The 62333-nt window shown below is 39.8% G+C and overlaps 1 pseudogene; it reads left to right on the forward strand.

The window, feature by feature from the left end:
• The first annotated feature begins 31362 nt into the window (after positions 1-31362).
• On the forward strand, positions 31363-44797 carry LOC132613222 (putative late blight resistance protein homolog R1A-10; annotated as a pseudogene).
• The last annotated feature ends 17536 nt before the right edge of the window (positions 44798-62333 follow it).

Here is a 62333-nt window from a genome sequence, read left to right on the forward strand (position 1 = left end):
CCATAAGATGGGGGCAGTGGAGAAATATGGTGTTGAGTTTGTGACCTTCCAGCTCTTGGGTAATGCCAAGTTATAGTAAAGGGCTTTTTTGGAGCGCAGGCTAGCAGAATCATCTCCGTTGACTTGGACTCAGTTCTATCACGTTTTTCTAGACAAGTATGTTCCTCGTACTGTGAGGGATTGCAGGCATGATGAGTTAAGTAATATTGAGTAGGATAATTTGTCTGTGGCTGCTTATGAGACTCGGTTTCATTCATTCTCTCGCTATGCCCTCTAGCTTGTGCCTACTGAGGAGGAGAGGGTTAGGAGATTTGTGAAGAAGTTGAACACTGCCGTTCAGTTGTCAGCTCTTAAGCTTGTAGCGACAGGTGCTTCTTTTTAAGAAGTGGTGGATCATGTTAGGACTGTCGAGGAAGTTAGGTAGGAGGGTTACCATAAGCACGCAGAGAAGAAGGCCCAAAAGGGTGGTGGTTACAGTGGCTCTTTCGCTAGGGGACAGAGTTCCCAGTTTTATTCGAGATGCCCTATTCAGTCAGCTATGCAGGTTTCAGCTGACTGCCCATCAGAGGTCAGTCAGCGCTATTCCAGTCAGCTAAGGGGTTCGCAGACCAGAGCTCTAAATTATGGTGGTTACTCAGCTTCGTCCGTTTCTGTTTAGCATCCGACGCTAGATCGTGGATGGTTTAAGTGTGGTGATATGGGGCATTTCAAGAGGAATTGTCCAAGACTTAGGCAATGTGGTTAGGGTACTCAGTTTCAGGCTCCCCAAGCCCCAGCATCAGATAAAGGGGGAAGATATTATGGTGGGAACCGTGCTTAGTCTGGGCGTGGCGGTCAAACCACTAGTAGAGGTGGCCCCCAGCCTAATAGAGGCGGGTTTCAGTCTGGTAGCGGTGGTCGTCAACCCGGCAGGGGTGGAGCTCAGACAGGGCAGGTCGATCGCAATGGCTCGCAGTCTACTGGCTGATGGGTTCATTGTTATGCCTTTCCTAGTAGGACAGAGGCTGAGGGCTCAAATACAGTTATTACAGGTAACATCTCAGTCTGTCATCGGATGGCTTCTGTATTGTTTGACCCGGGTTCTACGTTTTCTTATGTGTCTACATATTTCTCTATGGATCTTGATATGGTCTGTGATTTACTTGATGCCCCTATACATGTATCTACTCCAGTTGGAGATTCTGTGGTCGCAGATAGAGTTTTTCGATCTTATACTATCACATTTATGGGGTGTGGCACCTGGGTTGACTTAGTGATTTTAGACACGGTAGATTTTAATGTCATCCTAGGTATGCGTTGGCTAATTCCTTACCATGTAATTCTGGACTGTCATGCTACGACAGTCACCTTAGCTATGCCCGGGGTTCCTAGACTTAAGTAGAAGGGTAATCTTAGTCCTTCCCCGAAGAAAAGAATTTCCTTTATTCGTGCAAAGAAGCTAGTGGACTGGGGGTGTTTGGCTTTTTTGACTTATATTCATGATACTAGTGTTGACGGTCCATCTCTTCAGTCAGTACCTGTGGTACGGGAGTTTGCGGAGGTGTTTCCCGTAGACTTGCCAAGCATGCCACCGGATCGTGACATTGACTTTTGCATTGGCTTAGTAAGGGTTTCATCCGTTCGAGTGTCTCTCCGTGGGGCGCTCCCGTTCTATTTGTGAAAAAGAAAGATGGGACTATGCGGATGTGCATTAATTACTGCCAGTTGAATAAAGTCACCATCCGAAATAAATACCCCATCCCTCGTATTGATGATTTGTTTGACCAGCCACAGGGGGCTTTTGTGTTTTAGAAAATTGACTTGAGGTCGGGGTATCATCGGTTGAAAATTCGGGCAAAGGTTATTCCTAAGACTTCTTTCCGGACCAGGTGTGGGCATTATGAGTTTCTGGCTATGTCTTTCGGGCATACTATGTTTCTGGTTATTTCTTTCGGGCTTACTAATGCCCCAGCCTCTTTTATGGATTTGATGAACTGTATTTTTAAGCCATACTTAGATTCCTTCGTGATTGTGTTCATCGATGATATTTTGATTTATTTGAGGAGTAAGGAAGATCATGAAAAACATTTGAGGGTTGTTCTTGGGTTGCTGAGAGATAGGGAGTTATATGCCAAGTTCCCTAAGTGTGAGTTTTGGCTCACGTCTGTGTCCTTCTTGGGACATGTGGTTTCGAAGGAAGGAATTGTGGTGGATCCGAAAAAAATTGAGGCAGTGGGTTCGTGAATGGGTTTGCTTCCATTGCTTCGCATTTGACGCGGTTGACTCAGAAAGAGGTACCTTTTCAGTGGTCCGACGAGTGTGAGGAGAACTTCCAAAAGCTCAAGACTTTATTGATTGCAACACTTATTCTATCTTTGCCCACGCAGGGCAAGGACTTTGTATTTTATTATGATTCTTCTTATTCTGGTTTGGGTGTTGTTTTGATGCAGGAAAAGAAGGTGATTGCCTATGCTTCCAGGCAGCTGAAGGGTCATGAGAAGAACTATTCTACTCATGATTTGGCGTTGGCAGCGTTGTGTTCGCGTTGAAGATTTGGAGGCACTACCTCTATGGTGCCCATTGTGAGATATTTACTGATCATCACAGTTTTTAACATGTTTTTACTCAGAAGGATCAAAATTCTAGGAAGCGGAGATGTATAGAGTATCTTAAGGATTACGACATTACTATATTGTATTATCCTGACAAGGCAAATATGGTGGCAGATGCCTTGAGCTGGAAATCAGCTAGTATGGGGAGTTTGACTCATTTGGTTACATCAGAGCGTCCGTTAGCCAGGGAGGTTCAGACTCTGCTAAATGTTTCATGGGGCTTGAGGTGTCTAATTCAGGCAGGGTGTTGGCTTGTGTTAAGGTGAGATCCTCATTTCTGGAGCAGATTAAGGCCAGACAGTTCGAGGATGCGAGTTTGAGTAAGATTTGCAATAAAGTCTTGCGTGGTGAGGCCAAGGAAGACGTGATTGATGATGAGGGTGTCTTGAGAATCAAGGGGCGTGTTTGTGTTCCCTGTGTTGATGATTTGATTAAGACAATTTTAGCAGAGGCTCACAGTTCTAGATATTCTATTCATCCTGGTGCTACCAGGATGTACCTTGACTTGAGGCAGCACTACTGGTGGGGTAGGATGAAGCGTGAACTTGTTGAGTTCGTTGCACAGTGTTTGAATTACCATCAGGTGAAGTACGAGCACCAGAGACCCGGGGTACACTTTAGAGGATGTCCATTCCAGAGTGGAAGTGGGAAAGGATAGCGATGGACTCTGTGGTTGGTCTTCCGAAAACGTTGGGTAAGTTTGATTCGATCTGGGTCATTGTTGATAGATTGACCAAGTCTGCCCATTTCATACCGGTTCAGATTACCCATACCGCCCAGAAGTTGGCCCAAATTTATATCCGGGAGATTGTTCGCCGGCAAGGGGTTCTATTTCCATCATATTCGATAGAGGCACGACGTTTACATCTCGATTTTGAAAGAATTTGCACTTGGAATTGGTATTTGATTGGACCTTAGTACAACTTTCCACCCTCTAACTTATGGACAGTCTGAGCAAACTATTCAGGTCCCAGAGGATATGCTCTGTACTTGTGTGATTGACTTCAATGGCCATTAGGATCAGCTCTTGCAATTGGCTGAGTTTGCTTATAGTAATAGTTATTATTTGAGCATTGATATGGCCCCGTTTGAGGCTCTTTATGGGAGGAGATGTAGGTCTCCTATTGGATGGTTTAATGCTTTCGAGGTAAGGCCATGGGGTACAAATCTTTTGAGAGAATCATTAGATACAGTCAAGGTGATTCGAAAAAAGCTCTTGGCTACTCAGAGTAGGCAGAAGGAGTATGCGGATCGAAAGGTCCGAGATCTTGAGTTCATGGTTGGAGAACAGGTATTATTGAAGGTCTTACCCATGAAGGGTGCGATGAGATTTAGGAAGAAAGGTAAGCTTAGTCCCAGATTCATTGTTCTGTTTGAGATTATCAATCGTGTGGGGGATGTAGCCTATGAGTTGGCTTTTCCCCCAGGTTTGTTAGGTCTCCACCCAGTGTTCCATGTCTCTATGTTGAAAACGTATTATGGTGATAGTTCGTTTGTCATTCGTTGGGATTCTGTCTTGTTGGATGAAAATCTATCCTACGAAGAAGAGCCTGTTGCTATTTTAGATAGAAAGGTTCGTAAGTTGAGGTCGAAAGAAATAGCTTCAGTGAATGTTCAGTAGAAGAACCGTTCCATTGAAGAAGCTACTTGGGAGACAGAATCCGATATGTGAAAGAATTATCCCCAGCTTTTCACTGAGTCAAGTAACTTCCCCTTGTTCCTTCTTTTGTCCGTTCGGGGACGAACGCTATTTAATTAGTATCTAATATAACGAACCGCTAGGTTGTTATGGTGGGTGACTAAGAAAACTAGACTTCCATTTGGAATTCTGAGGCAGGTGAGTCTCTAGCGTGTTTTTATGTATCTGTACATGTTTTGTTTGCGTTTGTAGGGCCTTGGATTGGTGTTGGGATTTTTGGGTGAAAACTGGTGCAAAAACTTGAGCCACTGGTCAAAATGGACCGCTGCAGCCGGTGTGGAACCGCTGCAGTGGGTCCGTCGTAGTAAGTTTTCGGTCGCCGCCGCGTGAAGCGGGGCTTTAATGAGGTCTGCCATTGCGGGAGCTTTCTCGCTATAGCGAGACCGCCATAGCGAGACACTGACCATTGCAGCGGTCGACGGGAGGCAGAATCCGTGTTTTATATTCTTTATTCCGAACTCATTCCTCACATAACACGAAAACAGTTTCCAAGAACTTCTGTGGCAAAAATTTAAGGCTAAGCTAAAGTGCGCTTGAAAGGTAAGTCTCAACCCTTGACTTTGTTAATTCCATCATCATGATAGATTTCCATGAGTAGTTAAAGGTCCATTAGTGGTGAATGAAAGGGCTAAAACCCTAGAACTTAAGAAAACTCTTGATTAATAAATGAGTTATTGATTTTGTTGTTGTTTAATCATCTAGAAGTATATACAATCACTTTCTAGGATAAGAACTTGTCTATTAATAGTGGGACTTATTAATTGAGATGTAGGGTTTCATAAAGATGATAACTTTAGCATAAAAACTGCTAGAAAAAATGGTTGAATTGATTAGACATCCCATGAATGGGAATAGTATGATGGTTTGGGGTTGATGTTATGATGAATTCATGCATTGTGATAGTTCACCCACTAAAAAGGGTAGAATGTAATTGGGTTCTTTTCCCCAAGGTGTTGTATTGTTTGAGTAGATGACTTGAATACTCATATAGCTCTATATTTCTAGATTTTGAACGTTCGGAAGCTTTACGAAAGGGGAAAGCTATTGCAGAGTTATTACATTGTTCCATTTCTGCATTAAGGTAGGTTATGGTTTACTTGAGTTAGGCTTTGATTAGTTGATTGAATGTGATACGAAATTAATGGGAGAAGCATGATTAGGGCTTCAGACATAAAGTGTGGTTGATAATTCCTACAATTTGATATAGATTGATTAATTATGTGATGAATTGATATGAAATGATAAAGAAGGAGTTCATATATACTCTTCTTGTTGACTTGGAGTAATCCCTTATTCATGATTATTGATGAATTGATTTTGAGTCTTGATATGACTTGTGATATGGTGACTTGTGTTTCCTGATATTGATTCTTGATTGCTCACATTCCTTATTGATTGTCGAACGTAAATACATTTTGATGAGAAAGATATATAAATATGAAAAGGAACATTTAATAGGGGGTGCGGATGCGGCTTAAGTTAAAGGCTCGTGATCTGAGGTAAGTTTCCACAGTGAGGGTACTGGACACCATGGGTGTCACGACCTATTTTAGTGTCACGACCCATTTTGACATACGTCGTGCGGGCACTTACCTTTCTCACCTCGGTAAGCGAACCCTCAATTCAGCGATAACGAAAGACATGAATAATAAATCAAGCAAGCGGAAAAGAATAATTACGTAAGTGTCACAATAATATATAATAGAAATAATGCGGAAATAGGAAACACCCCCAGGGTCTGATCTAAGTCATACAAGAGCATCTAAAAGAAATAAATACATGTCTGGAATAATATAATGATACATTAATCTGCCTATGTCTCCGAGTACAAAAGTACGACATAATAACAAGAGGAGTCTTCAAGGCGGCGAACGACTCGTGCTCACCCTGAAAACTCGATGCTAATGCTGAAGGCGACTATTAGCCACGTGAGACGGAGGAAGACCCAAAAGAAGTTTAGGCATATTCGAAATCTAGATTAGAAATCATGAAGAACGATACTAATAGTACTATCATTCAATTTAGGTCAAATCCAACCCTAGAATTTGGGGAAAGGGGCCCACAAGGTCAAAACGGGAGTAAAATATCAAATTAAGTACTAGGTGATCATAACCCAATAACTAATTGCTATTTTAACTCATGGATTCACCTAATTTTGAATTTCAAGTAAAACCCCAATTTTGGGTATAAACCCTAACTCATTGATTCAAGAATTCAACTCTAATAATGGAAGATATATGATTAACAAGCTTAGATTCATCAAAATCTAGCATAAACTCCCTCAATTTCATCATTAATACGCCTAAATAGAACATTCATTAACTCCACTTTTATCTTCCATTACTAAGGATTTACTAAGGAAAGAGGAATCTATGATGATTAGGAACAACGAGTTAGTATAGATGATTAGGAGAAATTACCACCAAGAACCTTCACCAATAATCTCCAAGAACAGATCTCAAAAGCTCTATTTTCGTAATTGTATTAAATGAAAGACTAATGGCTTTTAACACTTCATTAAATGAACTCACTGCCTGTCATCCGCTTTGGCGAAGCTAAGGCCGCTCCAGTGGTGCCTTGACCTCTATAGCAGTCAAGCCCAAATGGCCAGGACCGCTCCAGCGGCAGGGTGACCGCTCCAGCGGTACTGCTGTCGCGGTGCAGGTGCCGCTAAAGCAGGCACCAGACACTAGAACCCCCCCTCACCCCTTCAAGTTTTCACACTTCAAACCGATTTCCGACTAATTCCCGAGGCCATCTGCTCACATTCCACATGCATAGACACATATAAAAACATGCTACGAACGTGCTCGTGGTCTCGAAATTTCCAACAGAGGTCTCGTTAACCGAGTGAACCCCCGATACCTTAATTCTAATTTCCCAACCCAAGTTGCAAAATGCATCCGAGTGCATTGGGCACTGAACCAGATATACATACAAGTTCTAAACGACCATCCGGACCTCTCAAAATCGACAGATTTTCAAAAAAGACCCGTTTACCCAAAAGTCAACCTTGGGTCAACTCTTTTTCACTTAAAGCTCATATTTCACAAAAAATTGCCCGAATCAAGTTTAGAAAGCTCGGAAAGCATGCCAACGGTCCCCTTGGATCAAAAGTGAGCTAATCAATGCTTAGAAAGGGGTAGAAATGCCGAAAAAACTATAACGACCAAACGGGTCGTTACATCAGATAACAATTGAACTATCGCTCGTCCTCGAGCGAATAAGAGAAAATAGCGAAAAATACCTGAATCAGTGAACAACTAGGGATATCGGCTAGGCATGTCGGACTCAGTCTCCCAAGTAGCCTCCTCAATAGGGCGATGCTTCCATTGCACCTTCACAGAAGCAATCTCTTTCGACCTCAACTTTTTTGAACCTGCCTATCCAAGATCGCAATAGGCTCCTCCTCATAAGTTAAATTCTCATCAAGTAATATCGAATCCCAACGAACAATGTAGGTACCGTCGGCATGGTGCTTCTTCAGCATCGAAACATGAAAAATCGGATGAAATCTTGCCACGCCTGGGGGAAATACCAACTCATAAGCTACATCACCACACGATCAACAATCTCAAATGGACCAATATACCTGGGGCTCAACTTGCCCCTCTTACCAAACCTAATAACACCCTTTATGGGTGAAACCTTAAATAGAACCTGGTCACTAACTGCAAACTCCAAATCTTGGACCTTCCGGTCCGCATACATCTTTTGCCGACTTTGAGCTGCTAAAAGTTTGGCCTGAATAACTCTCACTCTATCAAGGGACTCTCTCAACAGATATGTAGTCCAAGGTTGAGGAATCCATCAAACCAGCCAACCGGAGATCTACATCTCCTACCATACAAGGCCTCAAAAGGCTCCATGCTAATACTCGAATTATAACTGTTATTGTACGCAAACTCTACAAATGGTAAGTGCTGATCCCAATGACCACCAAAGTCAATAACACACGCTCTCAACATGTCCTCGAGCACCTGGATGGTCCTCTCGGACTGGCCATCGATCTGGGGATGAAAAGTTGTACTAAGATCCAATCGGGTATCTAACTCCCCATGAAATGCCCTTCATAATCGGGAAGTGAAGATAGTACCTGATCAGATACAACAGAAATAGGACCCCACACCATCTCATTATATCCCGAATGTAAAGCTTCGCTAACTTCTTCGCGGTATAGGAAACTTGAACTGGAACAAAGTGAGCGGACTTAGTCAACCCATCAACTATCACCCAAATAGAGTCAAACTTGCTCAGGGTCTTCGGAAGACCCATAAAAAAATCCATGGTAATCCTCTCCCACTTCCACTTGGGAATGGGCATCCTCTGAAGCACACCACTGGGTCGCTGGTGCTCATACTCTACCTGCTGATAATTTCCACACTTAGCCACGAAATCAACTATATCCCTCTTCATCCGATACCACCAATAGTGCTGTCTCAAATCACAATATATCTTAGTCACCCCTGGATGAATGGAATAGCGAGACCTATAAGCCTCAGATAAGATCAATTGAATCAAATCACTAACACGAGAAACGCACATGCATCCCTTAATCCTGAAAATGCTCTAATCACGGCCTTCTTGGCCTCAACCCTCAAAACTCTCTCTCGAATCTTGCTCAACTGAGCATCCTCAAACTGATCCGATCCAATAAAGACGACCTCACCTCTGCACAAGCCAAAAATCTGCCTGGGGTTGAAATATCAAGGCAAACGCAGCTGTTGGCCAGAGTCTGAACCTTCATGGCCAATGGTTGCTCAGAAACAATCAATTGATCTAAACTCCCCATACTCATTGCCTTGCGACTCAGGCTTCAGCCACCACATTGGCCTTTCCAGGGTAGTACATAATAGAGATGTGATAGTGCTTCAGGAGCTTGATGCATCGGTGCTGCCTAGAATTAAGATCTCTCTGGGTAAACACATGCTGAAGACTACGGTGATAGATGAAAATCTCACAATGGACACCGTACAAATAATGCCTCCAACTCTTCAAAGCGATGACCACGACCAACAACTCCAAATCATGGGTAGGGTAATTCTTCTCATGAATTTTCAACTGACGGGAAGCGTAAGCTATCACTCCACCCTCATGCATAAACATAGCACCCTAACCCACACGAGAGGTATCACAATAGATCTTAAAATCCTTGCCTTCCTCGGGCAATGCTAATACCGCGGCTGAAGTCGCCTAGCCCCTCACAACCTCAATCTTCTGTAGGTCAACCATGATCCGATCCTTGGACACAACAAGGCCCAAGAATGCCACAAACTCTAACCAAAACTCACACTTACAAAACTTTGCAAACAGGCTATGCTTCTTCAACAACCCAAGAACATAATGTAGATAGCTCCCATGCTGCTCTGTACTCTTGGAATATACCAAGATATCATCAATGAACACAATCGCGAAGGAACCAAGGAATGGCCTAAAGATACCATTCATCAAAGTCATAAAAGCAGCCGGGGCATTGGTAAGCCTAAAAGACATCACTGAAAACTCATAGTGTCCATATCTCGTCCGAAAGGCTGTCTTTGGAATATTCTCCACCCTGATCTTCAACTGGTGGTAGCCTGAACGCAAATCAATCTTCGAAAACACCGAAGCACCCTAAAGCTGGTCAAACAGATCATCAATACGAGGCATAGGGCACTTGTTCCAAATAGTAACCTTGTTCAGTTGGCGATAATCAATGCATATCCTCATGGTCCCATATTTTTTCTTCACAAATAACACAGGAGTACCCCAAGGGGAGACATTCGGTCTAATGAACTCCTTACTCAATAAATCTTGTAACTGCTCCTTAAACTCTGCAGGTGCCATCCAATATGGCAGAATAGAAATAGGGCGAGTGCCTGGATCCAAGTCAATACAGAAATCAATGTCACGATCGGGTGGCATACCCGACAGATTCGACGGGAATACCTCCGCGAACTCGCTCACACTAGAGATAGACTCAAGGGGTGGAGATGCAACAGTCGTATCACGAACATGAGCTAAATAGGATAAATACCCGTTATTAACTAACTTTTTTTCCTGATGGAAGGAAATGATCTTTTTCGGAGCGGGACTAGGAGTACCCCTCCACTCGAGCGTAGTAGTGCCCGGCATGGCTAAGGTGACTGTCTTGGCGTGACAGTCCAAAATCGTGTGATAAGGAGAAAACCAGGACATCCCCAATATAATATCAAAGTCCACCATATCGAGAATCATCAAATCTACCCAAGTGTCATACCTCATAAAAGTAACCAAACAAGACCGGTAAACCCGATCAGTAATCACAGAATCTCCAACCGGAGTAGACACATGAGCAGGTATATCTATGCTATCATAAGGCAAATCCTAACCAACAACATGATATGCAGATACATACGAATAGGTGGATCCAGGATCAAATAACACAGATGCTGCTCTATGACAGACAGAAATGGCACCTGCAATAATAGTATATGAGGCCTTTACCTTGGGCCTATCCGAAAATGAGTAACAACGGGCCCCACCACGTCCAATCTGAGATCCCCTTCTCGTACTTTGGGACCCTCCTCTAGCTGCTTGGGATCCACCTCTGGAACCTTCGAAACCACTGTGGCCTGACTGAACGTCGCCTCTCTGAGAAACACCACCTCGACCACCGGACGGTGTCGGGGTCCTCTGTGGATGATAATCCCTACTGGGTTGGAAGAAACTCCTAGCAATATGACCAACCTCTTCACAAGAAAAATAAATCAGAGGGGACGAAGGCTGATAAACTGAAGCTGAAGACCCGGAGGAAACAACCCTGTCTACTGGTTTGGAAAATGAACTCTCAGGACCTCAATGTCTGGGTGGCTCACTGGGGGAAGCCTATAGCGCTGAATGCACAGGTCGGTCGAAATATGGCTGATGCGGCCTAGAACACTGACCGGCGCCCCTCGAAGTAAAACCACCATAACTCTCAATCTGACGTGGTTTCTTGTTACCACCACCAAATGCGCGGGCCTTAGCGCCCTCAGCCATAGAAGCAGGCTCGATGATGGACTGAAAAGAAGCTCCCATAGACTCTATCTGAAGACAGGAAAATATAGAGAGCCTACTAGCCCAACAAGAAAATGCCTGATCCTGTCGGCCTTAGTAGGGATCAACGGAGTGGAATAACAGGCCAAATATAGGAAGCGGGTCACATAGGTCTCCAAAGATATACCTCTCTGCTCAAGATGTAGAAACTCCTCCATACGCGCCTCTCTCAAAGACAGGGGCACTTACTTTTCAAGAAAGGCCCGGTAGAACTGAGTCCAAGTCAGGGGAGGAGAACTCTCAGGTCTGCAAGCCACAAAATACCTCCACCAAGTCTTCGTGTCGCCACAAAATTGGTAGGACGCATAGTCAACCCCATGCGTCTCAAGGATCCCCGTCCGGTGTAGCAACTCATGCATATCTAGAATGAACTCATAAGCGTCCTCAGAAGAAGTACCCAAAAACCTCGGCGACTCTAACCTCCTGAATCTCAACAAGATCCTAGTCAGACACGGTTATAACAGCGCCCTCCATGGGCCAAAGATCATCACCAAGAGCGGGTATAGCATCAATACGGGGAGCCATAGCTGCAGCGGGGTATGCTACCCGAGTAGGTCCCTGCTCAGGATCTGCGCCCCAACTCTAGTCTGTGAACCTCTACCAGGGGTAGTAACACCAACGGCGGCTTGCTGGGCATCCAGATGAAGCAATACACTGGTCATTGTATTATGCATAACCTGATCAGAAGTAACCTCGGGCTGTGTCCCTGCTTGGGCCACATTATCTACGGTCGAGTCTCGATCCCGCTGATCCTCAAGCTGAGGAGACAGAGATCTCTCGCGCTGTTGTCCTACCGCAGGAGCCTTAACCCTGGATAGGGCAGCCCTGCGGCCTCTAGCTCTGCCGCGCCCTCTGGCCGTCGCTCGCCCTCTAGTTCTAGCCGTAGCTGCGGGCTCTGGCACCTGACCTATCGAGTCCTTACCATCTGTGAGAGTAGAGATAAGAGTCAGATACCAATTTGATTCTTCCAGATACCAATTAGAATAAGGTAGCACGAAAGAGTGAAAGAAAGTGAGATTTTCTTAATGTCCTACAGCCTCTCGCAGATAAGTACGGAGCTCATCGTACCGATCCATGAGACTCTACTAAACATGCTCTTATATTATGTATCGTTAACCTAGGGCTCTGATACCAACTTGTCACGACCCATTTTGACATAAGTCGTGTGAGCACTTACCTTTTTACCTAGGTAAGCAAACCCTCAACCCAGCGATAACGAAAGACATGAATAATAAATCAAGCAAGCGGAAAAGAATAATTACGTAAGTCTCACACTAATATATTATAGAAATAGTGCGAAAATAGGAAACACCCCCAGGGTCTGATCTAAGTCATACAAAAGCGTCTAAAAAAATAAATACAATTCTGGAATAATATAATAATATATCAATCTGTCTATGTCTCGGAGTAGAAAAGTAAGACATAATAATAAGACGAGTCTTCAAGGCAGCGAACGAATCGTGCTCACCCTAGAAACTCGATGCTAATGTTGAAGGCGACTATCAGCCACGTGAGATGGAGAAAGACCCAACCTGATACTCTGCAGATCAGTACAAAACCACAGTACTGGTAGATATCATAGGCCGACTAAGTATAGCTAACATAATTCAGACAATAAATCATGATAAGCAGATAAATCAACAAGTATAAGTCAAAATAATCAGCCAAGTATACGTCATATCCTAAATAGAGCACCTAATCCCAAATGTGCCAAGTCTCAATATGTCCAATCCGAAACCAACATCACAAGTAATAACACCAAATCATCTCAAGATAAGCTGTGAATGCAATGCAATGTCATGCAAATGTTGTGTACACATGTACTCCGGATGGAAATATCGACATCTCGGTAGCACAACCCCAGGTGACTCGCGAAGTCTAAGTGCCACTCGTCCTGGATCTTTGCCCAACAGACAGACGAGACCCGAATCTTTGCCCACGGGGGTTCTCACCGGCACCACCCTGGGGGACATGCGGAGTTCATGCACTCACTCAATCCATGATTCCGGGACTAACATCGAATATCGGACTCTCACGTCACTCTCATTTAAAAATCGAGCCTAGCTCATCACAATGTTTCATCAAGTACTAACAGTGTATCAATAGTATACTATGAGAGTGCGTGTAATGCGTGTATCAACATCAATAATCAGTTCAATATCACATGTACCAACAATGGGTATGCCAACAATATAACGCCAACAATATCATGAAAGACTACACAAGTCATATAGAACTCTATCCTCGTATCAATATCAACCCGTAAGGTACTACAATATCACAATCAAGATGGAAACACAGATTCTGATATCTACTAACAACACGTGGCATCAAGCCAACACAATAGAGCAATCAAGTCACCCCAAAAATAGGGTGGCTAGCCCCAATCACGCAACAGGGCCCAACCTAAGATAATATCCAACCCAAATTCATACCCGAAGGTTTACATACTTTCTCTGACAATATAATCTAAATATATGCGTTGTTACACTAAGTCTCACCAAGGGTAAGCCATAACCTACCTGGATGGCCGAACAACAGCACCAACAAATCACTCTTTTGCCTTGCCCTTCCGATGAGCCTCAAAACCAGAGAAATCTAGGCATATTCGAAATCTAGATTAGAAATCATGAAGGACGATACTAATATTGCTATCATTCAATTTAGGTCAAATCCAACCCTAGAATTTAGGGAAACGGGGCCCATAAGGTCAAAACAAAAAATTCGGGAGTAAAATATCAAATTAAGTACTAGGTAATCAAAACCCAACAACTAATTGCTAATTTAACTCGTGGATTCACCTAATTTTGAATTTCAAGTAAAACCCCCAATTTTGGGTATAAACCCTAACTCCTTGATTCAAGAATTCAACTCTAATAATGGAAGATATATGATTAACAACCTTAGATTCATTAAAATCTAGCATAAACTCCCTCAATTTCATCATTAATAAGCCTAAATACAACATTCATTAACTCCACTTTTATCTTCCATTTCTAAGGATTTACTAAGGAAAGAAGAATCTATGATGATTAGAAACAAGAAATTAGTAAAAAGGATTAGGAGAACTTACCACCAAGAACCTTCACCAATAATCTCCAAGAACAGATCCCAAAAACTTTATTTTCGTAATGGTATTAAATGAGCAACTAATGACTTTTAACACTTCATTAAATGAACTCACTGCCCGTAACCACTTTGGCAACGCTAAGGCCGCCCCAGAGGTGTCGCTCTAGCAGTGCCTTGACCGCTATAGTGGTCAAGCCCAAATGGCCAGGACCGCTCCAGCGGTATCGCTGCCGCGGTGCTGGTGTTGCCAAAGCGGGCACCAGACACCAGAATCCCTCCCAAGTTTTCACACTTCAAACCCATTTTCGACTAATTTTCGAGGCCATCTACTCACATGCCACATACATAGACACACATAAAAACACGATACAAACGCGCTCGTGGCCTCAAAATTTTCAATGGAGGTCTCGTTGACCGAGTCAATCCCCGACACCTTAATTCTAATTTCCCAACTCAAGTTCCAAAATGCATTCGAGTGCATTGGGAACCAGACCAGATATACACACAAGTTCTAAACAACCATCCGGACCTCTCGGAATCGACGGGTTTTTAAAAAATGTCCGTTTACCCAAAAGCCAACTTTGGGTCAACTCTTTTTCTCTTAATGCTCATATTCACAAAACGTCGCCCAAATCAAGTCTAGACACCTCGGGAAGCATGCCAACGGTCCCCTTGGGTCAAAAGTGAGCTAATCAATGCTAGGAAGGGAGCGAAAATGCTGAAAAGACTATAACGACCAAACGGATCGTTACATTTAGGATCGCCCGGGCACCTACCATTCCACCTTGGTAGGTGAACCCTCAACCAAAACAAAAACATTTGCAAGTAAGGAACAAGATTCGCTATCCTTTAAGATATGTTATAATCAACAGCGGAAGTCAACCAATATATTAGTCAAAATAGCAAAAGTAGATACAATAATTTAATAAATACATCGACTCAATTCCCCAAGACCTGGTCTAGACTAGTACAAGAGAGGCTAAGGTTGAACCAGAATACAACAATAAATTTAAGACTCAACCTCCATCTTGGAATGAACACGATGAAGGCCTTCAAGAGAGGCACTAGACATCTTCCGAAAACTCCAACATCAATAACAGGAAAACTCTACACCCCAAACGGGATATAACAAGAGTAATATCAGTACAACACTAGTACTGGTAAGCATCATAGGCCGACAATGGTTAGAAAAACATATCAGTAATAGAGTTCACAATAAGCATGGTAGGTAAAACTAGGTCAACTGTGCACATTACCTACTGCTTGTCGCAACAACAAAAATTCTTATTCTCATCAACTCTCCCCTAGTGATCCGTTTGCCTAGCTTACGTTATACTCTCTTCTATCTCATCTAACATACCATAGAAAATTTCACTCAAGTATCACAAATCAACTACCATTACACTATCCACTCTTAGTATCGGGAAGTCAACTCGTCATTCTAATATTCAGTATTCGCCTAAATTTAGGAAGCCAAAATGTACCACTGAGCCGATGTAAATAAACAAAAGTAATTTAACATAATGGCTTATGGTTATAGCAACTAAGCCTAACTGTGTCAAATCTCAATACATCAAATCCGAATTCGTATATCATGACTAGGTCACAAGAACATCACGAGAATACCACAAGAATATCCCAACAATATCACAACGAGCCAAGGGTACAATGCAATGCAATAATGTATTGAAAAGTATGCAATGCATATGCAGTGTACACATGTACTTCAATGACGGAACATCACATTTTGGTAGCACAACCCATGGGGGACCCGTGAAGTCCATGTACCTCAAGGTTCCGGCAACAACCTCGGTAACCGCTACCTCACAATTTCGGCAACAACCTCAGAAATCACTATGCACAACCTTGATATTGGGATAACTATCGGACATCGGTCCTCACGTCATTCTCATCCAACTGAGCCCGGCTCATAACAATGTTTCCTTGAGTGTCATCAATGTATCAACAATATATCATGTAGGATGAGAATACATGCAATGAATGAGTTCAATATCAATAATCAAATCAATATCAAAATACCACACATGGGCACACCAATAATATCATGAAAAGACTGCACAATAAGCCATTATCGAGTCTCTTTCCTCGTATCAAACGTTAACACGTAAGATACTACAAAATCATATCAGGATATATCAATAGTCTCTAATAACCAACAGGAACAAAGTCACAATAACAATATCACCTCTTTCCTTTACTGTCTAATGGCATCAATACATGATAAATCCGCTTTGTACTTATAAAGTCACCACTAGAATCATTTCACGTTCTTTGGCACATTTTGTCAATTTCCATACCAAATGTCATTCAATATTAAATAGCACATGACATATTATGCACATCATACGGAAACTCCTCATCAATGGGACATAGTAAGCTAAGTACCAAACAACTAATCTTTCAAGTCACATAAAGTCCACCAACACTCAAGAGAAAGCCAACGCATGAACCTAGGGAATCTACAGGCCACAAGCCCGAACACACCAATCGCATAACAGTACCATCCTAAGAATCCATCCCAATCTCCAAAAATCCTATACATGCATTCTCCGTTTCATCTAATACACGAATATGTAAGTCTAACCGGAGTCTACCAAAGAAAGGAAGTCGTAACCTACATCAAAGTTGAGCGGGTGCCACGAACACCGGTTGATCTTCATTTCATTCATCACGTGATAATCCGCACGAAGGAACTTGAGATAATTATGAGACCCAAGAATAGGAATCACCATTAGAACACTTATAAGAGATCTTAGATTGACAAAGAAAGTTTGGGAATTTAGACTACCTCTAGATTTTCTAGGCCTTCATTACTAAATGAACCCTTTTCCTAACCATAAAGAGTTATTGCTAGATCAAGTTACCATTTTTATCTCTTTCCTTTAGAAAACCCATTTTCAGTATCAATGGAAGAACCCACTTACTAGTTGGGGAGGGTAAGAGAAATCTAATTTAATAATCATTCTAGTCTTAATAGCAAGAGAGATTAGATCTACGTAATCCATATTAAAACATGCTAACCATTTTTCCCACCTATTTTCATGACTTTGGTGACATCCACTTTCTTGTTTTCGTAGTTTCGAGATGAGGGACTTTAAGAAGAGTCACTAATGTGAAGAAATGAATGGAGGAAGTTAAAAGGATTACCTTTCCCACGAAGATACCTTTTTAGGCTCCACAGAGACTCCAAGGGCGGCTGAACTTTTTAGAGTTGTCAGAAATTAGGTCAAATCCTGAAATGACACTTAAATAAGGGAATATCACTGCTCGTCACCGCTGCTATGGTCTGAAACACCTCTTCAGCGGTACCACTTCTACGCTCAAGGTACCGCTGGGGCGGTCCTTGAGGAAAGCAACTACACTATTCCTGCGGTGTACACACCGCTATTGCGGCATCGCTGGGGCGATATCATGGGATCTATAACAGTACCACTGGGTTCGGGTGGCCCAGATCCCATATTTATGCACAACTGGCACAACTGTCCGATCAAGTTTATGATTTTTCTAAAGTGTAAAAGGACCAAAGATGTTTTAAGGATTCAATGTCGCAAATTTTTTGAAAATCACGGTAACGACGAAACGAGTCGTTATGATGGGTCCCCTGCAGGTCCTGGCTAATGGGTCAAATACTGCCATTTAGCATGTGTGTATAGATTTGTGACAGAGTTGAGATAATTTGTGGTTTACGATTGTGTTTAGTGTTTATGTTGGTTGAGTTACTCTTATTGATTTCTATTTGTGTGGATTTATCTATCTATGTGTTGGCTGATATTTCGTTGATTAGATGATTCTTGTTGATGGTTTCATGTGGTTATGTGTTGTTGTGCCTATCTGTCTATTGTGTTAATTTTGTGATTGTGTGCATGATATTAATCTTAGTCGGCCTATAATATCTACCGGTACATAGTATTTTTACTGATACTACTTTGCTGCATTCTTCTGAGTGCAGATTGTGATCCAGAGACTTCTACGAGACCTCATATTTAGCTTGAGGCCAATTTTCGACAGATTCGAGGGTGAGCTATTATTCATGCCAGACCGCCTGAAGATCTTTCCTATTTTAGATGTCTGTTTCATTTCAGACATTTATGTTATTTTTAGACAGTGATTCTTTCTTAGAGAGTTATGTTAGAGTCTTTGTACGATGACCTTCAGATTTTGGGGTTGTAATAGTTTAGACTTCCACAAATTTTATTTATTTATGGCATGACTAGACTTTTGGAGATATTTATATTTGTTATACCCTTGAATGATTTAAAATTGGCTAAGTAATTTGACAATGGTTTGGATGGTTGGTTAAGTAGATGGTTTGCCTACTAGAGGATTTAGGGTGGGTGCCACTCACGGCTGTTTGGGTCGTGACATATTAATAGATAAATCCCCCGAATTAAAAAAAAATTCTAATGAAGTTTCAATAATGTGTGTCCAATGCATATTTTGTGCGTGCATTAGTTTTGAATTTATTCCCCAACACTTCTTAGGCCGCTATAGGCGTCTGCTATTTCCATGATTCCACATGCCTCAAGTCTTTCGTCTTTTATTTTGCTTAAACTCAAGTCTTTAGTCGCTAGTATAAAATAGAGCCACCAACTCTCTAGTATTTATATTATTGATAAAATGTAAACATGAAAGTGAGCTGGGGAGCTTGATCCAGTCGAGGTTTTTTTTTTCTTCTCTTGTGAATTTATATCACTAGACAAAATGTCTAGCGACCTAATAATAAAATAAAGAACGTCAACACAAATAAGTACAAGGAAGGGGGGCTAGACCTTATAACCTTACCAATCCTAATGAGGTATAACGAACCTCCACTACTTAACAATCCTGAAGAAATAAGAGCTAGAGAAAATTAGGTATTCTATGATCATCATAGAGTTTATAATGTACTCTATGATGATATTACAAAAGAGGATCCTTAAGCAACACAAAAATATAAAAGTCAAGGATAAAGTTGAGTTATCAACCTCAAACTTCATTTTATATATGTATGAACTAAATAAGATAGGTTGCCCGGTCTAAAGTTACCTGAAGTATTTTCCTCATCTTCTTTTTCAAATATGTCCAACAACACGTGATAATTCATCACTTATTCTTGGGTTTATTAGATCTCGTTGAAGTTATTGACACTGTCATATGATTCTACTTTGCCAGTTGCATCTGTAGGTGTTTCGGAACAAATACCTCAGTCACCTTACCATTCCAACTATGTTGCCTACCATGTGTCTTATTTTTGCTTTTGTTGCTTCTGCTTCTTTGTTACCTAGGTGAGAGATCCCCATCCTGGATATTCTTCCCAAAGCATATGTCCATTATATCATCCTCATCATTCTCATCGAAACATGTCATTGCCCAAATCAATATATATAATAAGTTTTAGTTGTACTAAGTCCTGAAACTACAGCTCCTGGCTCATGACTCTTTGCCATTACTCTCATATCCTTGGTGGTAGTTGATGTACAATTTATAATTGAGGAAAAAGGGATGTAACTTCACAAACTCCAATAGAGAATTTCTATATGTAGCCATTGAGTGTCCACACCTTTAGGGAATACTTGCGAGCTTTTTGTTGTCTTCTCCATAGCAATATTTTAGTCCAATATACATATTGATTCATTGGTAAACTAATACAACCAAACTGTTGAAGAATGTTGTAAATAACCTACAAGTGTAGATTAGTCATTTCAGCTTTATACTTAGTTAGTTAATTAATTTAGTTAATTAACTATAAATAGGAAATTACATTGTATTGGGAACACAACTTTTATTCAATACTCCTAATGGCTACTTCTTCTTCTCCCTTTTCTCTCTTCTTCTTCACTATGATCTTAACCTAATCTGATTGGATTCACACATAATTTCATGGTATCAGAGCGGGTCATTGTAATCAATCATGATTCCTAGTTAGAAATCAAAATCGATTGCTAAATCTCAATCGTAGTTGAATTCGCAAGATTTTTCAAGTTTTGTCAAAACTCAGTCAAATTAGGTTAAATTCAAGCTTTCATATCAATTTCAATGGTGATTACTGGAATTGAAACTACAAACAACAATTCATCAGGTTCGTCTAATTCTTAGATTCAAACATTGGATTATAATCATCCGCTATACCCGCAGTCCGCCAATCAAAGTAAGTGAAATAGCAATAATTTCGTTTCAATTGAAAGGTAATGAAAATTACACTGTGTGGAGTAAATCTATGAAACTTTCTCTACTAAGAAGAAACAAATTAGGTTTTGTGAATGGAAAATGTAGGAAAGAAAACTATCCTGAAAGTTCGTGGGATCAGTGGAATGTGTAAATGCAATACTGCTCTCTTGATTGATGAATGCTGTAGATATCAATCTAATAGGTGGAATTATATATGCTACTGACACACAAGCTTTGTGGGATGATTTGAAAGAAAGATTTGAGAAAATAGATGATTCAAGATCTTTCAATATACATCAAGAAATTGCAACTGCAGTTCATGGAATTCAGTTTGTGTCTGTTTATTACTCTCGTTTGAAAGAATAGTGGAATGAATTTGAATCTATGGTTCCTGTCTCTGGTTTTAACTGTGACAAATCAAAGGAATTTGTCCTGTATGTACAAAGGCAGAAACTCTACTAGTTTCTCATGGTATTTAATGAATCTTATTCTCAAGCCAGGAGTCATATATTGTTGCAGAATCCTTTACCTAGTGTTAATCAGGCTTATTCTATGATAATTAGTGATGAAAATCAAAGAGCTATGGTTAGTACAAGCAAGTCTACTGGTTTACTTGGGATAAGTTTAGGTAAAATTCTGGGAATGAGTGAAAGTGAAGTTATAGCAATGTATTATAGGATTGGAGGCCACATCTTGGTAATAGTGCATTACTAGTACTTAATGAACACAAAGGCGGAGTGACAACGAGAAAAAAAAGGATCAATTGATTTCTCTTCCTTAAAAAATATATTCCGTGAAGAAAATATTTTTTTTTGATCATATATAAGTAGTTAAATCCCCCGAATTAAAAGAAAATTCTAATGAAGTTTCAATCATGTGTGTCCAATGCATATTTTGTACGTACATATTTCAACATGAATATCTGATTTCCAAGCTAGGCTGCTTAACATTTTTATGGCACCTAGCTTGAGGAGGACTGTTGAAGATAGGGGTGGATTTATGTTGGTCCGAGGGGTGTCACGTGACACTGCTTCGTCAATTTGTTTACTATGTATACGTATATAAAAAAATTAATGGAATGAAATTAAAAGATTAACATAATAAAGTGACACTACTTCAACACAAAGATGTTCGCTGGTCTGTTGGTTAGGGGCTCTATTTCCTAGGCGAGGTCGCGAGTTCGAACCAACCTAGCCTCATTTTCTTGCTCACATAATAATTTAAATCCTAAATCAGTAGCATAAAATGGCATTGGGGTAAATATAGTGTTAAAACCAGTAAATATAGTCTTAAAACAACTGTAGCCGTTTCCTACTCTACTTCTACACCAAATTGGTCAACTTAAAAACTAAAACCCTAAAAAGAACTCATAACCTTAAAAGTTCTTTCATGGCTGTCCACTTTTCAAATTAGAATATAATTTCTTCTCCTTCCTTATGCCGATTACCACATCAGGTTAGCACTTTCTTCACTATAATATTTTTTTAACTGCTTGCAATTGTTTCATGATAGTAACTTATTTTCTTTCTGCTTTCTACAATATAATGAAATTATTTTGGGTTCATTATATTGATATTTAAATTTACTTATGTTTTATTGTTTCTTTACAATTTTAATCCTCGTAAGAACTATGGACATGGATCCTGATGATTTTGATAAACATTCTAAGATTGACCTCCATTTTCAGCTTGAGAATTATATTGTTGACGTCCGGGATTATGATAAAAGGTTTTCCGATCTTAAGGGACTTGGTGATTTTTCCAAGAAACTAGTAGAGACAAAGAAGCATGGAACTTATTCTCTTGTATTTCGACTAGTGAAATTTGCTTTACTTCTGCCAGTTGCTACTGCTACAGTTGAAAGATCTTTCTCTGTGATGAAATTAATTAAGACTGACTTACGAATGGATGACGAGCTTTTGAGTGGTTTTTTGGTGCCTTATATAGAAAAAGAAGTATTTAGTAAATTTCTAATGAGGCTATTATGGATACCTTTCAAAAGATGAAATCTCGTCAAGGAGAATTGTAATAATGTACTTGAAACGAGTTTTATTAATATGATTTGAGTTGTCTTTTTATAATATGTTGTCATTATAGTGATTTATTGACTTGTTCACTCTTTTACATGGTGACACTGCTTATGAAAAATCCTGCATACGCCACTGGTTGAAGAATGTTGTAAATAACCTACAAGGGTAGATTAGTCATTTTATCTTTATAGTTAGTTAGTTAATTAAGTTTGTTAATTAACTATAAATAGGACATTACATTGTATTGGGAACACAACTTTTATTCAATACAACTAACTGCTACTTCTTTTTCTCCCCTTTCAATCTTGTTCTTTATTATGATCTTAACCTAATTTGATTGGATTCAACCTAATTTCACAAACACTAGTCTACGAAGAAATATGGAAGTGCAAACAAAGCAAATATTAAAATTCTGAAATGCCATTGAAAAATGGTTATCCACTTGCCGATCCGATATCTTAATGAGTTGCCAGCAGTCATCCTAAGAGTTTCTAAAATGCCGTTAGTTTTCTTTTTGTTTGGATTTTGGTTGTTTGGTATTTTGTTTGAGCCATTGTGCCTACAAAGGAATTAGAAGTGTGTTAATTTTCATGTCTTATCAGCATCATAACATTCTTGCAAGAATCAACGTGAAAAACTCGGTATAAATATGTCCTAGCAAGAAAGTGCACAGCTGCAGAATCTGCAGGTATCGCTGTAGCGGTCTGCAGACCGCCATGGCGGTACCGTAATGACGGACAATAGACCGCCGCAGAGGTCTCATATAACTTCCTGATGACCGCCATAGCGGTCAACTGAGCGCCACAGCGGCAACACTACAGCAGTCAGTCAACCGCTGTAGCAGCAACACTACAGCGGTCAGTCAACCGCTGTAGCGGCATCATCTTCCCCGACAAAAAGTCCAATTTTCCAGATTTTAAACCCCACTCTTTGAGTCAAAAACTTGTTTTTAAGCACGGATCGGGTAGGAAATCAGTGTGCATGAAGTATAAACCCCATTGGGGTGCTATTCTAACAACAAACTAGCCCGAATTTCGAGGAACTCCAAAAAATATTTTTCCAAGAATTTCCTTTATTATGTTCAAGTTTTGCGGCTTAAATCTGTGCTATAACCACTCTACGTTTGAGGGGAAGGTTATCCTAACAATTAATTAGTTCAGATTACTCCTAAAATTCGTTCTGGTGGTGTGTTAGCCAAAAAGCCAAAAACCCCAACTTTGTGCTACAAAATCCCAACCTATTAGACTTGTTACTTCTAAATGTGGTGTATTGTTTAACTAAGGAGCAAGGGGGAAATGAATTTTGCCTTATTTTTTGAAGACTTGAAGGAGTGGATAGTGGTGAATTCTTCTTTCCTTGGCTTTCCTTCTTTTTCTTGTGAATGAGAGAAAAATGGGTGAATGGGGAGCCTTGCTTTGTGTTGGATAGGAAGAGTAAGGATATGGGAGAGTTTTAGTTGGAGTAGAATTAGAGTGGGGGTAGGAGTTTTGAGGAATATAGAGAGATTTTTCGGTTATGTGAGAAGTGGAAAGTAAAGGGATTGGGTTTGCTGCCCCTTAATATTCTGCCCAGGGATTGGCCGCTGTGGCAACACCGTTGCCGCTGTAGAGGCGGCGCCGTAGAGGTCAAGCTGGCCATTATGGCGTTTGCTTGGAATTCATTCTGTTCGCCGCGGCAGCCTATGTTGGCGTTGTGGCGGTACCGTCCTGGCAGTTATGTAGCCGCTGGAGCGGTTGACCAATCCTATCCATAAATCAGTGTGCATGAAGTATAAACCCCATTGGGCTGCTATTATAACAACAAACTAGCCTGAATTTCAAGAAACTCCAAAAAATATTTTTCCAAGAATTTCCTTTACTATGTTCAAGTTTTGTGGCTTAAATTTGTGCTATAACCACGCTACGTTTGAGGGGAAGGTTATCCTAACAATTAATTAGTTCAGATTACTCCTAAAATTCGTTCTGGTGGTGTGTTAGCCCAAAAGTGCTACAAAATCCCAACCTATTAGACTTGTTACTTCTAAATGTGGTGTATTGTTTAACTAAGGAGCAAGGGGGATACGTTTGAGGGGCGTTTGAGGGGAAGGTTATCTTAACCTATTAGCCTGAATTTTATTTTATTTTTTGAAGACTTGAAGGAGTGGATGGAGGTGAATTCTTCTTTCCTTGGCTTTCCTTTTTTTTTTCTTGTGAATGAGAGAAAAATGGGTGAATGGGGAGCCTTGCTTTGTGTTGGATTGGAAGAGTAAGGATATGGGAGAGTTTTAGTTGGAGTAGAATTGGAGTGGGGGTAGGAGTTTTGAGGAATATAGAGAGATTTTTTGGTTATGTGAGAAGTGGAAAGTAAATGGATTGGTGTTGCTGCCCCTTAAAATTCTGCCCAGCGATTGGCCGCTGTGGCGGCACCATTGCCGTTGTAGAGGCGGCGCTATAGAGGTCAAGCGGGCCGTTATGGCGGTTGCTTGGAATTCATTGTGACCGCCGCGGCAGCCTATGTTGGCGTTGTGGTGGTACTGTCCTGGCGGTTATGTAGCCGCTAGAGCGGTTGACCAATCCTGTCCATAAAATTCTTGATATGCTTTGGTATATTCGAGCCTTACACCATATGGTGGACCTCTAGCAAATCACCCTTTGCCCTTGAGTTCTTCTTGCCTTGATACCTTGTGAAGCTTATGTAATCCAACTGACTCCAATCTGCCCGGATTATAGTGAGAGTTATGGGAATAGGTGATGATCACCAGTATGATATGGGTACATGACCGAAAAGGTCGAGTATAATCAGGTGATTTTCTGTTGAGTTACGTCTGAGTGCACCAAGTCACTAAAGGTTCCTTGGCTATGTTATTCGTCCTATTTCCTTCTGTTAAATTCGAGATACGAGAGTAATAATGTACTATTAAGTCTTGGTTGCTAAATGTGTCACCCGTCAGCACCTATTCATTCCCTTACCATTTGAGGATGAACGGTTGTTCAATTGGTATCTGATGTAACAATCCATTTTGTCGTTACCGTGAATTTCGAGGAAACCCGCAACTCTGACTCCTTAAAAATGTCTTCGTTTAGCTATATTTCTAAAAATCGCTAATTCAATCAAAAATCATTGTGCGCATCGCGTAAGAACTTAAAATATGGGCCACCAGGCCTAGTTGGGCCGCCACAGTGTCAGTAAAGGTGCTACAGCTGCGGCGCAGTAGCGATGGAATCACCGCCATTGCGGTAAGTGTATCTAGCCAGTGGGCCGGCATGGCGGCCACTTAGCCGCCCTAGCGGCGGCGCTGAAGCGACGAACATACTGCTGTAGCAGTTACGTACAGTGGAATTACCTATTTAAGACTGCATTTCGGGATTTGTCCTCATTTTTCAAAACCCTAAAGAATCCAGCCGCCCTTGGAGCATTTATGGAGCCAAAAATGATATCTTCTTAGGAAAGGTAATCCTTCTAACTTCATCCATCTATTCTTCACATTAGTGATTCTTATTAAAGTCCCTCATCTAGAAACCACAAGAATGGGTATCACAATTTCCCAGACTTAAAAAGGTGATTGGTTAGTTGTTCTTAATATGGATTTCATTGAATTATCCCCTCTTGTTCATCTGTAACACCCCGTACCTTTAACGAAAGTTTTGACCACGATCCTAGACTTAGAACATCAGATAAAGAATGTGGAAATTGAAATTTTTCTGTTCAGTTGTGATATGGTGGTTTACGCCCATGAACAGTGACCGTATTTCAATTTACGACCATGAACAGTGCCCGTAAACTGAAACCAAGAATTTCTGAACATTCTGGAATTTGACATTTTGAGGTCATATGGTTAAATACGGACCGTATTTCACTTTACGGCCCGTATTTCAAAACGTATTTCGAATTTGGGAAAACTTCCTTGATGAAAGTTGTAGATCATTGAAATACCTTTCCAACGGTATCTTACGGGGGTCAAACGGACATCTGTGCAAGGAGTTATGACCATTTTACTGAAGCGCCACAGTGCAGTCCAAAGTGCAGAATACGGTCCGTAAATCAATTTACGGCCCCGTAAACTGACTTTACGACCAGCACTGTTCAGGTCGTAAATTTCACTTTCACAGAACAATATATATTCATCCATATCAGTTCAACTCATTATTTTTCATTCCTTCAAACCCTAGAACGACCTCCTACTCTCCTCCAACATCAAGAACACCAAGGTAAGTCCATTCTAATTATTCCAACTCAATTCTAATATCCTTGTAATCTAATCAGTAAATCATCATTCCTAATCTAGGGTTTTCAAGAAAACCCATCTCAAGATTCAAGAATCAAGATTTAGGAAATCTTCTCCAAAAATTCAAGTCTTTAATTCAAGTTTTGGAACAATTAAGGGTTTGCAACATATTTCCTTCCAAGTGATTCAAGCTAGGTTTTGGGTGTTCTTCAATAGAAAAGTGAATTGTTAAATCTTGTTTAACAAATTAAGGTATGTCTCCCTTTTTAAAATCACTTATGAAACTATTGTTGGAAGTATAAATTTTATTCAAGATTCCTTAATGAATGAAAGGAAAAACAATCTTTTTATGTTTCTTGAACTCTAATTCATGTCTAAATGGTGGTTAATGTGTGTGAGGGGACAAACCCACATTAAACCTAGATTGTAACAAACCCTATATATGTATAAGATATTATGAATGTTTTTCCCTATGAGAGATGCTTAATAATGATGGTTAAGAGTTGGTGATAACATTCTCATTGATGAATTGGGACATGGAAATCTTTTGTAAAGAAGTTATACGTTTCAAAACTTTGATTGGAATGACTTATTCTTTAGATATGGCATAATGAACTTTAATGTTATTGATGGTGTGACTACTTTGAGACAAATTGTGAATCGGCTTCTATGCCATGGACTTTGTTATTGTGTTTGCCTTGCTATTCGGGAGGAAGAGTAGCCACTATGGATCCTAGTGTATTAATTGCCTTGCCATTCGGGAGTAAGAGTGGCCACTTCCGGGTTCGCTACCTGGGGTGTATTAATGGCCTTGCTATTCGGGAGGAAGAGTAGCCACCGTGAATCTATAATTCGGTGTATTGCGCAGTGTTTAGGGAATCTCTACGGTTATCCCTTCGATGTGATTGGTTCTTGGGACTGTATTGGCATGTGAGATATTCTTATTCTCTCATGGAATTGGTGATGATTATCTTAATTGGTTAAAAAGACATATTTGAGATTGTATCTTGACAAGAGGCTTTATAAATTGGTTTTGATGTTATTATTGAGATACATAAACTGGATAACTGTTCTTATATCGTTCTAACCTGACTGGCAAGACTAATTTCTTTATGCGTTACGTATTCTATTTTCATAGTACTTGTTGTCCCCGAGGCACTCACTGAGTACGAAGTACTCAGGCATACCATTGTTGTTTTTGATGGTATGTTAGGTAACGGAGAAGAGCAGGCTCGTGATACTCTCGACACTTAGGAGGACTTGCTGCTGTTGTTGATTTGGTGAGCCCACATCCTTGTTGGTGGGACACTTCCTGTTTCACTTATTATTTTAGATTTCCGGGCTGCGTCCCGATGAGTCAAACTATTACCTCTTTATCCTAGAAGCTCCATAGTATGCATTCTTGTGGGTAGTTGTGGAGTTTTGTTAACTCTTGGGCGTTGTCACGTTTTGATTAACTTTTATGATATTAAAGACTTCCGCTAATTTAATTCATGATTCATGATATGTTATATTTAATTTATAAATTTTTCTGAGGCGAATGTTGAACCTGGCGGGTTCGAGTATTATTATGGTGTTATTAGGTTCTTCCGATATCGTTCATGACGTCGGATGCCGGTCACGTCTAGGGTGGGATTTGGGGCGTGACATCATCACCCTTGAATGGTTACTAACTTAGTTTCTCATTTCCTTACGAGATTACAAATGGGTCTCTTCCATGAATCTTAAAAATAGAAAACTCAAAGATAAGCTTAAAAATGGTAACTTTACCTAGCTAATGGCTTAAAGTAGTCGACCTTTTTCATGAAAGGAGGTTGATAAATCACCTAGTGTTGTTATGAATAAAAATCTAGAGGTGGGCTAAGTTCCAAAATTTACCTTACCAATTCGAAGTCTTTTATAAGAGTTCTAACGATGATTCCTATTTTGGGTCTCATGATGGTAACAAGTTACTTCGTGTGGATTACGACGTGGTCAACAAATTGAAGAATCAACGGATGATCGTGGCACCCGCTCGGCCTCAAGGTAGGTTATGGTTTCCTTTTTGGTAGACTTCAGTTGATTTCCCATATTCATGTATTAGAAGGAACGGAGAATACATGTGTAGGAGTTGGAGATTTGGGATAGATCCATATGATGGTATTGTCGTGTGATTTGTGTGTTCAGGCTTGTGGCTTGTAGATTCCTTAGGATGGTTAAATTGGTTTCCTTGAGTATCGGTGATTTCTATGTGACTTGGAAGGAGTGGTTGATTCATACTTTTCTATGGTTTAGGTGAGGAATTTCTGTAAGATGCGCCTAGATTGTGCTATGCTACTATAGTGGACTTAATCGATATTGGGCAGATAAAATGTACCAAATGATTGTGAATTAATTCTAGAATGTAGTAGTGATGTCATGTAAGTAGAAGGTGAAATAATCATATAGTAATGATTGATAGGCAGTAAAGCGGAAAGTGGTAATATTATGTTGTGATTGATTGTTCTATTGTGTTGGCTTGATGCCACGTGTTGTTAGTAGATATTGGAATCTGTCATTCCTTCTTGATTGTGATATTGTGGTGTCTTACATGTTGATGTCAATACAAGGACAGAGTTCTTTATGACCTGTGTAGTCTTTCATGATATTGTTGGCGTACCCATGTTGGTGCTTGTGACGCTGATATATTGTTGGCATACCCATTGTTGGTACTTGTGATATTGATCTGATTATTGATATTGATACATGCATTGCACGCACTCTCATGATGTACTGTTGATACATTATTGGTACTTGATAAAACACTGTGATCAGCTGGGCTCGATTTTTAAATGAGAGTGATGTGAGATTCTGATATCCGATGTTAGTCCCAGAATCGTGGATTGAGTGAGTGCATGGACTTCGCGGGTCCCCCAGGGTAGTGCCGGCGAGAACCCCCATGGGCAAAGATTCAGGTCTCGTCTATCTGTTGGGAAAAGATTCGGGACAAATGGCACTTAGACTTCGCGAGTCACCTTGGGTTGTGCTACCGAGACGTCGATATTTCTGTCCGGACTACATGTGTACACAACATTTGCATGGCATTGCATTGCATTACATCACAGCTTATATTGAGATGGTTCGGTGTTTTTACTTTTGACATTGGATCTGGATAAGACACATTTGAATTTGGTATATTTGGGTTTAGATGTTCTACTTAGGCGATGAGGTATACTTTTTTATGGTTATGTTTGCCTTATACTTGTTAATTTATCCCTTAGATCGTCGTAGGATCAGTTATGTGTGTGGCATACAAAATGATGTAGGATAAGAAGTACCTTAATAATGGGTGGACTCCTGTACTAAGAACGAATGGAATAATGGTATATGACTAGCATAAACTGTTGTGAAATTGATTGGTGGTCAGTAGAGGAGAGCTTCCATGATTTAAGAGCCTTCATGTTATAGCGTGTGGTAAATAGATGTATGGTATTGATCTAGTTGCTTATCCTGCTTATTTGTGAATTTTTTACTTATATGTGTTTCTAACCATTGTCGGCCTATGATACTTACACAGTACGCATTGATTGTACTGATACTATTCTTGCTACATCCCTTTTGGGGTGTAGAGTTTTTCAGGTGATTGATTCAACACGTTGGGAGATGCACGGTACCTATCTTGAAGATCTCCTCCCACTTCATTCCGGGAGGGAGGATTAACCTTATAGTTGTATTCCATTCTGAAATTTATATTAGTCACTCTTGTACTAGTCTACACCAGGTCATGGGAACTCAGAATGAGTCTGTAATTATTTAACTGTTGTAATCTTTTTCAATCTTGAGTTTATTAAATAAATTAATTTCCGCTGTCAATTATATATACTTACCAGATTAAATGAATTGTCTTTACTTAATTGTTGTGTTATTTAATTGAGGGTTCACCTACCGATGAGGGAAAGGTAGGTGCCCGCGCGATCCTAAGTTGGGTCGTGACAGTATTTACAAAGGAGAAGTATCCAGACAAGTTCATAGATAGGAAACTTATAAATGGGAATGTAGAAGATATGCAAATTCAAAAATGCTTTTGAAGCATTAGCTGTGGAAACTGATGCTGCTGAGAATCAAGGAGTTGAATCATTCAAGGAATCTTTTGAAGAAGGACGAGAAAGTCAACCACAAGCAACAAAACTTATAGAGAAACGATGTGTGGAGGAGGAGAATAAAGTTGTTGAGCCTAATGATCAGAAAATTGTAGAAATTCTATCTACAACTGAAGTAAAAGAGAATGAAGACAAGGTAGAAGAGATTGTTGCAGTGCAGAAGTTGATTACAAATTGTAATGTTCCTGATGAAATGGAAACTTTGGTTACATCTATTACAAAAGAAGGAATAAAAAATGTAGAGGGATTCAAATCAAACAAAGAAGAGGTTGTGAACAAAGATAATGCTCAAATTATTAGTAGTCAAGTGGATTAGAGGAAGTAGTTGATGATCATGCTGAGAAATCAAAAGTTAGTAGTCACTCACCTTCTAATAAATGGGGGGCTAGAGTAGAAGATAGGAGGATGTGGAAGAGGACAAGGTAAATATGAGTGTATCTGTTGCTAATGAAAGTCATGAATTAGAGGAAGAGGTAAGAGATTTGGTAATAAGTGAAGGGCACCACGTTGTTGAAGGGAATAGGGCTGCTACAGATGATCCAAGTGGAGGTGATCCTTGCTCTGATGGGGTTGGATATTCGTCTCAAGCAGCAGTTGGCAACGCTATTGTCATCAACAGTCCTATGGTTCAACTCCTACAACTATTAAAAAATGATTCACCAGTGAAGAGGCTTCATGATATTGTTTCTCATAATATAGAGGAGGTTGGCAGTCAATTGAAAGATATAGAGAATTTTCATAACAATATGGATGATCTGGAGGAATCTGTGGAGTAGAGCTTGAACAAGTATGTAAGCAGGCTGATGTTTCACAAAAATCAAAAGCCAAAGGTGGAAAGAAAGGGAAGAAACAGATTGAAGGAAAAAAACAAGTTGTCACAGTGACACAACAACCTACCAGGGTTGTGCCAAAGAGATCTGCAGCAAGTAAATCAAGTTTTGAATTGTGATTAAAACATTCATTTGGAACATCAGATCAGTCCAGACACAACAAGATTTTCATAGACTTCAAATGCTACATAGACATCACAGGTTTATGTTAATTGCATTGATGGAGCCTTTTCAATATGTCAGACATATTCAAAAGTTTAAGAGGAGATTAGGGATTCATCATACTGGTGCAAATTGCAATGGGAAGATATGGTTTTTTTGTGGAAGATAATGTGGATGTGGAAATCTTATCTGATACTGATCTGCAGATTACTTTGAAACTATTTATTCAGGAGGAAAACATATCTCTGATAGCCACTTTAGTTTATGCTTAATGTGATGAGATAGAAAGATTACATCTTTGGGATAGTATATATCATTTAGTTGGTAGTTTTGATTTGTCTTGGTTGGTAGGGGAAGACTTCAATGTGATTTTGAATGAAGATGAAAAAATAGGTGGAGTTCCTATAGTCCCTCAAGACTATGAGGATTTGCCTTCTGTATCAATTCATATGAGTTGTTTGAAACTGCTTTCAAGGGGAGTCCTTTTACCTGGTGGAATGGCAGGGCTGGTAATAATTGTATATTTGAAAGACGAGATAGAATCTTCATTAATTTGCAGTTTCAGCAATGGTTTGGTCATATGATGTGGAATATATGTCCAAGAGAGGTTCTAATCATGCTCCATTTCTTGTTTCTTTGGGTGAAGAGGCTCAAAATTTCATAAAACCATTCAGGTTCTTGAAATTTTTGACTGAACACAGATATTTTGGATACAGTTAAGTTGCACTGGCCTGAGGAAAGTGAAGGCAATCCTTTTATAGTTTTTAGATAGAAGATCAAGCAAGTAAAAAGGGCATTATCTTCAAGAAGTATACTAGATTTTGGGGATATTTTCAAACAACTTATCATAAGGGAGGATATAGTGAGAATTAAGGAGCAACTATTTGAAGAAGAACCATCTACTGAAAATATAACAGTATTATAACTTGCTCAAGCTGAGATGAAGAAGTATTTGCATTATGAGAAGGGGTTTTAGAGACAGAAATCAGGCTATACATGGTTTACTGAAGGTTATAGAAATACCAGATTCTTCCATAATTTAGTAAATGGCCAGAGGAAAAGATTGCAAGTGAATAGAATTCAAGATGCTGATGGTGATTGGATAGAAGAGCAGGATCAACTTGCAGCAGAAACAGTTAATTTCTAAACAAACATGATATAAACAAAAATTCTAAATGGAAATCCAAATCAAAACATGCATTTCAGCTTGAACTATATTCTAACCCCTACATAATCATATTAAATAAGCATAATATAGACAGAAATCTAAATAGAAGGCAATAAATAAAAAGGTTTTTACCTTTTGCGAGTGCAACTGGGGCCAAGCGATGGACTTGGATGCTTCTATGCTTCCAATGCCAAGCTCAAGCCACTCACACCACAAACAAGTAAAAGACAGAAACTTTAGAAATAAAAAAAGGCTGAAGCCTTTTAGCTAAGCTTAAACTTTGACTGATGGAAACTTTAAAACTTTGAGAAATTGTAAATTTTAAACCTTTCTAGGTTTCCAACTCCCTTTTCTTTGAAAAAATGGAATAGAACTCGCAGAATACATCTCAGAATCCAAACAACCGATGTGGGACTCGTAGATTTATACAAGTCCTCACTCAAAAATCCAACACACGGTCCAGAATCGAGATAAAAAACAAAATTGATGGCTCAAAATGCTTCATCACTAACATAACGATGGAAAATATAGAAAAATGGGGGGAGGAGGGTTGTAACTTTAAGGGGCTGTTTGGTCGAATTTTGTGGAGAGAAGGACGAAGCCATTAATGCTTCATCCTCTCCCACGCCACACACTCAACTACGCGATGGGACAAGACCAAAAACAGGCGGGGTGGTTGAAGGGGCAGTCAGGCGGTGCTAGGGTTTTACCCCTGGCCGCCTCCCCCTTTCCTCTTTTGCAAAACGACCCCTAGGGTCTTGAAATCAAATGGAGGGAAGGAGTATATTATCCCCCCCCCCCCCCCCCCCCCTTTAATTCGTTGTCTGGTCCATATTGAACTGGGCCTGGTCCTTTTTTTATTTTAAAATGGTTGGGCCATGGACATGTATATATGTATAGATACACATGGTGTGTATGTGTGTGTATATATATATATATATATATATATATATGCAGGGTCAAGGATAAATATCCCAAATAAAAAAAAAATTACTAGCCTATTAGGACTTAATTAATTTAAAACATGACTCATTAAAAATCATTTTGCAGCTACTTGTTCTAAATTAATTAACTAGATAATTTACAAATTAAGCAACAACGCAAACACACATAGAATCAAGGTTTAAGGGGTAAAATGGTCAATTTCTTAATTACTCAAAGTGCCTTGGACAATAAAATGGAATAAATTACTCATTAATCTAATTTTCCTTTATTTATTCAATTAAGTAAATAATTATTGAAAATGGTTTTGCCTTTGATTAATTTCAATCAAAATTATTCCATGAATGTCATAAAAATCCTAATTAATTACCACAAAATTTAAAATATCCTGGATATTTATTTATTAATTTAAAGGGGTGAAATATTATCCCAAATAATTTCATGAAAAATTACCTAGACTCTTTAGGTTGCGCAGGTGATTTTATTTACTGTCCAAGGACTCTGAGCACTTAAAATAAATCACGGGAGGTCAAAATTTAGGTGTCAACAACTTCCCCTTCGGTGTTAGGGGATGGTGGGACCATCTCTGAGCAATGAAATTTGACTAACCCTAATTTTTGACGGACCTGATTCATCTTGCCCTTTAATTTCAAGCAATTCACACATGTGTGGCAGGACCCTGGCTTCCGGGTTTCCTATATATCTCAGGATGTACGAGAATTCAGAACGCTTGTAGTTTAACTCGATTAAAGACTTTAAGTGATTTAGCAGGAAAGTCCAGAGACTCCCAATGTTGTGATCGAGGTTTCCCTGGCCGGTGGTTAAAGTGTGGCCCAATCTTGGGTTTTGAGTCTACTTGTATATCCCTGGTCTCCGGGAATCAGGACATATGTAGTTTGACTTGCTGGAGAGTAGCTTCCCCCTTTTTGCATGAATACCTTCAGATTTTACCGGTGTGTATTCGACCGGTTACGATTTTTTAAAATAGACAGATTGTGGCTGAGTCTGAGATTGAATGGCTTTAAGTCTTGGCCAAAGAGCTTGACTCTCATGGGCACCCTAGCTTGAGCGGTTGCGTAAGAAAAAGTTTCACGTTTGCTCCGTAATTTGTCTGGATCTGGTTGAGCCAGCTGAATCCATTTTGGGGCTTTGCACCTGCTTTCGAAATTTGATAATATTGCAGATATTTTCATGATATTTGTATGAATGGCCCTCTCGGCAGCAGAAAAGTAAACATGCAATGACCCTCTTGGCAGTTTGTATGAATGAATGGCCCTCCGGCAGTATGTATGAATGGCCCTCCGGCAGTATGTATGAATGGCCCTCTCGGCATTATGTATGAATATCCCTCTCGGCAGCAGGAATGTAAACATGCAATGGCCCTCTCGGCAGCAGAAAAGTAAGTGTGTAATGGCTCTCTCGGCAGCAGGAAAGTAAACGTACAATGGCCCTCTCGACAGTTTGTACGAATAATAGCCCTCTCGGTAGTAGTATGAATGAATGGCCCTCTCGGCAGTGTGTACGAATGGCCCTCTCGGCAGTATGTATGAATAGCCCTCTCGGCAGCAGGAAAGTAAACGTACAATAGCCCTCTTGGCAGTTTGTACGAATGGCTCACTCGGCAGCAAGAAAGTAAAAGTACAATGGCCCTCTTGGTAATTTGTATGAATGAATGGCCCTCTTGGCAGTGTGTATGAATGGCCCTCTCGACAACAGGAAAGTAAATGTGCAATGGCCCTCTTGGCAGTGGGAAAGTAAACGAGTTGAAAGGAATTTAAAGAATGGAAGAATCAGAAGGAATTAAAGATGACAAATATGGCCGTTATGGCTGAATGATCTTTCTTGCGTCCGTAGTATGTGTCGTGACCCTCGTGGTCGAACATGCCCCTTTGTATTTGTCATGACCCTTTTGGCTGGATATGTCTTTGTCACTTGTTTGTTATAGGACCCTCGTAGTCGGATATATATTTTTTACGCTCATCATCCTAACCCTTTTGGTCGGATGAGTCCTTTCTGCTCGTTTCTGCTGTGATCTTTTTGGTCTCTCCTTGCTGGGCTGAGCTGTGGGCAGACCGGTTAGTAGCGTGCTTGCTGTCCTGTTACAATCCTGTAGAAAAATTGTGAGTTTGCTAAAAAACCAATTAGTGTCATTGTCTTCTCGTCTGGCGGCTCCTCTTGACGTTTTTCCGGACCTTCTTGGGCTCGGCATTTCAAGAGATGATTTTAGAGCGTACATATGCTAATGGGCGCATATTTGAAAATCTAAAGTAAAAAATTTGTATAGCGCATTGTCCTATATATATTTTTGGAAAAATCTTTTGTCATGACACGTGACTTTGAGCGAGGTCTTCTGGAGCTTTAGGAGGTATGATTGCTGATTTTCGAACGGATGGAAGAATTTTAAGATCTTTCTCGAAAATTAGGTCTCAGTTTTGGGTTTGCCTTGAGCAGACCCTGCTACTTCTTATTGCGCGGGAATTTTTTAGGTTACCTTAAAAATTCTGCCCCAGTGTAGAGCTTTGTTTTTCTATCTCCCTGTTGATTATTCCCGATAGGAATTTCTGGGACCCTCTAAAAAAATTTTCCCCAGTGCAAGGTTGACACTGGCCGGTTCTTGTATCAGTCCTTGTAGCTTGGTCTCGTCAATTCCTCCTGCTTCATTGTCTCTCAGGTTCTTCTAATGGCTTCTGGATTTTTCTTTATAACGATCGAGCTCAAAAACTTCTACGTATCCTGTCGCAGTAGGAATTCAGGTCGAACGTAGTTCAGGATAAAGTAACTGAGCTTTCGCTTTTACTAATAATGTGACCAGGTCTGATATGGACTCACTACGTATCACACTGTGGGGAATTCAGGTCATTCCGTAGTTCATTTACAAAATAAGGATACACATTTCTTATTCTATTACGGAAGTACGATTACAATGAAATGATAAGGCAATTACAAGCAAATAGGATCCTAAATGTAGTTTCTCTTGAGCGAGTCTGCATTGATGGCTTTAGGCCACTCTTGTCCATCCATCTCGGCTAGGACTACGGCCCTCTTGAGAGTATTTTTCTGACCATCCGTGGCCCTTGCCAATTCGGCGTGAATTTTTCTTTATATTCTTTTTGGTAGGAAAAGACCCGCTTGAGCACGAGTTGTCCAATTTGGAAAAGTCGGGTCCTGACCTGTTTGTTGAAGGCTCAAGACATTCTTTGTTTGTACAACTGTCCGTGGCATACGACCACCATTCTTTTCTCATCTATCATAGCCAATTATTCGTAGCAGTTTCTTACCCATTTCGTGTCCTTTAGCTCTGCCTCTTGGATGATACGGAGTGAGGGAATTTCCACTTCTGCGGGTATGACCGCTTCTGTACTGTAGACAAGGAGATATGGAGTTGCCCCGGTGGAAGTGCGGGTCATTATCCGGAACTCGACAAGGCATAAGGAAGTTGTTTGTGCCAATTCCTGTAGTTGCCAATCATCTTCCTCAGGATCCTCTTGATGTTTTTGTTGGCAGCCTCTACAACTCCATTCATCTGTGACTTGTAGACGGTAGAGTTCCTGTGGGTTATCTTGAATTGTTCGCAAATGTTCTTCATCAAATGACTGTTCAAATTGGTACCATTGTCTGTGATGATGGATTCCGGTACACTGAAGCGACATATCAGATTGTTTTTTAAAAAGTCAGCCACGACCCTCTTGGTCACTGACTTGTGCGAAGTGGCTTCTAGCCATTTAGTAAAGTAGTCGATGGCGACCAAGATGAAATGATGTCCACTGGAGGCTAGAGGCTCGACAAGTCCTACGACGTCCATCCCCCATAGCGATCTCATGCATGTAACCCGGTGGGAGGAACCTTGATTAAATACCCGTGTATCTAGCAATGATGGCACTTTTGTACAAATTTGCATGAATCATGCTCTATGGTCATCCAGTAATATCCTGTCCTTAGGATTTTCTTTGCGAGGATGAATCCATTCATGTGGGGACCGCATGCCCCTGCGTGCACCTCTTTCAACAGTTTTGTAGCCTCTTCGGCGTCCACACACCTGAGTAACCCAAGGCTGGGTGTCCTTTTGTACAATACTTCTTTGTTCAGGAAGAAACCATTAGCCAGCCTCCTGATAGTCTTCTTCTGATTTGCTGAACTCTCTGAGGGGTATTTTCTCTTCTCTAAATATGTCTTGATATCGGCGTACCATGGTTAGCCATCCGGCTCGGCCTCGACGTGGGCGCAGTGAGCCTGTTTTTCTCTTAATGCGATCTCCAAAGGGTCGATATGAGCACTGTCGGGGTGCTGGATTATGGAGGCTATCGTAGCCGATGCGTCTGCGAACACATTTTGGGCTCTCGGGGTATGCCTGAAATCGATATTCTTGAATCTTCCGCACAGTCTCTGCAATTGATTTACATACGGGAGTATCTTATCAATTTTGGTTGCCCAACTTCCTTTCACTTGATTTATGAGTAAATCGGAGTCCCCGATTACCAACAACTCTAGTATGGTCATGTCTAGTGCCATCTTGAGTCCGAGTACACATGCTTCGTACTCTGCCATGTTGTTGGTACACCTAAAGTTGAGCTTTGAGGCCATCGGGTTGTGTTATCTTGTCTCTGATATCAACACCGCCCCCATGCCTGACCCTTTGTAATTTACTGCTCCATCAAAGAGTAGTTTATGGCGTGGTGTGCAGACTCGATAACACCTCACCGGCGGAGTAGATTCAGGGTCTTCCCAATAGCATGTTGTAATTGGCAGTGATTGCTATGACCTGGAACGCTGCTGTGAAAGAGACAGGTCCGACCTGGATTTGCAGGTCGACCTCTCCTAGGGAATCGCTTAGAGATTCGTCTAATCCCCTGATGTTCGTCCTGCTCTAGCGAATCTTGCCTATGTCATAGACAAGCTATGTTAATGTGGTTACGGGGCAAATGGTGAGGCCCGACCCATTATCCACAAGTACCCTTCCTACGGCCTTGTCACGACATTCTAGGGTGATATGAAGGGCTCTGTTGTGGGACGTCCCTTCAGGGGAAACTCTTCCTTGGAGAAGCAGATTTTATGTTCCCGAATGATATGGGCCACTAGCCCAGCTAAATCTTCACTACTCATTCCCGCTGGTACGTGTGTAGCGTCCAATACCTTCATGAGGGCATGCCTATGTGATGGTGAGCTAGCCAACAATGATAGCACCGAGATTTGCCCCGACGTCTTTTTTAAATGCTCAACAATAGAATAATCATTTGGCTGCATATGCCGCCAGAAATCTTTGGCGTCTCCTTTGGCTATCGCTCTTCTCTGAGTATTTTCCTTCATTGCGGCGTTGTGGGCCAATTCTTCAGGAGTATAGCATCTTCCCGAATGAGTCATGCCTTGGGTCATAGCCGTCTACACAGTGATTGGATTTTTAGAGTCAGGCACAATCTATTGTGATACTTGGGCTATTACAGGTGCTAGGACATAGGTATAGCCTTGGGAACTCTCGGACTAGGCATCCTCTCCAACTTTACAACTTCCAGTAGAGTTCTCCACTCTTACAACCTCTAAGTCTAACTCTTGCTCTTCTTTCTCTGGAAAATCTAATACATTTGCAAGCTCTTGCAGCGATATGTCTTTATCGCAAAATCTAAGTTCTAATATTCCTATATCATCAACTACTTCTCCATTATCTACCGAGTCTTCCTCTCCCCTGAATTCCCCCGTCTCTACATCTCAGTTCAATAATAGTCCCTCTGTTCCTTCACGTGCTCATGGCATGGTCACACGTTCCATGACGGGGTCTCTCAAGCCTAAAGTAATCCCGTCACTCATTGTCTCATTTTCAATGTTAACTGAACCTTCCTCTTTCACCTAAGCTATCAAAGATCCTCGCTGGCTCATTGCCATGAGTGAATAACTTGATGCACCTATTCAAAATAAAACTTTGACTCTTGTTCCTCCTCCTCTAAATGTTAACATTGTTAGGAATACATGGGTTTACCGCATCAAGTATTATGCTGATGGATTTGTTGAGAGGTTCAAAGCTCGCCTCGCTACTCAAGGCTATTCTCAACAACCAGGTTCGGACTATACCGATACTTTTTCCCCAGTTGTTATGTTAAGTACAGTCCATATGGTACTTTCCCTGGCCTTGCAACATAATTGGTTCATGCGCCAGTTTGATGGTGAATTAACTGAAGATGTTTTTATGCGGCAACCAAGAGGGTTTGAGGATCCAGATTATCCTACCTATGTCTGTAAACTGAATCGTGCTCTATATGGTTTGAAACAGTCACCGAGAGCTTGGTTTCATCGTCTGGTGACGTTTTTACTGGACCTCGAGTTTGTTAATTCTTCCTCTGATCATAGTATGTTTATTTATTAGTCTGGCTGCAATACTCTGGTTCTCCATATTTATGTTCGTGACATAGCTATATTTGGCACAGGTGTTAATTGACCATTTCATTGCCTCTATGAAATCTGAGTTTTCGATGAAAGATTTGGGACCTCTCCGTTATTTCTTAGGTGTTGAATTATTACCCAACTCAGATGGACTTCTCTTGCTTCAACGCAAGTACATTTCAGACCTTCTTATCCGATTTGATCTTTCACAGGTAAAACCTGCTTTTACGCCTATTCATAGTAAGTTTGATTGGCATTCGCTTACTTCGCCCTTGTTGGATAATCCTGCTATATATCAACAAATGGTTGGTTGCCTGTAATACTTGTCTTTTACTAGACCAAATATCCAGGTTGCGGTTAATATGTGTTCACAGTTTCTTCATCAGCCTCATCAGCATCATCTCCAAGCTGTAAAACGGATTTTTCGTTATCTCAAAGGTACCTCAGATTTCAGTTTACAACTTTTCAAGCAAACATCTTCTTCGACTTTGATTGGGCTGGGGGCGCTGCAACTAGGTGTTCAAATACTGGATTTTGCATATTTCTTGGTAAAAAATTGATCTCTTGGTCTACTAAGAAGCAACCAATAGTAGCTCGTTCTAGCAAATAAGCCGAGCACTCGCTGTTGCCGCTGCTGAAGCTACTTGGTTGCAATTTTTGTTATGTGATCTTGGTGTTGTTCTGTCCTCCTCGGTGGTAGCTAAACGTTATAACATTGGAGCAATTCACTTGGCTTATAATCCAGTATTTCATTTTAGATCAAAGCATGTTGCTTTGGATTATCATTTTGTCTGTGAGAAAGTTAGCCGTGGTGATCTTAATGTGTCTCATGTTCATACATCTCAATAGTTAGCTGACATTCTTACTAAAGCTCTCCCCACATCACGGTTCAAGCTTCTTCTCTCCAATCTTTATGTTCGACATTCCTATTCAGATTGAGGGAGGGTGTTAGGATAATATTGTATCTAGTTTGTATTTCTCTGTATTTAGTTTGTATTTATCTCTTAGTTAATATATGTACTATATAAGTGTATGTAATGTATGGAAATACAATTGGCTTGGAAACTTCAACTCGGGCCTTATTTTGAAAATGAGGTGGCAATAGTGGTGGAGGGTAAGAAAATTTTAATGGTGGAGGTAGAATGGGTTAAGGCGCTGAGGTGGCATGCCACATGGCATTCACCTCATTAAATGTTAGTGCCACGTAGGATTGGATGTCCACCTTGGACAACTTTAACGGATGAGAGGTATATTTGATCCCATAGTATAACGATAGGGGCATATTTGAACTCAAAGTATAACGAGGGATATATTTGACTCTTTTCTCATAATACAAGGCTATATTTGGTCCTTTGCCGAATTATAAATAAACTGAAATTTTAAGGGAACTTTTATTTTTAATTTGACTTTCCTTTTGATAATTTCACTTCAAGTTCTATTGTTTTTCTTATTAAGAATAACCTAAGTATAGGTACGTCAAGACTAAACACCTATTTCTTCAATACTATAGAAATATGATACAAATAAAATAGGTGTAATATTTCGTGTGTAGAAAAGGGCAATGTGTTTGATTTTGGAATACATTTGGTGTACCCAAATTGAGTCATATTATGCCGTTAATTATGTAATATACTATAATTGTATTACCTGTAGTAATACAATTTTTTTAAAATGCTATCTGCTTTAATCTGGAAAACAACTAAAAGGAAATTAAAGCTCAAGTAATAAATGTGTTGTTGCAACTAGGATGAAAGTTTAACAGACTGCAAACACACAAAGGAAGACAAAATGTTACTCAATTAAAATGCAGATTTTTTTATTCTTTTTTCAACGTTACTTTTGCAATCATTATACATAAAAGGGCGAGGAATCTGATTTTGAAGTACATGAAATCTTTTGCTGATTATCATGTTTGGAAAGTGTTATATCTAATTGTAGCGCATGAAGTTTTGAATGTTTAAAGTTATAATTGCAAAAATTAAAAGATACATTATCCACTCTCCCTACCTTCTAAGGTAGGGGTAAGGTCTGCGTACACTTTACCCTTCCCAGACCTCACATTGTGAGATTTTATTGGGTATGTTGTTGTTGTTGTTAACTTGTTATTGTTGTATACATCATCCACTCTGTTTTCTAATGTTATTCATTTGATTATTATCTTGAAAAGGGCCCTTCATTAGAGGATGCTGAAGTGGTCAGGTTAGATGAGGAAGCAAACAAGTGGTTAAGCGACTTGTTGAAGAACCTGCTGAATGTCTCGATATTATCCTAGTAGTAGGTATGCTCAGACTTGGAAAACTACTCTAGCAAGACAAATCTACAATGACCCTGATCTGTCATATCAATTTTTCAGCGTTATTTGGGTTTTCATTGGGCAAACTTACAATACAAAGGACATTTTTCTTAATATTCTCAAAGTCTTAACAAAATGCGTAGAAGAACATCAAGGTGAGGATGTGGACAAATTAGCTAAGGTGATAAGTGGTATTAAGAATAAAGGAGGTAGATGTCTCATTGTTTTGGATGATGTGTGGGTAGCAGAAGTCACTGATCATGTAAAGAAAGTTTTCCCAGAAAATCAAAAGGGGCATTGAATCATGATGACAACGCGTGACGGATATTTGGCTGCTTATGCTAATCCATAACCTCATAATCTGAATTTTTTGACTAAACCAGGGAGTTTTGAACTATTTGTAAAGAGATTATTTGGCAAGGGAATTTGTCCCGCTGAATTAGTAGGACTTGGAGCAAAAATTGTAGAAAGTTGTGATGGAGTACCACTTGCAGTAGTGGTAATTGCAGGAGCATTAAGAGGTCGTCTGAACAACAGTGACTGGGTAAGAGTTGAGAAAAATGTGGGGCAACATCTTCATAATAAGAATAACCAACAGAGCTGCTTGAAATTTGTAGAGATGTGTTACGATCGTTTGCCTCAAGAAGTCCAGACGTGCTTTTTGTATTGTGGTGTCTTTCCTCGAGGCTATGATATCCCTTCTTCGATTGATTCGTTAATAAAGCCCCAACAGACATACACTCTTGAGGAGATAGCAGAGCTTCACTTGAACGATTTGGTCAACAGAAATTTAGTAATGTTACTGTAAAAGAGATCTGATGGTCAAGTAAAAACATGTCGTCTTCACGACATGTTGCACGAGTTTTGTAGAAAGGAGGTTGCTAATAAATGGCTTTTTCAATAAATATTTACAACAGCTGATAATGTTATTCCTTATATACAAGACTCAGATACTTGTCATTGGTTGTGTATTCAACCCTCTATTCTCAATGACTTTATCTCCACAACTCCATCGGCCGACCATGTCAGATCTTTCTATTGTTTTTCTTCAAAACAAAAATAAATTGAGTTATCTCCCAATTCCATCAAACAGATCCATAAAGCATTTCCACTGATCAGGGTCTTGGATGTTGAATCTCTCAAATTTCTCTTCTCCGAGTATTTTAACTAGTTATTTCATTTGAGGTATATTGCTATCTCAGGTGACTTTAAGGCCATTCCTTCGACCTTAGGTAAATTTTGGAATTTACAAACTCTTATAATCAATACAAGTATCTCAGAGCCTACCCTTGATGTAAAAGCAGAAATATGGAACATGTTACAGTTGAGGCACCTGCACACCAACATACCTGCGAAATTGACGTCTCCTACTACCACGACAGGTCAAGTTTCTTGTCTACAAACTCTTTCTATGGTTGCACCAGAAAGTTGCAAGAAAGATGTGCCCGCCAAGGCATGTAATCTAAAAAAATTGGGCATTTGAGGGCAAATGGCGGCTTTCTTGAACCCAAGGTAGGAATCAACAACCTTGAAAAGATAAAGTGCCTCGAACATTTGAAGCTATTGAATGATTTTTATTACATGAATAAATCGCTTCACCTCCCTCCAGCATTCTTCAGACTTGTACGTACAGTGAAGAAGTTAATTTGGCAAACACAAGGTTTGCTTGGAGTGAGGCGGATAAATTAGGGCAATTGGAATCCCTTGAGGTTCTAAAGTTGAAAGAAAATGCATTCGTTGGTGAGTCTTGAACGCCGGAGGTAGGAGGTTTTAGCCAACTCTAAGTATTATGGATTGAGAGGGCGGAATTGGAATCTTGGGAGGCTTTGAATCTTCACTTCCCCATCCTTAGGCACCTTGCTCTTGTTTCCTGTGATAAGCTCAACGGTGTGCCACATGGTTTGGCTGATATACCTAACCTTCACAAGATGAAGCTGGAGAACATAAGCAAAGCGGTCAAATCGGCAAAAGATATACTGGAAAGCAAGACATCTAAGAACATGAAATTCAGGTTCAACGTATTCCCTCCTGAACCTGAATCCAAGGCCGAAACTCAATCCAAAGGCCATACAGTGAAGTTGAAAGGTCAGTCATATTAATTTGTTTTATAATCTTCGCTACAATTTTATTTTCACGAATATAATCTTTTTCAGCTGGCGTACATTTTTCGTGACTGCATCAATATATCTACATATCTCATTTGGTAAAAAATCCCATAAGACTGTATCTTTTGTAATTATTTTATTCTTCTAAAATAAAAATCTAAGATGCACTCTGCTCATACTTATGTGAATGGTTCGACAATGATTCAGAATAGAAGGTAGCATTCTATTTATTCCAATTTAAACTATTTTGTTATAGAACCGATGAATCCACTAGAACAGTTTAAGGGGCCTGGTCCCTGAAATTTTTTCACAGATAAATACACAAAGTAACTAAGGCAAAATATTTACGTGGAAAACTCCTTACTCAAAGGATTAAAAACCACAACCTACCTCAGTAGGATTTTCAACTTCACTAAAACGAGCAATGATTAAGATTACAAACTTTTGGAACCTAGGAATTAGACCACTAATCCCTCCACTTACAATAACTCTATTGCAAGTACATTTTTGACTAACTCTAGTCAAGCACCAAACTGATTCAACTAACTCTAGTTGAACCTTAACACCACTAAGACTAACGCTAGCCAAGTGTTTACAACAAAAGTTTGATAAAAACAGAATACCTAGAAAACACTTCTTGAAGAAGTGTAGGTTTACAATGTAGAGATCATAAGGATAAAACTAGACAACTCTAGGACTCAAAACATCTTCCGTTGCTGAGATTTGGTCCTTGAACTTGTCTTAGCTTTGTTCTTGAAAGCACAAAGAGAACAGTGGTGGCTGCACTTGTAAAGATCTGGATATTAAGATTTTCAAGTGGTAGGTTAAACAATGCCAACATGTTGTTTAAATAGGAACTCAACTGAGAGCATGTGCAGATCATGTGAGATGCATGTGACCTGAAAAGAGACGCTACATTGGTCTTTAGCATTTAGCATGCATACAACTGTGCTGCTGTGGTACTGTCTGACGGAACAGTGCACACAGCTTTACAGCTATCATGTGATGTACAGTCTTCAGGGGATCTGATCAAGAACCTGATCCTTGGCATGTTTGTCAAATCATCAAAACTATAAAAGGTCATAACTCATCAATTTTCCCCTTTTTGATGATGACAAACTAGTAAGTTAATGTTCCTCCTGAGAACCAGGTTTCGTTTTCATGATAAATTCCAGTAGCATAAGAGTATGCAATTTTCATTAGTACATTTGGGACCAGGTTCCCCCTGCGGATTAGACCCTCAACATCTTGTTGACATTTTCGCCTGCTATGTAATCAAAATGGCTATGCAACTTTACCAGGTTCATTTGGAACTTACTTCCCCCTAAGAACATGAACCATATCAATCTCATGTTGACATTTTCACCTGTTATGTAATCAAAATGGATATACAACTATACCAGATTCATTTGGAACTTACTTTCCCCTGAGAACATGAACCATATCATCCTGCGCTCTCTTTTTTTTTGCACAATATCACACTCCTCTAGGGTGCCCAAGGAAAAAAATTGTTTTTTAATTCGTTTAGTGACCTTTCTAGTGATTACCTTGAAGTGATCAAAGACTTTAGTCAGAAGGAAGCCATAGGGGAGACTATGCTTTCCATTCTTTGTGTCCATAACTTACGCCATGTGCTCAATCACGATAGAGGGTAGGCTAACCAAATGTTCTCCATCCAATATCTCCATTAGGAACAGGTCCTTCTTAGATTCTATACACCTCTTTTCAGTCCTAGGAAATACCACTTTGTTGACTAGCTTGAATAAAAGTTGATATTTTGGCTTTATCTATTTCTTGTATAGAGTTTCAGTGGTCACCCACTCTCCTATTTGGACTATGATACTCTTGAAGTCGTCTGACGCCTTGATGTCCTTGTCATTTCCCAAATTTTTAATTCCTTCAGTTGGGACATCCAGAATTTTGCCCAACTGAGCTTCATCCAATGTAAACTCAATTTTCCAACCTTGCAAACCAAGGTATGATCACTAGTATACTGCAGATTCACAAAGAATTCTGCTACTTCCTTCTCATAGGCTAATGCAGGCCCTTCAAGAAGATGTCCCAACTTTTGAGCTCTTAAGATCTTCATTAAATCATTGAATCCTTAGTGCCCAATCACCTCCGGATCAAACACTCTGCCAAGCAACACTTTTTGACCTCTTAGATTCCCTTGTCTCAAATTTTCTTTATCCCTTCTAGATTTTCCCATTTTTTTGGAATCGGGTCCCTCAGTCAAGGTTACTTTTCTTTTCTTATAGGAACCTGCTTCCCAACTGGCTGAGCTCTTTCTTTTCTTAGGAGAAGGGGTCACCTCCTTTACCTTTCTTAACTTTTCAGCTACTTTCTCAGCTTTTACCTCACCCACATTTTCTTTTCATCAATCATAGATTTCCTCTTTCCTTTTGATTTTCTTCTTTCTGGAGGAGATTTCTCCTCTTGTCACGCCCCGAACCTGGGCCTGGACGTAACACGGCACCCGGTGCCTGACTGCATGTGATCGAACGAGCCAACTGGCTGAATCAACATGTGATATTAAAACATAACTGAATGTGGAAACAACTAAACACATGTTGATATACTAAAGGTCTGACTGAAATCATAATGCGGAAATACTTAGACAATCTGAAATATCTGAAAGTAGCCAATATGACTAAACCAAAACAACTGAACGACTGAGTATAAGTCTACAAGGCTAACATAACAAATATCTGACTGGCTGGACTGTGTCTATGAAGCCTCTAAGAATACTAAATAATAGAGTTGTCTATAAACTGAAATAACTGGATAGCTGACAACGCCCCGAAGGAATTTGGGGCTCACCAGTAGCTGATACGTGCACTCTTAATTAGCTGAGTCGTCAACCTGTATATCGTTGCCTGCATCGCGAGATGCAGGCCCCCAAGCAATAAAAAGGGACATCAACACATTTGAATTGTACTGGTATGTAAAGCAACTGAAGCAATAAAATACTGAAATTGAAACTGAAACTGAACTAAACAAGAAAGCAAGAAGCTGAAGTACTCCCTGTTTAGGATGAAGAATCACCTGTAAAAATGTAAATATAACTGTGACCTAGGGCCCAAATAATGTGCACAAACACTGTGGCCTCAGGCCCAAGCAATACGTATGCATAAACTGTGGCCTAGGGCCCAAAAATACAGATACAGGTGTTCAACATTAACAATTTCAAGACTGAGACTGGCTATAGCAGATAGCATGATAACTATTTCTGATTATGGGACTTACGCAAATAACTGGTTATACACTGAATGAGACTCATGTGATAACAATGCATAAGTCTATAAAGATTACGTGTTGAGTTCATGATGTTCAAAGTGATAACCATGAACGAATTCGCTAACTGCAACCCTAGAAGATAACAGTTCTATATCATATCATGAAACTAGGACTAAACTATATTCTAAGTCAAATTACTGACAAGTATGAAGAATGAGGCGTAGGGAGAATTATGGACACAGTGTTCGGTAAAATGGAAATAACTTCTTGTACAGATCTCTGTTTGGACTGCACAATATACCTTTGGAAAGCTATTTCAAAGGTCTACAACTTTTATGTTTTAAGTTTCCTCAAATTCCTAACGAATTTTCACGAAATTTGACTGGAAAGAAGACGTATCGAAAACTTAGCCAATTCTATAGAATTTTAAGTGTCATACTATTAGCCATATTGAGACGATCATATCTCCTTGCTCCAATATCTGATTGGCCTGGTCCATATATTGTTAGAAAGATATTTCTATGTACTACAACTTTCATTAAGGGTACTTTCCCAAATACCCAACTAATCAAAGAGTTATGGCTGCCCGAAATAGGCCTATCAATCATTTTCGCAAAACGTTCAAACCTTCAGTTTTTCGACTAAAACTCTAATGACATGAGTCTGACCTTAGTTATAAGATACAGGGTGTAACATTATCTCCCCCTTAGGATCATTCGTCCTCTAATGATGGTCTTGGTATAATCGCGGCTAATGCTGAGACTCTCTGGAAGTTTGGCAGTGTTTATTCTATAACTAAGATACCTAAAACTAACTGACTGAGCCACGTGATCACTGAACTGACTGAATGAATACATGATTACTGAACTGAACGTCTACTGAACTGTCTGAATACTGAAAACATGGAGATTATACTATAAGGATCTAAATGAAAAGTTTAGTTACCTTCAACATTTTCTGCTTACTCTTCAAAGAAATGGTGATATCTGGAATTCATGTCCTCTTCGGCCTCCCACGTAGCCTCTTCAACTTTCTGATTTCTCCATAGTACTTTCACTGAAGCAATCTCTTTAGTTCTCAACTTGCGGATTTGACGATCAAGAATAGCCACTGGGATCTCTTTATAGGACAGGCTATCTTTAACCCCTATAATTTCTGTAGGAACAACTAGAGATGGGTCTCCCATGAACTTCTTCAGCATTGACACATGAAATACTGGGTGTACAACAGCTAAATTTGGTGGCAATTCTAACTCATAAGCCGCTTGCCCGATCATTCGCAGGATTCTATATGGCCCAATATAGCGAGGACTAAGCTTCTCCTTCTTCCCAAATCTCATAATGCCTTTCATAGGCGAAACTTTCAGAAACACCCAATCATCAACTTGGAACTCTAAGTCTCTACACCGCATGTCCGAATAGGACTTTTGGCGACTCTGAGCCGTCTTCAAACGCTCTTGAATTAACTTGATTTTCTCCATAACCTGATAGAACAAATCTGGTCCTAACAACTCTGCTTCCCCAACTTTAAACTAACCAATCGGTGATCTACACCTTCGCTCAAAAAGGGTTTCAAACGGTGCCATATCAATTACCTTGAAATCAATGACACAAGCTTACTGAACTGAATGAATACAAGATTACTAAACTGTTGAGATACTAAACTGAATGTCTATTGAACTGACTGAACATTGGGCTGACTGAATACTGAGCTAACTGAATACTGGATTAACAGAATAAAACTAACTGAATACTGAGCTGACTGAATACTGGATTAACTGAATACTGGACTGGCATGAATACGTAAGTACTGGACTGATATCTGAGTACTAAGCTGACATAAATATCTGAGTATTGAACTAACATGGATATTATAACATGAGATCTGAATAGCGTATCTGTCTGACCATTTGTCTGAGGATAAAAAGTTGTGCTAAGGCTCACCTTGGTACCCAATCCTTTATAAAAGGATTTTCAGAAGTTCGCTGTGAACTGAGCACCATAATCTGAAATAATTGACAATAGGATCCCATACAATCTGGCAATTTCATTAACATATGACTTGGCATAATCTTCTGTTCAAATTATGGTCTTAACTGACAAGAAGTACGCTGACTTCGTAAGTCTGTCCACAATAACCCAAATTAAATCATGCCTCCTAGCTGAACAAGGTAGACCTAGAATGGTGAGCTTCTGACATAATTCGCTCTCTGAGTCCATCTATATCTGGAATGCATAATCTGCCTCCGTATCTCAAGGTACCATTATCTCCCCCTTGTTCAAAAGCTAAGGCTTTATGTTTGTGAATCCCCTCTTTCATCTGCAACAAGTAGGAATCACCAAACTACTTCTCTCTAACTTCGATGACTAAGGAGGAATAAGCCATGTTCTGAGCAATAACTCCACCCACTTTGGAGTTCGAAAGTCAAATTCCTAGCTTGGATAAGCGGTGAACTTCTTTCACCATAGTTCTCTTGTCTGCCTAAATCATGAGTTGTACTTCCCATACTTGATTTTTTTTCTAAGATACTTCCTAAAATACTCATAGTACTGTTGTGCGCTAAGTCTTTGACCAGCACCCTAAATATTAGAGTCTCATGCAATGGCACTACCCTTGTGACACATAACTGGGCATGATCTTATAGCTTTTCTTTGATCACCTAATCGATAATAATTGAACTTGACACAATTCGATCGATGATCATTCTACTCACTTCGGGTTTCTTCTAAATCGAGGCATATTCCTTATGGAGCTATCTCATTATGCCAACCTAACTGAACTGAGTTTCTTAATATCTCATGCTAACCCTTCGAGTCTTCAATTATCTCATTGGACTTACTGGCTATTTATGCATCTCGCCCGTATACCAAAGTTAACGTCTTATACTTGAAAATTCCTCTGTTTTGTTGGGATCCAATTAACTTTCCTTATCTTCTGTAATTCCTTTGTACTCTACAACACTGACAACTTTTTTTTCGACTCACTCCTGAGCAATTTCTTACTGGGAAAAACTAAATTACTTACATGAACGAGTTGCTACTGTATCTATAACCGGCATACTCTATCTTAACGACTTAACTCTGCTCATACTATAAATCTTAGGTCAACCCCTTTTGACAACTCTTAAAGGCTATTCTTTTGTAGTTTGCTCTCTTACGGCCTAGCTGATTTCCTCTTTCACTAAAGGCTCTACTCCGAATTTAATTTAAGCCCTTGGTTTCTAACACACATTTGGATGTATCTGAACTGTCACCCACTTAAAGTGTTCATCTGACTAAGGAAATCAAATCATACTTCTACTAGTTCTAGTGAAATTGCTAATACATTGTATCTACTCAAAACTTACTTACTATTTTAGTGTTAATCAACTGCTAGCTTCATATTTTCTTATCCTGCTTTGAATAACCTAAGTTATTTCTAACTCTCCCTCATCATCTGACGCTACTCTATGGTCGTAGACTATCTTTTCTGAACTATAGACCACACTTAAGAAACTTTCATCCATCTTATATGAAAGATTGGAACAACTAAAGCCAAACTTTCTATACACTTAAAAATCATATCAGACTATACACATCTGGGATAAACACTTACTCACATAACTTAAGAGAGAACTGTCACATCTCATTATCTCATAATAGTAATTACTTCTTATAGTAACTTACAACCGTCGTACTCTCTAACTCTGATCTAACTAAAATTAAACAAACTAAAATCATTCCTAAAAATTTAATATCGTCTGCTCATGGTTCTTATTTCATACATATCTCTTTTATTAACCGGCATAGTTCGTACGAAAATTTCATCTGTGATGATAACTGGGGATGCCTCTTTGTCCTGACGATCTGCTGAAGCATCCAAGCAGTCTTCACTGAGAACTAAAGTACCAGAATTAGCTTTATTACAACCTGACTGGGATTAAGAATTAAGAGGAGCCACCGAAACACATATCAAGGCCTAAACGATACACCCCTTCGTGTCTCTTATAACACTTGTTGCACATAAGATTCTGAAAACTTCTGTGGCTTACACTGGTATGTTACTGAGAGGCGTGCTCTTAAAATCTATTTCTAGTTGAATTGAACCTTTTGATCATATCTAGACCTCGAGACTAGTGCAGTAGCTGCAGATGGATTGGGTCCTAATGACCTCCGGTAGAAAACTGTTTGCCCCCACCTCCTTGAGATCCTCCATGATTTATGTTTCCTGTAGACTTAGCTCCTTTTCTAATTTCTCTGATATCTTTTCCCTTTTGTATCCCATTCTCCTTTCTCAAGAATATCATTATTATTCAACTTCCCATTCATTATACAACACTCTTTCTCGGGCAACTTACACTTTATTTACCTTTCAATAACACCTCAAGTCTCATTCGTTACCAATAAGTACTTCAAAATTGTACCCCTATGGATAATCAACCTCAGTTGGGCCTTAAATTACCTCTTCGTCGCCTGCGCATTCGAAACGTACGTAATTCGATAGGAAGAGAAGGTTACTTATTGCTCTAAGGTTCATGGCATGATCTAGAGTAGAAAGAAATGAGACAATCCTGAATGTCTTGGTGGTCAACTATTTACATGTGTGGGGCCCTCACACATATAAAAGAGACTCCACTTGACACGACTTCATAGACTCCCTAAGACACTTGAACCTAGAGCTCTGATACCAAGCTTTGTCACGCCCCGAACCTGGGCCTGGACGTAACACGACACCCGGTGCCTGACTGCATGTGATCGAGCGAGCCAACTGGCTGAATCAACATGTGATATTAAAACATAACTGAATGTGGAAACAACTAAACACATGCTGATATACTAAAGGTCTAACTGAAATCATAATGCGGAAATACTTAGACAATCTGAAATATCTGAACGTAGCCAATATGACTAAACCAAAACAACTGAACGACTGAGTATAACTGTCTATAAGGCTAACATAACAAATATCTGATTGGCTGGACTGTGTCTATGAAGCCTCTAAGAATATTAAATAATAGAGTTGTCTATAAACTGAAATAATTGGCTAGCAGACAACACCCCGAAGGAATTTGGGGCTCACCAGTAGCTGATACGTGCACTCTTAATTAGCAGAGTCGTCAACCTGTATATCGTTGCCTGCATCGCGAGATGCAGGCCCCCAAGCAATAAAAAGGGACATCAACACATTTGAATTGTACTGGTATGTAAAGCAACTGAAGCAATAAAATACTGAAATTGAAACTGAAACTGAACTAAACAAGAAAGCAAGAAGCTGAAGTACTCCCTGTTCTGGATGAAGAATCACCTGTAAAAATGTAAATATAACTGTGACCTAGGGCCCAAATAATGTGCACAAACACTGTGGCCTCAGGCCCAAGCAATACGTATGCATAAACTGTGGCCTAGGGCCCAAAAATACAGATACAGGTGTTCAACATTAACAATTTCAAGACTGAGACTGGCTATAGCAGATAGCATGATAACTATTTCTGATTATGGGACTTACGCAAATAACTGGTTATACACTGAATGAGACTCATGTGATAACAATGCATAAGTCTATAAAGATTACGTGTTGAGTTCATGATGTTCAAAGTGACAACCATGAACGAATTCGCTAGCTGCAACCCTAGAAGATAACAGTTCTATATCATGTCATGAAACTAGGGCTAAACGATAGTTTAAGTCAAATTACTGACAAATATAAAGAATGAGGCATAGGGAGAATTATGAATATTCCCTAACGTAGATAGTTAGCCTCACATACCTTAATTCCAGCCTTTGAGTGTAATACAATGTTCATCAACCCTTTCAACTTTGATCTATATCAATACAAGTCAAAGGGATTCTATATTAGCAATAATATCCATGCTTTTGGTTATCTAAGCATTTTATCAAACACTTAGTGGGCATAAAGCTCCACAATCTCCATTAATGGTGTTTCTTCACCAAAATCCCATTCTATTACTTCTAGGTGATTCTACAATCTCAATTTGATGAAAGTAACATCATTTTTCATCACCCATATGACTACAACAATCGTAAGTTAAGAATCCAAAACCCTAGCATAGTTCATATGATACTCTCTATCAAACCCATTCACGATTCTCCCAAGAACTCATCAATTCACAACTATAAATGATTAGAGAGTAGAAGTATTACCTTTTTGAATTTCAATCCTTTTGAATTCGATTTCTAGGGTTTCCACGCCCAACAATAATGTTCCACTCACAAGTCTATCGATTAGAAGGGTTTACTCAAGTTAGAAAGGGATTAGGGACTTGAATTCAAACTAGAATCATGATAAAACTTACCTTGGAGGGTTCTTGAGGCTTGGGACTTGTTTCCTCTGATTTTAGGGTAATTTTTCGTGACTAGGGATGTTAGGAAAATAAACCCCAAGCTTAAGTATAACTTAAAACGCGAAATCCCGACTTTTGACCCGAAACCCTACCTATTATGCGATGGGCCCGCGATACACATGCAGCGCATGACCCCTACACGTCAATATTCAGAGAGGGTGTTTTTGTGCGATCGGCATGCTACGCGGGGCCAGCGTACGCGCCCGCACGCGCCCTCACAAGGGACTTATGTTGGTTCTGCATAATGTTCGGTAAAATGGACATAACTTCTTGTACATAGCTCTGTTTAGGCTCCACAATATACCTTTGGAAAGCTATTTGAAAGGGATACAACTTGCATGTCTTAAGCTTGCTCAAATTCCCAACGTATGTTCATGAAATTTGACTGGAAGGCAGACGTATTTGAAAACTCAGCTGATTTTATCGAATTTTAAGTGCCTTACTATTAGCCATATTGAGATGATCATATCTCCTTGTTCCGATCTCTGATTGGCCTAGTCCTTATATCATTAGAATGATATTTCTACGTACTACAACTTTTATTAAAGATACTTTCCCAAATTCCCAACTAATCAAGGAGTTATAGCTGCACGAAATAGGCCTATCAACCATTTTCGCAAAACGTTCAAACCTTTAGTTTTTCCACTAAAACTCTAATGACATGAGTCTAACCTTAGTTCTACGATACGGGGTGTAACACCTCTTCTTCTTCTTCTTCTTCTTCTTCTTAGTCACAACTTCCTCTTCATCTATTAAATGTCTTAAGTTGACTGTCTTTGCCAACTTTCTTTTCTTGCCAGTACTCTTCTTATTGTTACCTTGAAGAGCAGAGTTGAGTTGTGTTGTGGCCCTTTGTCTAGTGGTAGGAGGTCCTTTTTCTCGAGCGGATGTGGGTTTAGCATTTCCAATTCTACGCTTGAAAAAAGTCCCCAATGATATATCCTCATCAGAGTTTATCTCTCTTCTTTCAGGATTTTCCTATTCAAATGGTTTTGGGAGACCAGGTTCCTTTTCTGAGGGGTCTTCCCAGGTAATAGCAATGATGGATAGAGGTATAATGTGCACACCCCAAACTGAGGAGTCATGACGAGTGCCCGACCATTGGTGATCAAGCACTCCTACTTTCGAACTGGAAACTCACTGAGCAACATAGTGGCCCATAGATGACTTTTAACTAAATTATACACATCAGTAATATCAACATAACAAACTCCACATCCAAAACTCAAAACCATCATTTACATATATGTACAGAAAATAACACTGTAAGCCGACTAGGCCGCTACATATGTCATATAATGGAATAAGAACTTACAACGCTATCTAACCCTCTAACTACGTACAAATGTCTACAGACCTCTTATGGAATATATATTGTAGGAAGGACGGGACAAGGCCTCGTCATACTCATGTATACAAATCAAAATATCATACCAAAAGACTGCGGCTCCAGACCAAGTGGAGCACACTGACTGCAGCTGAGAGAAAATCCTACTGTGCTGGGCTGCTCGCCCGACTACCTAAACCTGCGGGCATGAACACAATGTCCACAAGAAGGGATGTACGTACGAATAATGTACTGAGTATGTAAGGCATGAATAATATCATAATAAGAGACATGAAACATAACATGAGATAGAGAGATAACAGGTACATCTGACTGCCTCTAGGAGGATACCGTGCATGCTTAGCTCTCTTTCTTTAAAAAAAACACTTTTCGTACATACCTATATATAATATCATCATTATAACGTACCCGGCCTTTTTCAGGACTCGGTGTATAACGTATCCGGCCCTTTCGGGACTCGGTGTGTAACGTATCCAGCCCTTTCGGGACTCGGTGTGTAACGTACCCGGCCCTTTCAGGACTTGGTGTATAATACCAACTGATTAGTGATTGCACAATAGGTGTCGTACCCGGCCGACTATAGCACGGCTCGGTGTGAGAAAATATATACATATATATATAAAGCATGCATAAGAGCCAAATAAAATCTATAAATACATCGGAGTGACGTAAGGTCGGTAACCTCATATTTTTGTTATGGAATTATCATCATGCATATATCTCAGCTTGAAAGAACAAAATCATAAGATGAGATCCACATCAACAAATATAATCAATAATCTTGAAGCTAGCTCAGTAATCTCATAATAGTATTAAAATCATAAGCTTTGGAATCTCTAGAATTAAAATCATCATCATCATGTTCGTCATAGAAAATATCTCATCTTTAGTATCATAAGAAGTTTGTAAGAATCATGAACTTCTAACTTTTGAAAGTGAGAAGGTTATGAAAACATATATGGAATCATAACATAGGAATCATGCATTTGAAAGAAAGGGACTAACCTTAACATACCTCTATCTCCTTAGTGATTCAACGTTTATCTTTCCAAGCTTATAGATCTACATATAAACCATTCATACTATTGTTAGGCTCAATGTCATATGCCCATCTTAAGCCTTCAATTTAATTCCATTTAGAATCTGTCAAAATTCGGGCAGCATCTCCCCTGTTTATATGCTTAGCTCGAAATCACAATCCAACAACCAACAACAACAACAACAACAGTACCAACATCAACAACATCATTACCAATACCATCATATTCCATAAAATATCCCACATGATGTTTTCCAAGTTTCCCAACTAACCAACTTGTTATATGACTGTCTAATAATTTTACCTCTGTAAATATACCGAAATTAATATTAATAAGAAGAGATTCATACCTTACTCCCTCTAGTACTGCAATTTCTTCACTTTCCACCTTGAACTTGAGCCAAGACCCGTCGCTATACGATTTTTATAATCACAACTATACGTTGTCTGGACCAGAATCCGGGGATTATACTCGATTTGCGTTAAAATTGATGTGTGAAAGTTTGTGGAGGATTCCAAAAGTTTGGGGGTGGCTTAGAGCATGTTTGAATGAGGAATAAGGGGGTAAACCCCTTTTTTTTATAACGTTTTAGGTTCGGGTTGCACCGACCCAAAAAGTACTCAGCGGTTTCGCGCTGGGTAGTGGCGCGTTCGCGCTGGATTGTCTGTCACCCCTTCTGCGTGTTCGCACCACCTCCTGGCGCGTTCGCGCAGAGCAATTCCCTGGCCTGCCAGCCCAGCTTGTAACGTCCATATCTCCTTACTCCGATACCGTATCGATAAGTGGTTTGTTGCGTTGGAAACTAAACTTCATGAACTTCACTTCAGGCTTTTGCTTTGCCTCAAAACTTCTCTTATGCTAAAAGATATTCTTTCTCCAAATTGGACCAAAATTGCCCTTCAAATTCTCTCCAAAGTTTCAACAAGCTTAGTTTTCCTTAATTCACTTACCCTCCAATCTTCCCATAGCTTATTATATGAACTAAAACCTTCATAACCATAAGATAAACGTATACGATCGTATATATCCTTGAAGGCAACTCCAGAGTCCATACTTAAAACAACCAACACTTATAAATCTCACCGTCTAGAACTACGGGGTGTAACATAATGTCCTGACAATCTCCTTCGAGACCAGGTCCTTTGTTCATTACCTTTGTTCCACTGGAATTTCCATGTTCTCATTCAGTTTGCACAATTTCCATCTCAAACTCTTCTTCAACAGAAATTTTTCCAAATTCTCTATCAGCAACATCATTCACAACCTTTCTGACAATGTCATTAAGGTATTCAACAACATTTTCAAAACCAACACTTACATTATCACTTTCCATTAGCAATTCCAGTCCAAAATCGTCATTGATTCCCACATTTTTAACATTTTCTTCTGTTAATTTCTCTATATTTTCAACCACTACAGAACTTCTCTGACTTTCTTCACACTCAGTAACTATGACATCTACAGTCTCTTCATTAATAAGAGCACTTAAATTCTCCTCACACCCAGCATTGTGAGGTTCTATATTAACACATTTCTCTACAACTTTGTCACTATCCAGAGAATATGGGTTACCTGAATTTGGAGATATTTCCTTTGAAACCCTTGCTTTCTTTTTTAGTAGGTCCGCTTTCACTATCGAGTGGTCTTCAGTGATACCCTTGCTTGTCACCTCCATCCTGTCATTCTTCTCAACGATTTCCTCAGAAAGATCAAGGTATTGTGAGGTTGTCATACTCCCTTGTGAATCAGGATTTTCTAATGATTTTGGGGTTATGGCGGAGGAGGCATATTTTTCATGAGTTAAGCACTTATTAGTAGTGGAGGGTACCAGGAATACCTGTTATAGGGGAAGAAGAGATAGGGTTTTGGTCGGATGAGTTTTGAGATGTTGTGGGAGACGGGATTGACTTTGGGTCTGACAGAAGAGACAGCTTGATAGAAGAGGGTGTAGGGTTGGCTTTAGTGGAGGTGGGAGATGAAGATTTTAGGTTAGACATGATTGATTCTGTGCTAGAAGAGAAAGGATGGAGTAAGACGGGAAGAGGGTTTGAAGATTTGAATTAGTGAGGAGAGAGAGAAAAAGAGTGACCTTTTGTCTTAAAGAGGAGAAAAGAAGGTGGGTTCTTATTTGTTAAGCAAAGTATTTCAAACGGGTCGGTTCTGAGAAGATGGAGTAATTTAGCTCATTTTAGAAGAGGCAGGAACTAATAGTGACATGACACTCAGGCAAAATTTAAAAGTATGTAAGTGATTGAAAAGACTACTAACCTGAGTCATAGGGACCTCGTACCTTGACACTTTTGACAACATGTTAAGCAAAAGTTCTAATGAGTGATATGTCTTCAATGTTAGGTTGTCCGGAGATTGTCATATGAGCATACCTGTAAGGGTATAGAAGTAAGTTAGATATCTCTAAAAAACACTTCACGCATTATACCTTTCCTCTTATCATAACCAATCATAGATGTAATGACCCGTTTTGTCGTGATTATTCCGTTTTTGCCCTCGTTGACCCGTTCCTGAGTCTCGTTAGAACTATTTTGACCCGAGGAGATAGTTGGCATGACTTCCTAGGCATCATTATGGACTTTAGAATGTTTTCTAGAAAAATTAGGCTTTAAGAGAAAATGAGTTGACTCAAAGTTGAGATTTGAGTAAACAGACCTTATTCGAAAATTCGTCGATTCCGACAGGTCCGGATGGTCGTTTAGAACTTTTGTGCATATTATTTTTGATTCCCAATGCACTCGGGTGCATTTTGGGACCTGGGTTGGAAAGTTAGTTTTAAGGTATTGGGGTTTGACTCGGTCAACGAGACCTTATTTGGGAAATCCGAGGTCGCGGGTGACTTTATTTGTGTGTTTTGGGTCTTGGATGATAATCAAATTTCAAAGTCGAATTCATGAAAGTTGAACTATTTTCTGGTTACTGGTGTCCGCAGCAGCGGCACCAGGACCGTTGTAGCGGCACCGTTGGGGCGGTAAGGTGACCGCTGCAGCGGCGTTGTGAGATCTTATGCAGGACTGCCATGGCGGTCTGCATACTACTGGGGCGGTACCGCTGTAGAGGTATTGTTTCCGCTGGAGCGGCACAACTGTACCAGTGTGCCTTATATTTGTAAAAATCCTAGACACTTAGTCATTATTCTTATTTCATTCTAAGGGCTAGAGAGAGGCGAACTGAAGGGTTTTCTACCTATTTCTCCACTAAGGTAAGGTTCTTGGCTCCATAATCATTTAGCTTCATCTCATAATCGTTATTCTAACCATAGAATCCTTAGAATCAAAGGAGGGTTTATGGGGGTTTTTCATGAAAGAGTTCTAAAAACGAATTTACTTCCAAGATTGTGATTAATGATCTTAATATTGGTGTTTATGCTATATAATGTTGTATCTATGCTTGTTTTTTCAACAACCTATCTTTATGGAGTTGAATTTCTTGAATCAAAGTTAGGGTTCTTAGACCCAAATTTGGGGGGTTTCGTATTAATGATGATTTTGAGAATTAACTGATTATTTTTATAATTAAAGTAATGGGTTTTGACCTTTTGGTATTGAATTTGGTATTTGGTCATAAAATTCCCATTTTGCTCTTGAGACCCATTTTTCCTAAATTAAGGGTTGGAATCTGACCCGAATAGAAATTAGCCAATATGGGTATCATTATTCATGGTTTCTTACATAGAATTCATATGTGATCGATTTTGATTATTTGGAGATGCTTCGATAGACAAGGAAACATGTGGTTCGTGACACCTATTCGACTGTCAGGTAGGTTATGGCTTTCATTTTTGGTAGACTCCAGTTAGTTTTCCATATTTGTGTATTAGAAGGAACAGAGAATGCATGTATAGGAATTGGAGATTTTGGATGGAATCCGAGGATGGTATTGATGTGTGATTTTGTGTTCGGCCTTGTGGCCTGTAGATTATTTAGGATGTATGATGTGGCCTTCTTGGAAATCGGTGGATTTTATGTGACTTGGGAGTAGCGGGTGATATCTATTTCTGTGTCTAATGATGAGAATTCCCGTAATATGTGATTAATTGTGTTATGCTATCAATAGTGAATCTAGTTGATAAATGGAAGGATAAAATGCACCAACGATTGTGACTAAGTTCTAGATTGAGTGGTGACGAATGATTGTGAGTGGAGGGTGAGATTACCTATCCTAAGCTAATAGGCTGATCTAGGTAAGTGGTAATAATGTATATCGATTTGATTAACCTGTTGCGTGTTGGGAATTAGCCACCCCGTTATGTTGTGATTTGATTGTTCTACTGTGCCGGCTTGATGCCATGAGTTGTCGATAAATATTAGATTCGTTTATCGTCTTGATTACGATATTGTTGGCATACCCACTGTTGGTATTAGTGATTCGGAAATATTGTTGGCATACCCACTGTTGGTATTTGTGATATTGATATATTATTGGCATAGCCACTGTTGGTATTATGATATGATACATTATTGGCGTACCCCGTTATTGGTATTTGTGATATTGAACTTTATTGTCGATGTTGATACACGCATTGCATACATTCTCACTCATTCATGATGCATGGTCGATACCCGGTGATGATCTGGTATCGTTGATTGACTGAAACTGGTATTTGATAAACTCTTTTACTTGAGTGATTATGAGAAGGCCGATATCCGAAGATCAAATCCGGAATCGATGATTGTATGAAAATGGTATTTGATAAACTCTTTTACTTGAGTGATTGTGAGAAGGCTGATGTCCGAAAATCAATTCAGAAATCGTTGATTGTATAAAACTGATACTTGATAAACTTTTTTACTTGAGTGATTGTGAGATGGCCGATGTCCGATGATCCATTCCATCACCGTTGTTGCATGGACGATTCCGATGATATTTTCGGAATCGTTGTTAGTGCATGGACTCCGCGGGTCCCCCAGGGTGGTGCTGGTGAGAACCCCCCGTCGGCAAAGATTCGGGGTCCCGTCTTTCTGTTGGGCAAAGATCTGGGATGGATGGCACTTAGAATTTGTGAGTCACACTGGGTTGTGCTACCGAGACGTCGATATTTTCGTCTGGAGTACATGTGTACACTGCATTTGCATAGCATTGCATTGCATTCATACACTATTGCATTGCATTGCATTCATGCGCTATTGCATTGTATTGCATTATGATTTGACTTTGAGATGTTGGTGTTGTACTTGTGGTGTTGGATTCGGACTTGATATATGCAGACTTGGCACATTGGGATTAGATGATTTACTTAGGCAATGATGTGTACTTGGATCGGGATTTATTGATTGAACTTGTTGAAGTATCCCATAGACCGTCCGTAAGATTAGTTATATGTTTGATCTCTATGTGCTGTAGGATAACGGGTGCCTTAATGATGAGTTGACTACTAGACTAAAACGAACGATTTAATGATATGTGAGTTGCGAGATTGTTGTGAGATTGGCTAGTGATTATTGGGGTGAATTTAAGGATTGAAAGGTATTGATGTACAGTGTGTGGTAGATAGACGTATGACTTGATTGGGTTGTTATCATGTTTAACTGTGAATTCTTTTATTGATATGTGTTA

The sequence above is a fragment of the Lycium barbarum genome, chromosome 10, assembly GCF_019175385.1.
Source record: "Lycium barbarum isolate Lr01 chromosome 10, ASM1917538v2, whole genome shotgun sequence".
NCBI lineage: Eukaryota > Viridiplantae > Streptophyta > Magnoliopsida > Solanales > Solanaceae > Lycium > Lycium barbarum.